General features: G+C 47.6%; 2 protein-coding genes and 1 long non-coding RNA gene across 4 annotated transcripts; 1 reads left to right on the top strand and 2 right to left on the bottom strand.

The window, feature by feature from the left end:
• The first annotated feature begins 1,956 nt into the window (after window positions 1–1,956).
• LOC127301223 (uncharacterized) lies at window positions 1,957–7,862 on the top strand. 2 transcript variants are annotated; one of them, XM_051331440.1, is made up of 7 exons: window positions 1,957–2,508; window positions 3,615–3,865; window positions 4,054–4,206; window positions 5,675–6,425; window positions 6,518–6,807; window positions 7,151–7,405; window positions 7,501–7,862. In XM_051331440.1, the coding sequence occupies exons 1-6, from the start codon at window positions 2,070–2,072 to the stop codon at window positions 7,385–7,387; spliced, it is 2,121 nt and encodes a 706-aa protein (XP_051187400.1). In that variant the 5' UTR covers window positions 1,957–2,069; the 3' UTR covers window positions 7,388–7,405; window positions 7,501–7,862. The 2 variants fall into 2 exon arrangements, with proteins under 2 accessions (XP_051187400.1, XP_051187401.1); XM_051331441.1 differs by having other exon boundaries at window positions 1,958–2,508; window positions 3,618–3,865.
• Window positions 7,863–47,693: 39,831 nt separating this feature from the next.
• LOC127301222 (homeobox-leucine zipper protein HOX16) lies at window positions 47,694–51,709 on the bottom strand. Its single transcript, XM_051331439.2, has 3 exons — window positions 51,168–51,709; window positions 50,691–51,088; window positions 47,694–48,348 (listed from the first exon to the last, which is right to left on the bottom strand). The coding sequence occupies exons 1-3, from the start codon at window positions 51,271–51,273 to the stop codon at window positions 47,953–47,955; spliced, it is 900 nt and encodes a 299-aa protein (XP_051187399.1). The 5' UTR covers window positions 51,274–51,709; the 3' UTR covers window positions 47,694–47,952.
• A 1,883-nt stretch (window positions 51,710–53,592) lies between these two features.
• On the bottom strand, window positions 53,593–64,309 carry LOC139831066 (uncharacterized). The gene is made up of 4 exons (XR_011745324.1): window positions 63,758–64,309; window positions 63,373–63,497; window positions 54,020–54,292; window positions 53,593–53,911 (listed from the first exon to the last, which is right to left on the bottom strand). It is a non-coding gene; the product is annotated as an uncharacterized lncRNA (long non-coding RNA).
• Window positions 64,310–71,333: the final 7,024 nt, after the last annotated feature.

Genomic DNA, 71,333 nt, shown 5'->3' with positions numbered 1-71,333 from the left:
GGTATATTTTGCAGCCGAGATCTTGCTCTCCTCCGAGCTTCTCTGTGACTATCTCCCGAAGTTCCTGACTGTCGACTTAGCTCCGCTCTTCGCCTGCTTGACGCGGAAGCTGCTTCCCTTCTTCTATTCAGAGCAGCTGTCTCTTTTTCCAACTCTCTTCCAGCTCGAACAAGCCTATATTGGTAAGCCTGCAATTCTTCGACCGTAGCAGTTGTCTCCATTGGTTTAGAACCATCCAAAGCTTTCGCAGCTCTATCCCATGCTGCTTGTGGAAGTTGGACTCTGACACGTGGTGTGGGCCCGATATATTTAGTGCCCAAACCTCTCCTTAGATCTGAGGGATCGGCGTAGGGATTTCCCAAATCGTCGAAAGCCTCCGATGTTTCCTCTTGATCGCGACTTGCTTCTCCAATGGCATAAACTTGATGATATTTTGGAGTTTTCACTTTGCTTGGTTTGGTGACACCATCATAGAGATTGGTGAAGACCTTTCCAATAGAGATGGATTTGTCGATGAAGTCGAAGCTGTCGGTGTCGCTCAAATCATCGCTTATATAGGAGTTCGCAGATGACTCGAAGGACATGTCGCTGAAGATCTTGGCGAGTTTTTCGCTTGCCTTGCTGCCGATAAAGTGTGGCGACGAAATTTCCTCGTCGCTTGAATCGATGGATGATGCTGAGCGTGAGAAGTCAGGATCAGCCGCCAATAATCCCGACGAGATCGGAACTTCGAGACGATACGCTCCTTTTTTCTCGACGCGGAAGTGGAACTTTCCAAACGTCATCTCCATGGGCTCCTCCAGATACGCATATGCATCCAAACGGGAGGGTGGGTGAGGTACAAAATCAACTAGACCAGTTTCGATCTGTTTACCTCTATCCATGATGTTGCTTGCCACCGATGAAGTCGACGATCTTGAACGTGCCATCGAGATCAGCTCATTGTCGCCTCTAGATCCCACAGACGGCGCCAATTGACAAGGTATTAACTTGACAAGGTATTAACTTGTCAATGCCTACGTATTGTAGACTAGGGTTTAGTTAGATGTAGAGGGCAAGTAGATCTCGAAGGTTTCAGCCGGAAAGTACTCGACGATGCAAAAACTAGGGTTTGTGAGACAATGATTCGATGCTTTCTTTGTCCCTCGACTCCCCCTTATATAGGAGGCGGAGCCGAGGGATTCGTGATACACAAGTTTACAGAGTCCGGGAAGGTTTCCAACTCATCCCGCAAGATTACAAACATCATCCCCTAATACAACTCTAGCTTTCCTTAATAACAACTTGGGCTTCCGATTCTTCTTATTCTTCGAGTCGTGGGCCTTCAGTAAACCCCGGGTACTATCTTCGGCAGGCCCATTGGGGATGCCTATGTCACTGGCTGCGCGCGCTGTATCTGAATCGAACGCCGTGCAAACAACTTTAACAATGCCAAATTTTAGAGCCCTGTTGGGATGCTCTAAGAGCATGTCTAACTAAAAGGGCTAAACCCGTATAATAACCGCCAAAATAAGGGGTTGGGCGCTACCCGGCCGTCTAGCAGACCCCGTAAAACAGGCCCCCGCATCGTTTTTTTTATTTTTTTTACAGTTTTGGCTACGGGGCGGCTCTTTGCCCCTTACTTGTACGGGGTGGGAGGCTGAATATAGGGTCAACCCCTCATCCCATTTTACTAGGGCGCGCGGACATTTCAGAATTCTTAACCGTTTTTCCCGCGCCGCCGCCATAGCAACCCGCTGAAAACAGAATATTCCGTAGGATTCTGTTTTACGGGGTGGGGATATGGGGTCTGCTAGCTCGAATGAGTTTTTACCTAGCGAAAAGTGAATACAGCTACTCGCGTTTTAAGGGGCAGAAAAATAAGGAATCTATTAGACATGCTCTAATAATGGCTAGTCTATGTAAAAAAGGCTACCACAGCAGCCTAGCTGCAAGCCTGCAACGCCTGCAGCATAGCATAGCATGTGCACTACAGACTACAGTGTGTTCTCCGCCAATCGCTGGACGGCCAGACGTAGCAAGCGCGTCGCTTTCTTTTGGCCGCTCTCCTCCTGCACTGGGGTTTTGCCATGTCGCGCCCACTCGCCGCCGGCCAGCCCAGCCCCACCGGCGCCGCCCAACCCAACGTCATCGCCGCCGCCCCCGTGCGCTACGCGCAACCGAGCGCTGACGCCACAGCGCCCAGGCTTTACCCCATCCCGATTCCCTTCGCTGCCCCCTTCCCAATCCTCGGCGCTCCGCCGCCGGCGCCGTACCCAGCGGCAGCCTTCTACCCCATGGCGCCGCCCTCAGCATTCCCGCCCTTCATGCGACCCGGCACCTTCCCCGGACCTCCCGTGGACCCGCATCCTCCTCCTCCACCACCACCACCGCCGCCGGGTGTGCTTGGTCCGTACCCGGGCACCTTCCCCCGACCTCGCGCGGACCTGCATCCTCCTCCACCACCGCCGCCGCCGCCGCCGCCAGGTGTGCCTGGTCCGTACCCAGGCACCCCCTCCCTCCCGACAGGTAAGCCAATCACTGCAATGCGAATCGTCAGTACATCAGCTTTTTCTCAAAATTGAACATTGCCTGCTATTTTTGCGACGGGGATTTACGCCGTCCTTCGGAATTGTGGTGGATCAGAGCGATTTACCGTTCCCCCGCAGAAAAAAGGAGAGCAATTTACCCTTGACTGACTGCTTCTCTTAACAGTAATAATGGCTGTGCCGTGAATGATACACTGCCCTGCAAGAAAGTCGAGCTGGCCTCATGTGTTGTTTCGGGAGATCTCATGATCTTGCACTGCCTTTGGTGTGTGTTCCACGACCTTGATGTGTTTGGTAAATGCTTGTCGGCTGTTTTGCTTGTTACATTATTAAAATTCAGTGCACACCTTTTGAGTTCATGCAGCGGTCTAAACCGACTGCACGTGCCTTATTTTGCTTCTGGAACTGGTGTAAATGATTTTTTCTATGTGTACATCATCCCGCCATGGATAGTTGCAAACTTCAAATCAGCATTTCTGAAATGTGTGCTAGCTATGCCACTTCCTTTTCTATGTTCAAGTCACCACACCAATTCTAATAACTAAAAAGGTATCGATAGAAACACATTTCGTTAAGTATTCATACTCCGTAGTCACTGCATCGATTATGGTACTCCGTATGATGATCTGTGCGAATTTTGCAAATGATTGCTAAAAACCTACTGTTTTTTGGTTGGGTTGAAATTTGGATATCTACATAGATCTGCTTCTATGTGTGCAGAAATCTGCAAACTTCAAAGTTTTCATATGCTTATTTCACCGAGATGCCGTGCTAATTATTTTTATTGATAGCAAGATATTTGCATGAGTTTTTGGTCCGGTTAATGTATTACAATCTCTCGATGCATTGTTCTGCTCAAAGGGATGCTGGGAGTAAATGACCATCTTTGCCTTACTCATCTGCTTGATCTGAGCAGTATAATGATTTTTCTCAGGTTATTCTTCTCTGTATTTGTAGATACAGTAAGTTTTTTTTTGTTTAGTCGCTAAGTTGAACTATCTGCAAGGATAGATTATGCATCATGTGCTTGGATTACTGAAGACTTACTAATATGGCAGAAGGAAATTTGTGTTTTTTTTTCTGCAGCAGGTCCTAGGTATACCACGCAGTACCCTGTATGTCCAGGGCCTACTGGCTTCTCTCCAAGACCCATATATCCTCCTCCTGGCGTTTTCTCACATCAAAGACCAGCGTTGGTTCGCGCGATTGCTGACCCTGTGACCATGACCAGGCCACCTGTTCCACCTGTTGCTCCAGTCGAGACACCACAATTTAAAATATACGTTGGCAAAATTGCGGCAACAGTGGACAATGATTTTGTTCTTTCTCTTCTTCAGGTATTGTTACTTTTGCTTCTAAGTTGTTGTTCAAACTGATCTCTTCTTAGACCAATTGTGTTCTGGCAAAGCATATGAAGGGATATTTATTATGGATACAAGTTGGTTCGTTGGGGCTTATAAAAGGAAAGCTTGTGTGGCATGAGATCACATGATAGTAATGCGTATGTGCCTCTTTTCTGCCACAGGTCTGTGGAGTGGTAAAAAGTTGGGAGCCAGTCATAAATCCCATAGATGGAACTCGCACTGGATTTGGCTTTTGTGAGTTTGAATCTGCCGAAGGCAGTCTTCGTGCAATGCGGTTGCTCAACAAACTGAGTGTTGATGGTCAAGAACTGGTGGTATGTCCTGGCTGCACGTCTTTTGAACTTGCATATTTTGTAGTAAACTAGGATATATCTCTTTTATGTCCTGGAAAGGAGGTAATTCTAGTTAGAGATGTTAGTTTCAGAATTGGGTAGATATGATTTGTTAGAACATGAGTACATGACATATCTCACTTTGTAGGATACTAGGATTATTTAATTTTGAAAAGTATCGTGGTAAAAATAGTAGACATGAAATAACTGAATTGGGGATGATAGGCCTGCAGCCTTGGCGGCATGAGGGATTTAGCAAGAGTGGTGTAGAAATGGCTTGGCGCCTCTCTATAGGCAGAAGGGCTGACAGGTTATGCCCATGAGGCAGTGAGTGGAGATAAGATTCTGTCATGTGGGACCTTGGGGTATTTTCGTTATTTTAGGTGTCTTGTAGGGTGCACCTTTCTAGAGGCACAAGAAGGGCTGGCCGGTGGGCCCATGTGGCAGTGAGTGGAGAGGATTCGCCATGTGGTTCCTAGGCTCCTAGGCTCCTAGCGGCACTTCTGTTATTTTACGTGGCCTCTTGGGCTTGCGCCTTTCTAGAGACATAAGAAAGGATGACAAGGCTCATCGACAGTGAGTGGAGAGAAGCTTTTGCCATGTGGGACCTAGGGGTAGTTTGGTTATTTCACGCCACACTAAGTGCTAAACAGATGGAGAGCTTAAGGAATTGGCAACATTCAGGTCATTCACGTAAAATTGAGGACATAAGCTGAATTTGTTTTTGAAAGTAGCGCTGTTGCTCTAAAGTTCTCTTTAAATATTTTAAAGTGAACGATGGATGATCTCTTGCATTCTCCCCTTAAAATTTGGGTGCCATATATGTATTGTTGTGCATGTTACAGAAGTAAGATTGGATTGTTGACAGAACTGATAATGATCTCCATTACCAACTCCCTCGATTCCATAATTCTTGTCGTAGTGAATTATGGAACGGAGGGAGTAGTAGTTTTTTTCTTATAAAAGTTATAGCGCAAATCCTGTATAACACTTGTACTTCCTGATAATCTTTTAGAAAGCATTTTGGTAATTCTGAGTGATTAATTCAGCGAGTTATCTATACAAGAAGTTAACCTTGCTGAGTTATCCATTTAGCAGCTTGAACTGGAAACTTGGAACACTCAACTGTAAATTGCTTGAATTTAATACTATTACGGTATTACCCTTTCAAAAGCAACTCGATGACCTTGTATGAAGGTAATAGCATCGGAGAACTTGCATTTCAAGAACCGAGTTTTTCTTTTTCAAATTTGTGTTGTTTGCATGAGCGTTTTTTCATTCTTTGCCAAGCGTTCATGTGTGACGTTTTTCCCCTCGGGTTAAATGCTTACATTTGCTTTGCTTCCAAGTTTGCACCAGCAATTTCTTTTTGTTCTTTGTCAAGCTTTCCTTTGTAATGTTTTTGTCAATCTAGTGAAATGCTTATTTGTTTTATTTTTGTTGAAACTAGCTTAATGTCAATCAAGCTACCAGAGATTACTTTCAGAAATATGGTGAGAGTACTCCAGAAGAGAAGGCCAAAGAAGCAGAAACTGAAACAAGGGATGGAGTTGTATCTTTAGCTGACAATGGAAATGCCTTGTCAAGAGCTACTCCAGAAGTGAAGGCCAAAGAAGCAGAAACTGAAAAAAAGGATGGAGTTGTATCTTCAGCTGACAATCAAAATGACTTGTCAAGAGCTACTCCAGAAGTGAAGGCCAAAGAAGCAGAAACTGAAACAAGGGATGGAGTTGTATCTTCAGCTGACAATGGAAATGACTTGTCAAGAGCTATTCTGGATGTAACGAGAAGGGGAGCGGTTGTTATGCAAAGGATACGCAGTTTGATTGAAGGGGAAACAAAAAGATGCCAGGCTGATAAGGATGTTATGGAAAGGATACACAGTTTGATTGAAGAGAGAATGAAGAGTAAACTTCCGGGGTCACCAACTCTGGCAGTTCAGGTGCCTGCATGTATTGTTGATGAGAATGGAGATGATGATACAGGGAGTGGTGCACTGGAGGAGAGGAAAATCAGGAGACAATGTGAACAAGAGGAACATTTAGGGGAAAGGAAAGCTGTGGGTTCGGAAGGTCAGAAAGATAGAGAAATGACTGCAGCTGGAATGTCCTCTCCGCAAATTGGTGAGGCACCCTCCATGCATGTCCCTATGAATCATGAATCTACAGTTGAACACGAGAGGGAATGTCAGCACAGGGAAAGTGAGTGTGTGTTTTTGCCTTTTATCATACAATACAATATCTTCTCCATATTTTAGTTATGTTGAAATTTCTTTTATTGCTTCATTGGACAGGAGACGGGCTACATAATCGCAATGGTGAAGAACAGGGCAGGCAAAGAAAAGCTGTTGGTTCGGAAGGTCGGAAAGATAGAGAAGTGACTGCATCTGGAAAATCCTCTCTGCAACTTGATGTGTTACAATCGATGCACAACAGTGCTGGAGAGAAAGTGGGGTTTGAATTGCAAGGTACATCCAACTCAGGGGAGAAGCCAACTTTGGATGCAAAACAGTTGCTTGCTACTGTCCCTAAGACGAAGAAAGAACTATTTTCCCATCATGTCAATTGGGCAATTTATGATGAGGTGAAACAGACTTATCCACCTTTTCCATTTCATTTCAGTACTTGAAAAAATATGTTTTATGTATGTAGACGCAAAATGAGAAGCTTTGCTCAGTTTGCAGTTGCTGAAGTGTGGTTGCGATGTGCTTATTTGATAATCTGCTGCTGAAAAGTAGCCACAAAATTAGGCAAAAGCAGGTCAAACAAACACTAAAAAGCACGGGAGACAAACGGGATTATGATAATCCACTCCACCGTGATGCCAAAATGAGAACATATTAATTTGTGGCCTTGCAGACCATGTTTTGAAATATTAACTCCATCACTTTCGTCATACATCAAATACGTTCTTTTTTTCTATGCAGTATGGATTACATAAGAGAATGAGGCCTTGGATTTCAAAGAAGGCCACTGCAGTTTTTGATGAGGAGTTGTCAGAGTTTGTGGACTATGTCGTCGCATGCATCAAAGAACATGTGAATGCACCCAGAATGCTGGAGCTCCTTGAATCTCTTCTGGATGATGATGCAGAAAAGTTTGTTGCCTTAACGTGGAGGAAGCTGATATTCGAAATTAAGAAAGTTGAAGAAGGATTAGCGTGAAGACCAAGGCCATGTCAGGTTTGTTGTTGTCTTCTGAACTTCATAGATTTGACCTGCTGCTCAAATACATAATTGAATTACTGACATTCTTTACATGCTGCTGCCTTTCGCAGTGCCTTTTTTGTTGCTCGAGGTGGTGGATAATTTCAGAGAAGTGGGTGCTGCCCAACAATTTGTGCTGATCACCCTTGTATATATGTCAGCGTCAGTTTTGTCGCTAATGCCCTACTTCCTTTTGATAACCTCTAGCAGTTCTTGATTATCTAGATGCTAGCAGTATGAGGTACTTTATTTTTTTAGGGCTTTGTTAAGCACATGCTGTCTGTGTGACCTCTTGCTGCTTGAGGTGGTGGACAGTTTCAAAGGAGTAGATGCTGACCAACTGTTTTGGACCTATGAGCTGTAGTTGACGGCCTTGTCCAATGGAGCAGCCAATTTGGGCGCTGTGTGCATTCGTTTCCTTTGCTATCTATCATGATACTAGTGCAAGGAGTCTTCACATTTATCCAAGTTAAAATTCCGTTGATGTTTTGATGCTAGTACTATATTGAATCGTTCCCTGATCAATGCATGGAGACTTGCAATGCAATGTTGGCATTAGCAGAAAGCATGTTGGAAAGATCAGTGTTTTCTTGAATCTAGACTTGTTATCTTTCGGCGCTATCTTTCATGTGTGACTGAGTTCCTTGGGGGCTTTTTAAAATCATATGATCCTGCTCATGTTATATCGGAGTTTTGGGTCCGGGTTTGGTTGGACAACCGCATGATAGCGACGCCGGTCCGGTGCATATTATGCCTAGTGTATGTCACGCTTGGAATGCTCATTTCTGGGACGATTTTAGGTTACTTTGCTTATTACGTATGCTTGACTTTTCCTGATGGTCACTTCAGGAACACTTGCCCTGCACTGGGAAGAGAGGCGATGGAATCCATCTCTTCGGTTCTCCCAGAAGTTGTATGGATGTACGCCACTTCAGGAACACCTTTTCTTTTTTAAGAAAAGGGAGTTCATCCCCGGTTTCATTTCATAGCACGAAACCACCAGTTCTTACAGCAACCAGCCAACCAGAGTACTAAGAGCATCTCCAGCCGTCTCCCCGGGAAGGCCCCCAGGACGCATTTTTTTATCCGGATGGACGAAAACTGCCCAGTCGCGCCCCTGGTTCCTCGTTTTCCTCTGGATTAGGCCTTTCATCCATCCGGCGATCCCAGGCCACCCCCCCCCCCCCCCCCCCCGGGTGCGATCGGGGACTCCGGACGAGAGAAAAGCGCGGGAACCGTCTGGTGGCCCCGACCTGTCGGCGACAAAGGACTGGGTTTCTACGGCAATACCCTCGTCTTCCCGATATACGTTTTGGGGGAAATTTGTAGTTCTACGGGAATACCCTCGTCGAACGAAAGATTTGAACAAACTCAAGTGGTGAAACATAGACGAATTATATATAAAACTTCGAATAAACATAAAAAATACATATAAAAACTTTAAAACAAACTTAAACTACTTCTTCTTCCTAGATGGCCCCGCCTCATCGTCGTGGCGGCGACGCTTCCGGCTCGTCACCTCCTCATCGGAGGAATTTGAGTCCTCCTCGTCGTCGAAGGTGGTCGCCGGCTGCGCCTTCGCCTTCGCCCGGGCCGCCACGTCCTCAGCCTCTTCCCCCTCCTCCTCCTCCTCCTCCTCCTCCTTCTCCTGCTCCTCCTCCTCCTCGGCCTCTTCCTCGGCCTGCTCCTCGGCCTCTTCGTCCTCCTCCTCGTCATCATCCCATTCGTCCTCGCTGGCCAGCGGCGGGGAATCGTCGCTGCTGGACGATGCAGCTCGATCCCACCAATGGCGCCATCCAGGTGGCTTCCCCTCGCTGTCGGTGTCCGATGGCCAAGAGAGATTGCTCATGGTTGACAGAGGATGGTGAGGAGAGAATAGATGAATGGCGTCGACCGTCGGAAATCGTATATGCAGGTCTATCGACGAAGAGAGCGCGGTTGCTATTCCGCGAGTTCGTGCTCCATTACGGTGGTTCTCGCGTCGAGGCCGCTTCAACCGTTCCCGACGAGGCGTTTAGGCTCCCCAGACCACTTCGCGTACCATTACGGCGGTTCAATGCATCGAGGGCATTTCGACGGTTTCCCTTCCCGGTGACTGCACCGTCGATATGCACGCGGTGGGTGAGCGTCAGCAGGCGACCATGGGCTCGCCGCTGGGAAAATGGACCTCCCCGGGCCAAACTTTCATCTAATCCGACGCTAAATAGCGCCGGATTTCGGCCTAGAGAGCTGGGATGCTCTAAAAGAGAACCAAAGAGAAAGTTTTCAGACTTCTGAGCAACAGGCACGAGGAAACATTCCCTCACCAACCTAACTACAGCAGTTTACATCAGTTCCTGCGCTAGCAAAGAGAGGCAATCCACATCAAACGCCTTCTCATTCACCTTTAGCTTTTTTGTGGGCTTCCTCCTAAGGTTTTGTTTGGCGCTAGAGTTTTCATGAGAATTAGCGGAGATAATACTCTAGAATATTAAGTGAAACCGCTACCTTCACCCAATCCCCGTAAAAGTGTATCCCCAATTTACTAGGTAGAGGTAGAGTATTGAAGATTAAGAAAAATACACTAAGATCTTAGAAAAGTGAAGATAAGCGAAGATTAAGCTTGCTCAATACTTTAGTACCAAACATGTTTAAGGATTTGAAGTTTGGTAGAAATTATTTTCACTAATCCCAAAATAACTATAGTACCAAACAAGCACTAAAGGTGAATTTTAATTGCAGAAGGGCTCTCACTTGTTAGGGACCATGGAATATATGGGCGTGTTTGGTAGCTTGGGGTCCTCTTTTTTGCATGGAGTGGTACGAAAAATGGGCTGTTTAGTTTCCTGGATTCTCCCATGATGTTGCATGAACCGGTATTAAAGCACCTTCGGGCAAGCTCCGGGAGGAACCAAATCGGTCGTTGCTGTGGATCCTAGACCGTTGTCTTGAGACGGTTGCAGGCTTGGGGAAAGGAGAGGGAAACATCGCGTCCCTTCGGGAACACGCGCCATTACTCGCCTCACCGCCCCTCTCCTTCCTCTCATTCGCCTCTTCCACTCTCACCCCCTCCCCCCTCAAACTGTCACATCACGAGGGCGGCTGCTTGACCGCAGACAAATCCGCCACACCGCCGCAAGGACGAGGAGTGGGACCGGAGGAGGAGACGACGGCAACAACGACCACAAACTTGATCGCTGCACCGCGCGTGAGAGCTGCATCTCAAGTTCGGGCGTGACCCGAGCTTGTCGTCGACCTGCAAAATGGCAGTAAGCACCTTCTACCTCTTATCTTCGTCGTCTACACACACAATGACATGCAGATTAGATTTGCTAGAGTTTCCATTAGGATTGGGTTTGGTTGAGCGATTGCTTGATGTTAGTGTCGATTTGCTTAGATCTATTAGTATACTTTGCAATCGCGGTAGATCCATTCTAGATCAGATTCAGATTGCTTAAACTGTCTGATTTAACTGTACATGCCAAAGATTAAGCCGAGTAGCCCTAGTTTGTTTAGAACCGAGCGCAAGACCAGCTGGATGAGTTAAAGAATGAGGTTGCTTTGCTAAAGAATGTGCAGAGAACTCAAAAGCACAAGTTATGAGGTCGAAGAAACAGGAATGGGAGGCGGAAAGAGAGGCGTTGCCGACAGAAAACATGGTGTTAGAGATAAAAAGAGAAAGTTAGAGTATGACATATACCATCTGCTCGAAATGAATTTTAAAAACAAGGAAAATCTCAAGAGGACCAGTACTATTTGTGATGATTGATGACGATAATCTGTTAGATATGTAATGTAGGAGATGCTGTTGATGGCTGAACTAAGTAGCATTTGTAATTTACACTAAGTAGCATTTGTAATGTACACTATTGTGAGATTCTACTAATGTTTGAACTAAGTAGACCTGTATTTGAACTGGTCCTTGTGTTGTTTATGAGTGAACTAGGCCGAATTATATCTAAGAATCATACTATGGATGAGATGATTGATCAGAACCTATGACGTAAGTGAACATGATCATGCCATTGGTTATAATCAAACATCTCTTCCATATGTTATCATACTATGAGGCTTATGTTATACTGCTTTGGTGTTTTGCATGTTTCTGCTTCTTCAATGGTGCTATCCAACCGTGCGCATCAATTGTGCTACAGACGATAGACATGAGGCCTGTTTTGGTTTTTCTTCTACATCGGCCAATGATTTAAATATGGCACTATGGAAGGCAATGAGTTGCCCTCAAACCTAGTCATGTATTTAACCACATTCATTGCACACTAGACTTAGTTTACGGACAGTTCCCTTTGCATGCCTTATGACCCAATGTATGAGGCCTCGCTAATATTTTTGATGTCCTTGTTCATCTATTGTGTGCACTTGCTTGTTGTGAGCATCACCTCTAATGGGCTTGTTTTGTGTGTGTAGGGTAAGCAGATTAACCTAGGGACGATATTCCCGAGGAGGGTTCAGCCTAGAAGTGTCGAGGAAAGCCGGCTACCGTCAGCCACTTCCACGGGCCGGAACACTTCCCGAGGATCATCTTCAAGCTAACCTTTGGGCAGCTCCCAATCCCTTCCGAGTTCATCAAATGTTGGTTCGGTCCCATTCCTTCCAACATCATCGTCTGCAACAACACTGGTTGTAGCTGGAGGATGACTACGTAGATTGTCGGCGACGATGCATTCATCGACCAGGGGTGGGCGGCCTTCGCCATCGCCCATCAGTTGAAGATAGGCCAATTCCTCACCTTCAACAAGGAGTCCACTGGCGTCTTCCGTTGCGGTCATCTTCAACCACACCTGCACTGAAGTGATGACCAGGTGCCCATACTATGACGATGCCACCAGGGGTATCATCGTGGAAGAAGCAGGCTGAACCTCTGCTGGTATGTGAGTCGACTAAATTGTCGTAGAGTATTGTATCGGAACTCTTGTTTTTGTCGGTAGTGCTAAACAATTATTGTGTCGAGTCGACTGAACCTAATTTTTATGGTCTATGAACTTAGTAGTGTGACCTTGCCTTCTATGTTTGCTTGTGCGCTATTGATAAATCACGGGTACCACTACTAAAGGGAAGAGGTAACCCTGATTTTGGTTTGCAATCAAACAAGAATATTCTCGTTTTAGGCTACATGGTAATCCGTATTAAAATCGGTCAACCAATCAATCATATCCCAAATCTTCACGTGGCAAAAAAAAAGCAGTTCACAAGCAACCAAACCATAGGCCACCCATGGCCAGTTTATAACACGGCGGATGCTCGCTTCTCCCTAACGCACTTATCCTCAAATTTAGCCCAGCCAACCAAACACTCCGTGCTTCTTTCCTAAGCTCAGCACGACACAACCACTCCACGACATCATGTCGTCAGAAAGCCAGAGCCGCAACGAGTAGAGAGAGGTCGACAAAACCTCTCCTAAGCCCTAGTCCACCACTAGTAGAAACAAGGGCTTTGGTTTTTTTTGCCCCAAATGGCTTTTGCACCAGATTTGGCACGAACCGGTGCTAAAAGGGGTCATTAGCACCGGTTCGTGGTGCGCAGCCGGCCGAGGGACCTTTTGCACCGGTTCGTAACACAAACTGGTGCAAAAGATTCGTCGCCAGGCACGTGTCAGCCGAGGAACCTTTAGCACCGGTTCGTGTTACGAACCGGTGCAAAAGATAGCTCATTTGCACCGGTTCGTAACACGAACCGGTGCAAAAGGTCCCCAGCCCTATTTCAGCTCAGCTCACCTCCAACCAGCCAACTCACTTCATTTTTTCTAGGAGAAAGGTGTGTGTGTTGAGTGCTACCTTGCATTTCTTTGGCATGCACACAAGGTGCTCGATGAAATGTCTGAGAGAATGATTTCGCTTGATTTTACACAAAACAAAAATGAGCTGAGGTGCCGGAGCGACACTTAAGCTTTCTCCTCTTTCTTTCCCTCCTCGATCAAGGTTAAACAACTTTACCCTTTCATTTGTACGGTGCTAATATCCACTATATATATATATTATGATGTTTTGTAATGGTTTTTGATAAACTTAATTATTTGATGTAGATGAACCGGCGACAATGGATGTACGTTGACCGACGTCTGCCCGAGTTCACTTCGGGCCTGAAAGAATTTTTCCGTGTGGCTGAGGAAAACCCACAGGCGGATGGTTATATGTGTTGTCCATGTGTTGATTGCCGGAACTTAAAGCAATACCCTAAATGGCAAGTCATTCACTCCCACCTGCTTTGGAAAGGTTTCATGCCCAACTATAATTGTTGGACCAAGCATGGAGAAAGATGGGTTATGATGGAAGACGACGACGAAGAAGAAGAGGATGATGATATGTACCCTAACTACGGTGATACTGCAATAGGGCATGATGAAGATGAAGAGGCGGGAGGAGGTGATCAAGATGAAGAGGCATCAGATGAGCCCGTTGATGATGATCTTCATCGGGCCATCGTTGATGCACACAGAGATGCAGAAACTGAAATCGAGAAGCGAAAGTTAAAGGCCATGTTAGATGATCACAAAAAGAAGTTATACCCAATAAATTGCGAAGATGGCAACACAAAGCTCGGTGCCACACTGGAATTGCTGCAATGGAAGGCAGAGGCTGGTATATGTGACAAGCCATTTGAGAAGTTACTGAAAATAATGAAGAGGAGGTTTCCAAAGGATAACGAATTACCTGACAGTACGTACGAAGCAAAGAAGGTTCTCTGCCCTCTAGGATTGGAGGTGCTGAAGATACATGCATGCATTAATGACTGCATCCTCTACCGCGCTGAGTACGAAAATTTGGAAAAATATCCGGTATGTACTGCACTACGGTATAAGATCAGGCGAGATGACCCTGGTGATGTTGAGAGCGAGCCCCCTAGGAAGAGGGTTCCTGCCAAGGTTATGTGGTATGCTCCTATAATACCACGGTTGAAACGTCTGTTCAGAAATAATGAGCATGCCAGGTTGTTGCAATGGCACAAAGAAGACCGTAAGAAAGACGAGATGCTGAGACACCCCGCTGATGGGTCGCAGTGGAGGAAAATCGATAGAGAGTTCCCGGACTTTGCAGATGACGCGAGGAACTTAAGGTTTGGTCTAAGTACAGATGGAATGAATCCTTTTGGGGAGCAGAGCTGCAGTCATAGCACCTGGCCTGTAACTCTATGTATCTATAACCTTCCGCCTTGGTTGTGCATGAAGCGGAAGTTCATTATGATGCCAGTGCTCATCCAAGGCCCAAAGCAACCCGGCAACGACATTGATGTGTACCTACAGCCATTATTTGAAGAACTCTTACAGTTGTGGAGCAAACCAGGTGTACATGCATGGGATGAGTACAAACAGGAGTCATTTAACCTACGAGCGTTGCTTTTCGTGACCATCAATGATTGGCCTGCTCTTAGTAACCTTTCAGGACAGACAAACAAGGGATACAATGCATGCACGCACTGCTTAGATGAGACCGAAGGTGCTTATTTGAATAAATGTAAGAAGGTTGTGTACCTGGGGCATCGTCGATTTCTTCCAAAGAGGCACCCCGTCAGAAAGAAAGGCAATCATTTCGGAGGTGAGGCAGATCACCGGGAGAAGCCTGAACTCCGTACCGGTGATGCTTTACTTGATATGGTCAAGGACATAAAAGTAATATTTGGAAAGGGTCCTGGCGGCCAATCTGTTCCGAAAGACGATGTTACCGGACACGCACCCATGTGGAAGAAAAAATCTATATTTTGGGATCTACCCTATTGGAAAGTCCTAGAGGTCCGCTCTTCAATCGACGTGATGCATGTGACGAAGAATCTTTGCGTGAACCTGCTAGGCTTCTTAGGCGTGTATGGGAAGACAAAAGATACACCAGAAGCAAGGGAGGACCAGTATCGTATGAAAGTCCCAAAGAACAAGCAAGAACAGAATTACAAGGATGCAGGGAGTCGCTTAAGTCCTGGCAGCTACGCTCTTACCAAAGCAGAGAAGGAAATCTTTTTTGAAGTCCTTTACAATATCAAGGTGCCGTCTGGATTCTCATCAAATATAAAGGGAATTATAAATATGGCGGAGAAAAAATTCCAAAACCTGAAGTCGCATGACTGCCACATTATTATGACGCAGCTGCTTCCGGTTGCACTGAGAGGGCTTCTGCCGGAAAATGTTCGAATACCCATTGTGAAGCTATGTGCATTCCTTAATGCAATATCTCAGAAGGTAATCGATCCAGCTAGTCTTCCAAGGTTACAGAAGGATGTGGTGCAATGTCTTGTTAGCTTTGAGTTGGTGTTTCCACCATCTTTCTTCAATATTATGACACATCTCCTGGTTCACCTTGTCGAAGAGATTGCCATCCTCGGTCCTGTCTTTCTACACAATATGTTCCCCTTCGAGAGGTTCATGGGGGTCTTAAAGAAATATGTTCATAACCATGCTAGGCCAGAAGGAAGCATCTCCAAGGGCTATGTAAGAGAGGAGGTGTTGTGGGTATACTTCATGGGTGTACCATCGACAGTGCCTAGATCCGGCAAGCCCGGGTGGCCCACAGACGGTGATGAGGCATGTGGCCCATCGGGCGGCCCAGTTGCTGTTGATCATGAAGGAAGAAGTCCAGCCCAGGATCAGTAAGCCGGATCCGTACCGACATAGGAGTAACCCGGATCCTTGGAGGCCCATGAGGAACCCGGATCCAGTACGACGTGTATGGAAGGCGGATCCGTGACGTGCACGGCAAGATATTGTACCGTAGCTAGGCTATCTGTAATCCGGCTAGGACTCTCCATGTAAACCCTAGATCCGTGCGCCTTTATAAGCCGGATCTCGGGAGCCCTAGAGGCACAACCACAACTCATTGTAACAACGCGAAAGCGCCCAGATAATTCCAGACAAGCAGCAGTAGGCCCTGTCATCGTGCAGGTGTTCCGAAGCTAGGTAATTCGCGTACCACCGTCCCGAGAGCACTCCGCCCTATGGCCCCTACTTCTTCTCCCCCTCGTGAGGATCCCTCCTCCGGGGTACCGTCGATTAGGCAACGACAGTTGGCGCCCACCGTGGGGCCTGTGGCGTCTGGAGGCCGGAACCGGGAGGGTTCCGCCATGGGAAGCTACGACGACACCATCGCTGTGGGGCGCGTCCTTTACGCCGGGAATCTGCCGATCGTCCCTCCGGATGAGTGCTGGATTCCGGCTAGGGCAAACCCTGTCAAGCTCTCCATCGTCCCAATTGGTGGCATACACATCTTCATCGGGGAAACCGTCGATTCCGACGGAAACCCACTGGTAAGTAACGCAGACGTGACCGCCGCAGAGCTGGACGCTGTCGCGAAGATCCGATCTGAGATGCAGGAGCTTCCCAAGGAAGACTCCGCCTTGGATCTGGAAATTTCAAAGCCCACCCAATCCGCCCCTGAGCAGGAAACAAAGGTGGAAGACCAATGCAGATCCGCCTGGGTCTCCCAGGTGTTAGAAAAGCAGAGGTGCCACTTCGTACACTTCTTGGCCCATACCGCCGGAACCGCCCCTCAAGAAGACGGAGCTGGTCCTGAGCAGGAAGAGGCACCGGAACACAACGCGGATCCGGATCAGGCTGAGCTTGTCGGAGAGAGCGAGACTCCGGTTGAAGAGTCGATTTTGGGCAACCTGAGCCCAATTTCGGGAGATACCCCCTCCATGGAGTCTGATGACTTCGTTCGCAAGATAAGGGAATACGGATACAGTGATCAGCCTGAAGTCGACTCCGCCCAGCCTAAGCAGGTTCTCGCAACGATAGCAGCGCAGGGACAAACTGGATCTGAAGAACCAACCAGCCAATCTGACCCTCAACCATCCCAACAAGGATCTCCAATGTCTCGGGTACGACCCCAAAGGGATTCTTCCTCGGAGGAAATCCTGTCAGCAGAGGAGGTGGCCGCGCGAGCAGTTCTTAACACACCTATAACCCCGGGCGACGCCGCAGATCTGGAGGCTCTAGAAACCACCAGAAAGGAAATGCTGGCCACAGCCAAGAAGCTCGCCGATACCGAAGCTGCGTTAAAGGTAGGGAGGGCAGATCATGCAGCCTGGGCGGAAAACTTCGACAGACAGGACCGCGAGATTGCTGCCACACTCGAGCAAGTCAAGAGCATGAGGGCTGAGTGGGAAGTAAAGATGATCTATGCGCAGGCGGAGGCCGATCGTATTGTTAGAGAAGCAATTCCGCCTCGCAGATACCCTTCAACACGCCCGCAGAGCACCGACGCTGGAAACCCCAAAGGACAACATGCTAAAAGCTGCGGAACTACTGCGGAAGAAGGACGAAGAGGTTGATATCAACTATCTTCGCACACTCGTCGCTTCAGCAATGCAGCAGCAAAGCAAGGCGGATACTTCGCGCAGGTTGGAATCCAATCCGGATAACTGTATATCTACCGCGCAGAAGGACGCCCGCGCTGATCAGCGACCCGATGACGAATCACACACCGGATCCTCGGAGCGCAGAAGGAAAGCCAGGGAACACCCAAATCCAATCCCCGTACCATCAAAGACGCCACCGTCAGATCCAAGAAAGGGAAAGGATGCGATGTACTCTGGACGAGACAAATACCGCAACCCCTCTCCTCCGCCCAACGGTTACCCGCGACCCCCTCGCCGCCGTAGTCCAGCCGGAAACACCAGGCCCCCAGGGCATGGTGGGATTGTCATCCGCGACAACGTGCTGCCAAGAAACAGAAACAGGGAGCGCTCGCCGGAACCTCGCTGGAACCAGAACATTGTTCATGAGCCCGAGCCCAGGAGGAGTCAGAATGAGGACCGCGATCCAGAACCTCGTCGGAGCCGGGACCCAGAGCCTCGACGGAGCCGTGACCCGGAGCCTCGCCGGAACGACCAGGGCAGCCAGCGCCAGGGCGAAGGCAGCCACAGGAGCCGGAGCCAGCACCAGGAAGGCCGAGGAGAGTCAGAAGGCGGAAGCAAGAGATCGCACCACCCACCTCGCAGGTCTCCCTCACCACCACCTAGCGGTGGAGGCGGAGGTGGAGGCGGAGGCAACGGTCGAAGATCTCGCTCTCGCTCAAAATCTCCTCGCCACGGCTCGCGCGACGCGCGGGACCGCCTTAACGAGTACAGAACCGACTACATCGGTCCGAAGTGCTTTGGCAGGATGATTCGAGAGGAACCAAAGCCAAGGATGAACCTCAAGCTACCCGGAAATCTGAAGCATTATGATGGCACCGAAAGGCCGGATACCTGGATTGAGGATTACTATAATGCTGTAACCTTCGCCGGAGGAACCCCTAACATCGCCTGCCGCATGCTTCAGTTGTACCTTGTAGGTCCAGCCCGGATCTGGCTCAGCGACCTTGAGAAGAACTCCATCTTTTGCTGGTTCGACCTGAAGAACGCTTTTGAGAAACACTTCAGGGGCACCTACAAGAGACCCGCCACAACAAGCGACCTGCAGGCATGCATCCAGAAGAAGGGCGAAACATCGAGGAACTTCCTCACCCGATGGTTGGCATGCAGAAACGAGTGCGAGAACGTCGACAACCGCACGGCAATGCACGCTTTCATTGGGGGCTTGCAGCGTGGAGGATTGCTACGGCACAAGCTAACTTGCATGGTCAATGCAAATCAACTGACGTTGGACGACATGATCACCATCGCCAGCGATCACACTGCCGCCGATGACGACGCAGGCGGTGACCTCGCAGCCACAGCAATCCCCCTGCATCAGCAAAAGAAGAACCGTGACAACGGCAGCAGCAGCCATAAGCGCAAGAACCCTGATGACCAGAAGAGTGGCGGATCCGAGATGATCGCCATGGCGTTTCAACGCGGAGGTTCAGGAGGCGGCAGAGGACGCGGACGCGGAGGCGGAGCCGGCAGGGGTCAGCAGCATACCTCCGAGGTCACAGCTGGCGGATCCCGCGCCCCGCAAACCTATGAGGAATACAGAGACATGCCCTGCCTGGCCCATCTGGATCCGGTTACGGGGAAGTCCACTCACACCAACCGCAACTGCAAGTGGGTCAATGATCTAAAGAACGACCCGGAGGCAGGATACAAGCGCGCCCGGAAGCACCGCCCACGCGGCAAAGGTGGCAAGGGCAAGAACAAGGACAAAGAAGATGATAGTTCCGAGGCGATGGACGAGGATGATAACTCGCCGGATCCCAAGGCAGGATCCGCAGGAAAATCCAACCCATTCGATAAAAAGAGCGTGGGGGCTTACCACACTTTCCTCGGAACCCCAACAGTCCGCGCTACCAAGTCAGCTACCCGGATCCTAAACGCCACAGTTCCGGCTGTGCCGCAGTATGTCAGGTGGTCGGAAGTCCCGTGCACATTTAACAGGGAGGATCACCCTGCCGTTGTGCCAAAAGAATGCTACGCCTTGGTTGTAAGTCCCCACATAGACGGGTATGACTTCTCCAAATGCCTCATGGATGGTGGAGCTAGTCTGAACATCATGTACCTGGAGACTCTAGAGCGGATGAACCTCACCAAGGAACAGCTCAAACACAGCAACACTGAGTTTCATGGCGTGGTTCCGGGTAAGAAGGCGAATTCCCTCGGCAGCATAACACTTCCCGTGGCTTTTGGCGATGTTCATAATTTCCGCCAAGAGAAGATCACGTTTGAAGTTGTGCCCTTCAAGAGTTCCTACCACGTCATCTTCGGCAGGCCCACCTACCACAAGTTCCACGCAAGAGCATGCTACATCTACAACAAGCTCAAGATTCCGGGTCCTAAAGGTATGATTACCGTATCCGGAGACTACAAAAAGGCTCATGAGTGCGAGTTAGGCGAAGCCGCCTTCGCAGAGTCTGTGATATCCGGAGAAGAGCTGAAAGGCTACAGAGCCGCGGTGGATCCGACTGAGATGCAGACCACCAAGTAGCAGATCTCCGAGTAGAAAACCTCCTTCAAGCCCGCGATAGAAACCAAGAAGCATGACCTCATCCCAGGTGACTCTTCCAAGCAGGTTTCAGTCGGAGCCAACATGGACCCCAAATAGGAAAGCGCGCTCGTCGAGTTCCTCCGCGCTAACATGGATATCTTCGCATGGCAACCTTCTGACATGTCCGGAGTACCTAGGGAACTCGCCGAGCACTACCTCAACATAAATCCGGGGGCCAAACCGGTGAAGCAAGCTATGCGACGCTTTGGAGACAAGAAGCGCCGCGCCATAGGAATGGAACTAGCAAAGTTACTAGAAGCAGGTTTTGTAATAGAAGTTATCCACACCGATTGGGTCGCGAATCCCGTCCTTGTACCCAAAAAAGACACTGAAATACTAAGAATGTGCATCGATTACTCTGGCTTGAACAAACATTGCCCGAAGGATCCGTTCCCCTTGCCACCCATTGACCAGGTCATTGATTCGACGGCGGGGGCGGAACTTCTGTGTTTTCTTGATGCGTATTCCGGGTATCATCAGATCCGGATGAAGGAATCCGACCAAAATGCGACTTCATTCATTACCCCGTTTGGTACTTACTGCTATGTTACTATGCCCTTTGGTTTGAAAAATGCAGGTGCTACTTACCAACGCACGATGCAGCGGTGCCTGAAGGACCAAATTGGCCGGAACGTGCACGCTTACGTCGACGACATCGCGGTCATGACCCGGAAAGGATCCGACTTGATCAGCGACCTCACAGAAACCTTCGACAACCTCCGCAGGTACAAGATGATGTTGAATCCGCTGAAGTGCGTTTTTGGCGTGCCAGCCGGAAAACTCCTTGGCTTCATAGTCTCTCACAGAGGCATTGAGGTTAACCCGGAAAAGATCAAGGCAATCCTGTGCATCAAACGGCCAACTTGTCTCAAAGATGTGCAACGACTAACTGGTTGCGTCGCAGCAATCAGTAGGTTTGTTAGCCGTCTTGGCGAGAAGGCGCTACCTCTGTACAAGCTGCTGAAGAAAACAGACAAATTCGTCTGGGACGACGCAGCTGACGCAGCTCTTCGAGGGTTGAAGGAAATACTTACCTCCCCACCTATCTTGGCAGCTCCAGCAGAGTCAGAGCCAATGCTCCTTTATCTGGCAGCTACCAACAAAGTCATCAGCCTCGTCATCGTGGTGGAGCGAAAGGAAGAAGGTCATGAATATGACGTCCAGAGACCTGTCTACTACATTAGCGAGGTGCTGACGGAATCAAAACAGAGATATCCTCACTTTCAGAAGCTAGCTTATGGCGTGTTCCTAGGCAGCCGGAAGCTGAGGCATTACTTCCAAGAGCATCCAGTAACAGTCGTGAGCAAGGCTCCGCTGTCAACAATTCTCAACAACGCTGATGCAACAGGACGTACGGCTAAATGGGGCATTGAACTATCCGCCTTCGACATCGTTTACAAGCCCAGGACTGCGGTTAAATCCCAAGTCTTGGCAGATTTCGTTGCAGATTGGACAGAAGCTCCGGATGCAAGTCTGGAGCCGGAACCAGAGACATGGGTCATTGTTGATCGCCAAAACCCACCGGCGGGCAGCGGCCTGTCAACACGGTAGAGCCGGGAAGAGCCTAGAGCTGCGGCTGGCTGAGACCCCTCCGAGCGACGGCCCGCAATGCTCTTCTGGTCACACGCGGCGATGCGAAGTGCAAGGGCGTGCCACCTGACCTATACCTGGTCAGGAAGGTGATGGGGATGCCTCGCTTAGTTCCTGCATGGCATACACGTAAACATTAAATCAGAGCCTCGATCGGCTCTCAGGTTATCCTGTGAATCGGCTCAAAGAGCCGATCCACCCATGATCCGTACGGGGTGCACGAATACTTGGTGATCCTGCTTGATCAAGATAAAGCTAATGAGATCTACGACGATTTAGGGTTTTCACCGCATAATCGGATCATCCTACTCCAGGTTGGGCCTCGCGGCCACGCACGGTGCTCGTAAGCCGATCCTAAACAAGGCCACACAACCAACGTGACGTTGATCATCGGAACATCCTGTTTAGGACTTGCGAACGCCACCCTACGTGCCGCTGGATCCTCCCCCCCTTCGTAAGGCCTAACTATTGCAGATATTAAACTAATCCTTGCGGAGCAAGGAGCAATCGTAACGGATCAGATCTACTAGATGATGAACAAGCAGGGTGCCGCCCCCACGCCTGAGATAGGCGTGAGGGCGGATAGACATGCGAGGGTTGCACTACGTAAGCATGTTTATACGAAGAGCTATGCTAACCCTAACACATCTATGATAACTACGTTGCCCGCCATCAAAGACGCTTCAGTACGGGCAACGCATGCACAACGTGGGGCGTGTGCTGCCTCGATCGCAAGATGCGATCTCGGCAGCATGTCGCTACCCGATTGAAACCCTCGAGACGAAGGAGTTGGCGATGCGCCGAGATTGGTTTGTTTTGGGGTGAACGTTGTGTTGTTGTTTATTCCATAAACCCTAGATACATATTTATAGTCCAGCGGACTTTCTAACGTGGGAATATCCCACCGTGCGCGATACAAATTCTAAATCTTGATCTAAGATATAACCTACTATAATTAAAGATACACGGGCAAACTAGCCCAAATTCTCCGTGCAAGGCCGCTTCAGAGATCTTCCACGTGTAGTCCTCTAAGCCCATCTCTCTTATGGCCCACCTCTGGATTTGTCCAAAATCTGGTGATAACACATGCCCCCCTGGTTTTGGAAATAATTTTTCCAAAATCATTATATTTTCCTCTCGAAGGGTCATGTCGTGGCAGGACAGAGCCATTTGCAGCTTCCGTCATCATTATGCCCTGTCCTCTCAGCTTCTCTGCAAAATTTGACAGCTCTGACATTACCCCTTCGGAAACTGTGATGGCAGTAATTCCCACCAGGTTTCTCATTATTTAACCGTGCCGACTAAATAGTCATCTTTATCCTCTTCCTCTGTTCCAGCCATCGGCACTCCAAAAACAACCCTTCTGCGCACCATGTCCTCTTCTTCCTCCGCCTCGTCGGGACTTTCCTTCGAGTCTTCTTCTCCCGAGCCGATGCCAGCACCGAGCCCACAAGAAGTCTATGCGGCCAACATCCGCCGCGCCATTGAGGCCGGGGAGGAGTCAGACCATGACTTCTCCATCTGGTCCGAGGACGACCAATCCTCGACGGACGGGGAGAGCGACCTCCGCTTCCTCGCCAACGGGGAATCGGAAGAGGAGAGCGATGACGATCGCTTCTCCTGGGATAACTTTACCTCCCCCGAGGTGAAGGAGGAGGGAGAGGAAGAGGAGGACGACGACGACAGCTTCTCCGACGAGCCGCCAGCCAAGCGCCATTGCCCCTGGCCAGGGAATCTCAGTGATTATGATAGCGACGACGACGACGACGACGTGGAGGACGAGGACAACGAAGGTCCTGCCGGCGGCCGCTACAGCAGCAACGACGAGCTCACCGGGAGCAGCGCTGACAGCGCTGACGACGGTGACGACGAGGGCAGTGACGGCCCGTAGAATAGGACCTCTAGAATAGGATTAGCATCAGTAGACGGGGCAATGTATCCCCTTAGTACTCCCTTTTGAGAGCAATCAGCTCTTCTATGTAAGAAATCTGGTTTATCGTTGAAGAACTCTTCCCCAATCTTAATTCTGCCGATTTCTTCTGAGTTTGATTGAGCCGATTCTCTCTTCTGCTGACCCCACCGATCGTCACTTAGCCAATGGCCAACAAGCCGATGACAACGCACCGGTAACTTAATGCCCCATCCCTTTGAGTTCTGGCGGACAACTAGGCAAATCGACGTTCTCACGAGAGAACCAGAATTACTGCCGAAAACGACTTGATCCTGAAGTCGATACCATTGTGTTTTCAGCCTGATGAAATCTCACTCGGCTTCTTAAGAACGGCAAATTCTGCGCCATCAGTTGCCCCCCGAGCCTTTATCAAGGCGAGCATATCAGTGGACTAACCAAATGTGTCGCCATCGGTTTCCAAGTCATGACGCGGAACCAGCCGATTTCAGCAAAATCGGCTCTCCAGAGCAGAGAACCTTCAGGGTGAGCTGCCCCCCGAGCTTCTTCAGTCCACTTTCGCGCTTTGCAAGTCAGATCGGCTCCTCCCCTGTGGTGGATCTGATGTAACCCATCCTTAACCTGATCTGCACATTGCTCGCAAAAAGGAAACCAGAGGTTCTTGAAGAGAAAATCGAAGTTATCAAGCCACTCAATTGAGGAGCTCTTCCATTAGAGTCTCTTTTCGTGACTCACTTCCTGCTCCGTGCTCATAACAGCTGTAACTGTACCTCTTGAGTCGATGGCCACGTATCTGCATCGGCTAAACTTTTGTGTTGTTTTTTTTTTTTTTTGTTTGGCCGATTTTTCTTAATCGGCCCCCAATGTTCCACCGCACGCATGTCTGCACATGTTTATCTGCACACGTTCATCTGACTACATGCCCCCCGAGCCGAATCTGCCAAATGATTGCAGATATCGGCTTTCTTGGTAAGTCAGGGCACTGCACTTGCACGTCGTCTTCGCAAAGATTCATGCTGACTTCCATCTGCCGACGTGGCCGCTGCCCAGTAGATCGTTGCTGACCATAAACAGAATATGTGCAGAAGATAATTTTGGCCGATTGCGGGAATCGGCCTCCACATTGCTTGCTCGATGAAGGTTTTGTAATGTTCCTCCATAAAATTTTTGGGGCCGATCACAAGGATCAGCCTCGCACGGTTTGCTCATTGTTTTAATCTTGCTACTCGGTTAGGCTGGATAAAACCAACCCAACCTCTGACTTGATGCGCCTGCTGTCATCCACCTTGAGTGCATCGTATAATCGTGGAGCACTAAGCTCTGTCGGCAAGACGAGCACCATGTTTGTGCCAGCCGATGTTTCATCATCGGCTTTCTTTTGCTTGGGACGCCACTCCATTCTCCGTGGACGACCCTCTTCATTCAGGGCTCGCTGAACCTTTGCAGCCAGATCAGGCCGTGCCTTCCTTAGCGTATGCAAGTATAACCTTTCGGCTTCCTCCAGGCCGCGCAACCGCTGAACCCTGCGTTTCTGTGAACGGCTGAGTCCGTCAGGGCACCACCTTGGACGGTGGTACCTGTCTTCTTCTTCTTCTAGTCCCTCGTCTTCTGAATCCTCAAGATCTGTCCAACGAGGTGACTCAGCGCGTTTGCTTGGTGGTGGGAGAGGCCCTAAGCGCTCAAACACAGACACGTTGGCTGCCTCCTTCTTCTTCTTGTTGCATTCTGGGCAATTGCCGATTGTGGGCAATCGGCTCATTCCTGAATCCCAGCAGTGTCTGAAGAAAGGGCAATCCCAGTGTCTGGCGTTGTCATCTTGCTCCCTTGGCCTGTCCGCGGCACGGCGCTCGTGCTCCTCCTCATCGTGATCCTGCCGACGATGTCTTCTGGCTTCTCTAGCCAGACGATCTCCTTCATCATCATAGTTGGACCGTCGGCGTTGGTCATACTGACTCACATTTTTGTTGAGGAGGTGATCAGAGAGAGGTCGCTGATATCTTATGTTCTTCACTTCTCCCTCTGTGACGTAGCGCTTGCCATCATGATGGAGCCGATCGCGTGGAGCGGCCTCTTCTGTGTCCTTGCTATGAGAGCAGCTGCCCTCATTTCCATCTTTGCCAGAGTGGTTCCCAGGCCCCACCATGTTGATGCTGAACGTGGGACCTAGCTGGCAGCCCTCGGGGTAGATGACTTCTACCATGTTAACGGCGGGGAAGGGCTGGGTGTCTACCTTCATGGCGTATTGGTTGAAAATTAAACGCCCCTTCTCTATCGCCGCTTGGATGTGCTGACGCCACACCCTGCGGTCGTTGGTGGCATGGGAAAGCGAGTTGTGGAATTTGCGGTACGGCTTTCCGTTTAGCTCTTGCGCCGTAGGGAACTTGAGACCTTCAGAATCGTCAAGCTGTTTCTCCTTAAGCAGGAGGTCGAAGATTTGTTCAGTCTTGGTCACGTCAAAATCAAATCCCCTGGGCGGCCCTGGTGGCTTTACCCATTTGCAGGATACGGGGGTTCCTCCCCGAGTCCACTCAGCCACTGCTATTTCTTGGTCTCCCGCAGGCACTTCACCTTCCTCTGTATCGACCATGACTACTGCACGCTTGAACTTGTCTTGGTACAGGTCTGGGTGGCGCTGTTCATATGCTGATAGTTTCTGAACCATGTGCGCCAGCGAGGGATAATCTGCTTGGGAGGCCATGTCCTTGAGCTGTGTTGCAAGGCCAGCTACGCCAATTCGATCGCTTCCTTTTCAGTTATACGAACCGAATAACATCGGTTCCTAAGATTCTGAAAGCGGCTGGATGTACTCTGTCACCGTTTCTCCGCGCTTCTGACGTAGTTGTGCTAGATCGGCAATGCTAGACTCGGAAGCTTCTGAATGGTATTGCGTATGGAACTGTTCTTCCAATTGCTTCCAAGACTGGATGGAGTTTGCTGGCAAAGAGGTATACCATCCAAAAGCCGATCCTGTGAGGGACTGTGAAAAGAGCCTCACGCGTAGCTGATCCGACACTGAAGCCGGTCCTAGTTGCGCCAAATATCGGCCGATGTGCTCGATGGAGCTGGAGCCATCCGATCCACTGAATTTGGAGAAGTCAGGGAGCCGATATTTAGGTGGCAGCGGGATCATCTCGTACTCGTCGGGGTACGGCTTGGAATAGCCGATTGCCCTCCTTTTCGGCATAATGCCGAACTGGTCTCTCAGTATGGTACTGATCTGATCCACCGTGCTGGCTGCAGGAGATGTATTCTGAAGATTCGCCGGGGTGGCGTACTTAGCCAGCCATGTTTGCTTTTCCAGCTCTGAGCCAACTGCAGGAGCTGGGCTCGGGAGTTTCGTCGGGGTGGCGTACTTAGTTAGCCACGTCTGCTTCTCAAGCTCTGTTGCTGACGTCCCTCCCGTTTGCGCCGGAGTCCCTGACGTTGTGGCCTGGTTTGAGAGTGGCCAGTTGCCACAATCTGGCACATACGTGCACGCGTATCCTTGAGGGATCTCCTTGGGCGCCTCAGCCAAGAACTGGTAGTCACTAGGGTCACCACCGATCTTGTAGACGACGAATGCCGGTGTAGCCGGCACTTCAGCTGGTGCTGCCAACGCGTATGGCAGCGGTGGACGGGACTGGAGTGGCAACTCTCCTTGGTGCGTCCCGAGAGCTGGTCCTGACGGCGAGTACTGGTGGCTCATGATCTCCTGGATCACGCGCAGAGTGAGACGCTCCAACACGTTGACCAAGTTTTCAGAGTGGCGGTGTAGCGAGTGAGCCACCAAGTAGTTGATCTCCTGCCGAAGGGCCCTGGTGCGTTCCTCCGACGGGGCAGAGAGATCTATCCCATCGAGTGCACCTTGTGGTGAGAACCCCTTCCATCTGATGCCATGGGTACGGGTTCTCTGAAAAGAGCCGATGAGGTCGGCTTCGAGGGTGGCCTTGATCTCGTCATGTTTCTTCTTGAGCTCAGCAGGCAGCTCCTCGTAGGTGACTGGCGTGCCGTCCGCCGCCATCTCAGATGTAGATGGCGATGTGGTTGATGTAGAAGATGGTCCCACCGGGCGTGCCAGAATGTGTTGATCGCCAAAACCCACCGGCGGGCAGCGGCCTGTCAACACGGTAGAGCCGGGAAGAGCCTAGAGCTGCGGCTGGCTGAGACCCCTCCGAGCGACGGCCCGCAATGCTCTTCTGGTCACACGCGGCGATGCGAAGTGCAAGGGCGTGCCACCTGACCTATACCTGGTCAGGAAGGTGATGGGGATGCCTCGCTTAGTTCCTGCATGGCATACACGTAAACATTAAATCAGAGCCTCGATCGGCTCTCAGGTTATCCTGTGAATCGGCTCAAAGAGCCGATCCACCCATGATCCGTACGGGGTGCACGAATACTTGGTGATCCTGCTTGATCAAGATAAAGCTAATGAGATCTACGACGATTTAGGGTTTTCACCGCATAATCGGATCATCCTACTCCAGGTTGGGCCTCGCGGCCACGCACGGTGCTCGTAAGCCGATCCTAAACAAGGCCACACAACCAACGTGACGTTGATCATCGGAACATCCTGTTTAGGACTTGCGAACGCCACCCTACGTGCCGCTGGATCCTCCCCCCCTTCGTAAGGCCTAACTATTGCAGATATTAAACTAATCCTTGCGGAGCAAGGAGCAATCGTAACGGATCAGATCTACTAGATGATGAACAAGCGGTGCCGCCCCACGCCGAGATAGGCGTGAGGGCGGCTAGACATGCGAGGGTTGCACTACGTAAGCATGTTTATACGAAGAGCTATGCTAACCCTAACACATCTATGATAACTACGTTGCCCGCCATCAAAGACGCTTCAGTACGGGCAACGCATGAACAACGTGGGGCTTGTGCTGCCTAGATCGCAAGATGCGATCTAGGCAGCATGTCGCTTACCTGATTGAAACCCTCGAGACGAAGGAGTTGGCGATGCGCCGAGATTGGTTTGTTTTGGGGTGAACGTTGTGTTGTTGTTTATTCCATAAACCCTAGATACATATTTATAGTCCAGCGGACTTTCTAACGTGGGAATATCCCACCGTGCGCGATACAAATTCTAAATCTTGATCTAAGATATAACCTACTATAATTAAAGATACACGGGCAAACTAGCCCAAATTCTCCGTGCAAGGCCGCTTCAGAGATCTTCCACGTGTAGTCCTCTAAGCCCATCTCTCTTATGGCCCACCTCTGGATTTGTCCAAAATCTGGTGATAACAGTCATGCACTTCGATGGATCCAAGCAGCATCAAGGCTCAGGAGCCGGAGTCACCCTGAAGTCCCCTACCGGAGAAGAACTGCAGTACGTTCTGCAGATCCACTTCGAAGCTACTAACAACATGGCGGAATATGAGGCTCTACTACACGGTCTGCGCATCGCTAAGGAAATTGGGATCAAGCACATCATATGCTGTGGAGATTCCGACCTGGTGGCACAACAAGTAGCCGGAACCTGGAACGCCAGAAATTCCGTCATGGCGGCCTACAGAGACGAAGTTGACGAGATCACCAAGTGCTTCCTCGGATACGAAGTCAAGTACGTCAGGAGAGACGATAACACAGCGGCAGACATGCTATCCAAGCTCGGATCCGGCAGGAAACAAATTCCGCCTGGCATTTTCCTGGAGCATCTCCGGATACCCTCAGTTAAGGGCGCTAACCCGGAAAACCCAGAGGTGGCAGTGTCTCCGGCTAGGGAAGTGATGGCTATCATTCCGGCTTGGACACAGCCTTTCCTGGACTACCTCATCGATCAGAAGTTGCCAGAGGACGAGGTCCTCGCACGACAGATCGTCAGACGAGCAAGAACCTACACAATAGTTGATGGACAGCTCTACAAACGGAGTGCAGCAGGGGTATTTCTTAAATGCGTCTCCAATCAAGATGGCATTGAAATCCTTAGAGAGATCCACGCAGGGGATTGCGGGCATCATGCCGCTCCCAGATCACTCGTTGCAAAAGCTTTTCGGTTAGGTTTCTATTGGCTTACAGCTAAAGAAGACGCTGATAAAATAGTTAAGACCTGCCGAGGTTGTCAGTATTACGCTACTCAACCAAACGCTCCAACCCAAGAGCTGAAGACCATACCTATCACCTGGCCATTTGCGGTCTGGGGGCTCGATATGGTTGGTAAGTTAAAAAGATCATCTCCTGGCGGTTTTGAGTACCTCCTGGTCGCTGTTGACAAGTTCAGCAAATGGATCGAGGCTAAGCCAGTGAGAAAAGCCGATGGTGCTACGGCACTAAAATTCGTCTGCAGCCTCGTGATGAGATTCGGCATCCCACACAGCATAATCACAGATAATGGCACGAACTTCGCTCAAGGAGAATTGAGGGATTATTGTGAAACAATGGGGATACGACTGGACCTCGCATCTGTGGCTCATCCACAGTCCAATGGTCAGGTTGAAAGGGCTAACGGCCTAATATTGTCAGGAATTAAACCACGCCTTGAAGGACCGCTGCGACGAGCAGCTGGAGCTTGGGCTGATGAGTTGGAAGCTGTTCTGTGGAGTTTACGAACTACCCCTAACAGATCAATAGGGTTTACCCCTTTTTCCTGGTATACGGATCCGAAGCCGTGCTTCCCTCCGACATCATCCACGATTCGCCGCGGGTTTCCGCCTACAATGAAGAAACAGCTGACGAGGCCAGACAGCTATCTGTGGACCTGATCGAGGAAGCTCGGAACCTAGCTGATCAGCGCTCCGCCATTTATCAGCAGAAGCTCCGACGCTATCACAGTCGTCGAGTTCGGAAACGCTCCTTCATGGCAGGAGACCTGGTCCTCCGCCTTCGACAGGTGAAAGACCATAAGCTGCAATCTCCATGGGAAGGACCCTTCGTCGTTAGCAAAGTGCTTCATAACGGGTCGTATTACCTTGTTGATTTCCGTGAGCTGAGGGACAGACCTGCTAATTGGCACCGGAAACGCAAGCGTGAGGATCCGGATGATATCTACGACGAGACAGAATGCCCTTGGAACATTGCACAGCTACGTCCTTTCTACACTTAGCATACATTTTCCGAGTTATAAACTCTGTAATAGTTATACATGATCAATGAAATAAAGCTTATGGTTCACTCTTTGAGTCTTTTACCTCCTTTACTTATTCATTTTAGATCGTGTATGTTTTTTCCGACTAAAACCGCAGAGCTGGATATTTCCGCCTAGGCGAGTATGAAAGTTGTGATTTCCAAAACCGTCCTTTAGGACGTAAGCTTAAGTTTTCTGATTAAGTTGTTGTCTGTTGCGAACTCGTGGATTCCTAGTAGCGATTTCCGGCACCTACGCCTGGGGGCTTGTTTCCGCGGTTATTGACGGATTGCCATTGGGCTTCGTCGCCGCTGGCGAGCGTTTCCGGCTAAGGTCTTCCGGCTCGCGGAAGGTCAAGCGGGCAAGCCGGAAAACAATGAAATCAGCACTTGCTTTCCGACATAAAACGAAACATGCACATAACATTAACGGATAGCAGGATAAGTGTTTCCGCCCCATGCATAATCGTTTCGTTCCTAGCTACTTAATAATTTAAGTCTTATTACAAACCCACTCTGGGGCCAAAATGATGCAACTTGTTTCATTGTTTAAAACAGGAACTCTACTCGGAGTCCTCCTCTTCTGATTGCTGGTACGAGGAGCCGTCGTCGCTGTCACCAGATCCGGCTTCGGAGTCGTCACCAGAGTTTCCTCCGGAATGCTCGCCGCTTGACCCGGATCCTTCCCCGTAATACTCCGGCTCACCCGCTTCTTCCTCTGCATCGGAAAATCCTTCGGGCAGATCGTGCTTGTTATACCAGAACGAGTGATCCACTCGCCTGACAAACAGCTGTTCATAGCCTTCGGTTTCCGCGAGGAGGGCATCCATATCGGAACCCTTGGGGGCTCCGCGTGCAACATTCGCCAGGTTGAGCGAGGGGAAGTGAGCCTTGCAGGTGGCCAGGATTAGGGAGGCGACTCCGCGTGCTGAAGACTCCTGCCAGTCCTTGATGAAATCCGGCACCAGCTTCATAAGTTTGGTCATCGTATCGATGACTGTGGTTTTGGCCTTCTTCAGAGACAGAGCTGTGGCGATTCCGCGACAGGCTTCAAATAACGCGTCAATTGATATCCGCGCTTCATCGTATGCCTCCGTCCTCGTAAGGTTTGACTCTTTTGACCATTCAAAGCCAAGGCTTGCTGTGGAAGAAAGAGATTCAGTTCCGCTAGAGAGGACTCATACAAGTTCGTCGGAGCAACGTTACGGAAAAATGCTTACGGAAGATAAGTTTGTCAATGGCTTCCGCCTCCGCTTCCAGAACTTTGTTCTTGGCAATTGTGGAAATCACGCGGCCCTGGCTTCTCTCCAGTTTTTCATTCAGCTCCGCCAGGTCGCGGGCATGCTTCTCGGAGAGCTCTTTCCTCGCCTCAGTCTCCTTGCTTGAGGATTCTTGGATGAAGGCTTTGAGGGACTCGTTCTCCGCCTCAAGCACCTTGACTTTGGCGGAAAGCTCATCAAACGAGGAGTGCTTGGCAGATTCTTCTGAAGGCAGAAAGTTGCACACATTATGCATCCTGAACTATGACAGTACAAAAAGTGAAGACCCGGATCTCGTACCTTTAAGGCGGGTCTCAAGCAGCTGGATAGCCTTTTGGCTGTTTTCCGCGTTCTGGCGCAGCCCCTCGATCTCCGTGATCTGCTCTAGCACGTGAATGCGCAGATCTTCGTGCAATTTCCGTGTGGTCTGTGAAGCAGCAGGGAGTTAGCCGGATATTTAAAAATCCTGGGGGCTAGCGAGGAATTCAGTAGGTATAAAAAATTTTAAAATTCCGTCTAAAGTACATTCTGGGAAAGCATCGGATAATACACGTTGCACGGAACTATATCACCCAATGCTTGGGGGCTAGTATTACCTGCCGCACTTCCTTGTGCTTGGCGAAAAAATCCTTCAAGTCGCTCTCCAGCTCGGCGAGTTCACGCACCTCCTCGTCCGGTTTTCCCCATACCTTGTTCAGCATGGCGGAAACTTCCGCGTGACGTTCTGCAAGGGTAAGTTTTTGGAGGGACGGAGTTGGTTGGAGGTTGACTCGGATCGCGTTGGTAACTTGGAGGAGCTTAGCCTTCTGCTCCTGTTCTCCTTCAGTGGGCCCCGCGAAGGTGGAGCTTGGCTGATCTGGCGGAGGAATTGGTGACGAGGTCCCCTTGGCGGAATCGCCATGATGAACGGGATCTTCAGGAAGGTCATCAATGTCGATGATATCCTTTGGATCCGGCTTGCTGGCAGATGAAGCCTTGGGCGGAACTTCCACCTCAGGAGTGATAGGAAAAGAAGCCGGAGATGGTCTGGCCTTCTTCTTGGGGACCCTTGGGGCCTTGGGAGGCTGGCTTCCGGAACTTCAGAAATGACATAAAAGCATAAGTACGAGTTTGAGCGTTAAACCGGAACTTGGGTCTTGGAAGTAGACGCTTACCCGGAAGGCTTGAAGAAATGCTGGATGGCAGGCTGCCCTTTGTTGCTGGTATTAATCAGCGAGAGGCGCTTCTTTTCCGCCTCAGCTTTCCGGGTAGCCGCAATGCTGAGCGTCTCGCGAGGGCGTTTCGCATAAGGGCTGGAAGGGGCTGGCTTCTTCCTCTTCGCAGGACGTGGAGCTTCAGGAGCTTCCGCCTCTGATGCGGCTTCCGGATCCGCGTTGCCGGTGGACGGGACTCGGAGGAGAGTTCCGAGTTCGCTTTCCTCAAGCACCTCGAGCTAAATGCAAAGTTAACACTTAGACAAAAAAGTTTGAAGAAAAACAATAAACCAAAGTCAAGACGACGTACCGCGGTTCCGGATCCCTCCGTGTGGATGTCTTTGTTGCATACGTGAACGTGGAGTTCACGTGGGATTTTGATGAGGACCCGGATCCTTTTATCGATGGCGTCGGCGGAGAGATTGTCCTTGGTGGCGCGCATTGGATCGTCGCGCCCTGTGTATTCAAACATCAGGCGATCCCTGTGTTGCAGCGGCTGGATCCGCTTCGTGAACCAGGAAAGGGTTAAGTCCTTCCCCGTCAGCCCTTCCTCCGTGAGCTTGCAGATCCGCCTGACAGCGCGGGTCAGCTGTGGTGAGTCGGAGAAGTGGGGGCAGTGCGTCCATGATGGAAGCTCCGTGGCGGGGCAGTTCTTGAAAGGCGGCAGCTTCCTGTCGCTCGCGGGGTCGGAGACGTCCTTCAAGTAGAAGAAACCCCCGGACCAGTACCTCGCGGATTCGTGGCGGTCGGTGGGGGGGTAGACGCGGCCCGGGCGGATTATGAAGGTGACGGAACCGCAAGTCGCCATTTCGGAAGTCTGGCGGATCTTCTCCTTCTTGACAGAAAAATAGTATTGGAAGAGGGGAAGCTCTGGAGTAACCCGGAGGTGGCCTTCGCAGAGAGCGACGTGGTTGCTGATGGCGAGCACGCTATTCGGAGATATGTTGTGGGGTTGGAGTCCATACGTCTTCAGAATCTCCCGAAAGAAGTCCGAAGGCGGAAATGAAAATCCGCGCTCCACCAGTGCCTTTGTCAGCACCATCTCGTCGTCCCTTGGAGCCGGAGCTGGTTCATTTGGAATCGACCTCCAGCTTCCGGGTTGCAGGAAGCCCTCCGCCTCGAGATTCTTCAATTCCATCTCAGTGGTGGTGCAGGGCCACCACTTCCCCTTAGCTTCGGAGTCGCGCTTCCGAGCTTTCGATTTCTTGGCAGCCTCTTCCGCCTGCTGCTCCGTTTGACCCGCCCCGGAGGTTTTCTCCGGGTGAGCAGAGGTCCCCTCAGCCTCCTTGCCGGAATCCTTTGAAGGATCCAGCCTGACTGGAGCGAAGGGAGGAGGGGCGGAGGAGATTGGCGTCGCCATGATTGGTTCCGAGCTTGGAGGTGGAGTCGTTGAAGACATCTGAAGAAAAAGAGTTTGGCGGAAACTTTCCTTAGTCGGATCCCACATCGTCTTCCCCAGGTTCACCCCTACCAACTACGGCGCGAAGATGAAGCTCGAAGATTTACCGTAATGGCGTGTGCGGTGGTCGGAGTCGCCGGCGACGAGTTTTCCGTGCGGTGGCTCGCCGGAGTTAAGAACACGAAGAACACTGCGGTGGTGGGTTCGCTCCGGCGATGCTCCGGCGATTACTCCGGCAGGTTCCGGCACAGCGGAGAAAGGGCTCACGGGCGGCGCTCGGCAGGAAGGTGAGAAGGGGGGTGAATGAGGGTAAGGGGTCTCGACGGCTGATATTTATAGGCTGAGGGGATAAGATTCGTGCTCCGCATCCTGTGGTCGGAACGCAAGCGTCGCGCCGTTGGATGCGTGACACGTGTCCCAAACCCTAGCGGTAAAAATGGCTAGAGATAAGTTACCGCGCAAATCGCGCGAAAATGGCGCCAGAATTGGCGGAACCGTTTGAGTCTTTTAAGATTCCGGGTAATTGCGTGAAGATAAGTTGGCTCTCGTTCGCGAGCAGGGAGTAACCCGGAAATGTTCTTTGGAACGTCGATGGATGAAGTCCCGCAGGATGAGAGCATTTTCCGGCTGAAAGTTGGAAAAAGAAGAAAATGCGAAGTTGGAGTTCTTCAAGTTTCTCCGCGTTGCCAACGATGCCGGAAACTAAAGGTACAAGCATGGCGGAAACTGCTGGTGAAGCTCGGAGAACTCTGGGGGCTACTGTTGTGGGTATACTTCATGGGTGTACCATCGACAGTGCCTAGATCCGGCAAGCCCGGGTGGCCCACAGACGGTGATGAGGCATGTGGCCCATCGGGCGGCCCAGTTGCTGTTGATCATGAAGGAAGAAGTCCAGCCCAGGATCAGTAAGCCGGATCCGTACCGACATAGGAGTAACCCGGATCCTTGGAGGCCCATGAGGAACCCGGATCCAGTACGACGTGTATGGAAGGCGGATCCGTGACGTGCACGGCAAGATATTGTACCGTAGCTAGGCTATCTGTAATCCGGCTAGGACTCTCCATGTAAACCCTAGATCCGTGCGCCTTTATAAGCCGGATCCCGGGAGCCCTAGAGGCACAACCACAACTCATTGTAACAACGCGAAAGCGCCCAGATAATTCCAGACAAGCAGCAGTAGGCCCTGTCATCGTGCAGGTGTTCTGAAGCTAGGTAATTCGCGTACCACCGTCCCGAGAGCACTCCGCCCTATGGCCCCTACTTCTTCTCCCCCTCGTGAGGATCCCTCCTCCGGGGTACCGTCGATTAGGCAACGACAGGAGGTCATCGAGTTCTGTGTTGACTTTATTCCTGACCTTAAGTCGATTGGTGTTCCTGAATCCCGACTTGAGGGGCGACTAAGTGGAAAAGGCACGCTAGGAAGGAAATCAATGATATGTAGGGACAACATTTCTTTCACTCAAGCACACTACACAGTTCTACAAAGTTCCACCTTGGTGGCCCCGTATATCACTGATCACAAGAATATTGTACGCTCTGAATATCCGGGGCAGTCTGAAGACTGGATTACACATAAACATATGCAGACATTCGGCGGTTGGCTCCGAACACATCTCATTAATAACAACGATATTGGAGATCAGTTGTACTTGTTGGCCGGGTCACCATCTTCGACTATACTGACTTTCCAGGGGTACGAGATAAATGGAAATACCTTCTACACGTTCGCCCAAGATAAAAAGAGCACCAACCAAAACAGTGGTGTCCGCATTGATGCAACAAACACTAACAGTGGGGAAAAGAACACATATTATGGTTACATAGAGGAGATATGGGAACTTGACTATGGACCTTCTTTTAAGATCCCTTTGTTTCGGTGCAAATGGTTCAAGCTTGATGGAAAAGGGGTAAAGGTAGACCAGCTGTACGGAATAACAACATTGGATCTCAACAATCTTGGTTACAGAGACGAACCATTCGTCCTAGCCAATGAGGTGGCTCAGGTTTTCTATGTGAAGGACATGTCCTCCAGACCGAAGAAAAGAAAACATAAGGAAACGAGCTCATCCGATGAGCCAAAGCGTCACATAGTTCTTTCAGGGAAAAGAACCATCGTGGGAGTCGAGGACAAGACAGACATATCAGAAGATTATAATAAGTTTGCTGAAATTCCGCCCTTCACAGTGAACATTGATCCAACCATCGCGTTAAATGCTGAAGATACTCCATGGTTACGGTCGAAGCGATCATAATGTATTAATTATTATCCTGTACCTTGATGAGCTCATATTGTGAAGCGTTTGTTGTGATATGTATCAGTAACATTGGTCGTTTGAACTAAATGCTCTTTCCTTCGAGAAGCTCCCGGAAGCCCTCTTTACCCTGAGCTACTGGTTGTTGGGTTTATATATACTAGCAGCTTCCGAGCGGGACTTGCGGGAAGAGTTACTCGGGCAAAGCTTCCGAAGATGTCTAAGACGGCCAGCCATCTAAGACATCTTCGAGAAGCTTCGCCGGAGAGACTCTTTCCTTCGAAAAGCTCCTAGAAGCCCTCCTTACCCTGAGCTACTGGTTGTTGGGTGTATACTAGCAGCTTCCGAGCGGGACTTGCGGGAAGAGTTACTCGGGCGAAGCTTCCGAAGATGTCTAAGACGGCCAGCCATCTAAGACATCTTCGAGAAACTTCACCGGAGAGGCTCTTTCCTTCTTGGTCGTTGCCTCTCAGGCTGCTCTCTCTACTCTCCCCGGAGGGGGCTATATATAGCAATGTGCCTCCAGATAACCCCCCCCCCCCCTAGATGAGGCCACCCCAGATAAGGCAAACACCAGATAAGCCTCCCCTAGATTTAGCCCCCCATCTTTAGCACCGGTTCCAGCCAGGAACCGGTATAAAAGGGATATATAAACTAATCCACCATCTTTAGCACCGGTTCAAGCCAGGAACCGGGATAAAAGGGGTATATAATCAAATCCACCATCTTTAGCACCGGTTCAAGCCAGGAACCGGGATAAAAGGGGTATATAATCAAATCCACCATCTTTAGCACCGGTTCAAGCCAGGAACCGGGATACAAGGGGTATATAAACTAAAGACAACGACTTTATTGAAATTTAACAAGATACGTTAACTAAACTTAAACTAAAACAACGACAACGACTTTATTGAAATTTAACATTAACTAAATTTAAACTAAAATAATAACAACTTCTACTAGTTCTTCCGCGCATCCGTTGCTGCCCTCCTGGTTGCCGCCTCCTGCCGCAGCTCCTCCTCACGACGACGCTTATACATCTCCTCACTATCCAGATCCGCCACACGCGGCCGCTTATGCAGCTCCTGGAGACTCTGCCTCTCAAATGCTTCTATGGTAGCCGCTAGCGCCGCCTCCTCCCACTCCTCTATCTCTGCAAGCTGCGGGTCCACCTCATCCTCTACTTCCCTCCTTGCTGCCGCCTCCTGCCGCTGCAGCTCCTCCCACTCCTCTATCTCCGCGAGCTGCGGGTCCACCTCCACCGGCGGCGGGTGCGGCTTTGGGGGCATTGTGCAATGGGCTAGGGTTTGGTGATGATCGAAGTGGGAGAGACGGGGACGTACTATTTATAGAGGGAAAATATCCCGCGCGGCGCCGTGACGGGAAAATATACCGCGCGCCGCTTGCGTCGTGGCGGGAAAATCACGCGCGGCGTCATCGCGTGGCGGGAAAATATCCCTCGCGTCGTGGCGGGAAAATATCCTGCGCGGCGTCGTTTGACGGGAACCAACCACACGCGCATCGTGGCAGGAACCTATCCCGCGCGAAACACGCAAAAAATGGTGGGAAAATACAAAAGGCAGCGAAAAAAGGGGTCTTTTGCACCGGTTGGTGGCTCGAACCGGTGCAAAAGGGTCTTTTGCACCGGTTCGAGCCACCAACCGGTGCAAAAGCCCTCCCCTATAACTGCCACGCCCCTTCTCCTTTCTTCCCCATTCGCGCGAGGAAAAATTGGACGCCGGCAGGCTGCCCAATTTTCGCACGCCCGCCGGCGCCGTCCTCCTCCTCCCGCGCCGCTCCGGCCGCTCCGCTCGCCGGCCTCCCGCGCCGCCCGCCCGCGCCGCCGCCTACTCCTCCGCCCGCGCGCGCTCCTCCTCCGCTCGTGGTGGCTCCGCCGCCCAGGCCTCCTCCACCGGGCCGCCTTGGCCGGCGCCGACCGCCACCGCTCGCGCCGCCACCCCCGCGCGCCGCCCCCTTCTCCGGCCGGCGCAGCCGGCTAAGGTGAGCCCGGCCCGGCCGCCCCTTTGTTTTTTTTTTCATTTTTTTGTTTTAATTAGTTAGGAAATTTAGTAGTTAAATTAGTTAGATAAATTTGTTAGATAATATTTGTTAGAAATTTATATGTTAGAATATTTGTTAGATAATATTTGTTCGAAATATATATGTTAGAATATTTGTTAGATAATATTTGTTAGAAATATATATGTTAGAATATTTGTTAGATAATATTTGTTAGAAAATTTAGGGTTAGAAAATATTAGTTAATTTAGAGTTAGAAAAATTTGTTAGATAATATTTGTTAGAAAATATTTGTTAGAATATTTGTTAGAAATATTTGTTAGAAAATATTTGTTAGAAATTTATATGTTAGAAATATTTGTTAGAAAATATTTGTTAGAAATTTATATGTTAGAAATATTTGTTAGAAATTTATATGTTAGAAATATTTGTTAGAAAATATTAGTGAAATTTATATGTTAGAAATATTTGTTAGATAAAAGTGTACGTGTTAGACAAAAGTAGTAATATTTATTCAAATTCAATATTAGTTTGCATACGATACCGCGCCCGCCGCGTCCTGGAGCTAGGACAATTTTAGAGGAGATGCGGCAGTTGGGGGAAGTTCGGGACTGGGCTCCGCCGGGGTGGCACTGGGAGGTGTTATCTTCCGGGGCGTGCACCTTGGTGCGGAATCCGGGTCCCGTCGTCGACCCAGATATTCTCTGGTGGAGGTCTTATGGGCCACGTTCGTTTCAGAGGGAGCCGGCCCCGCCGGAGGTGGTAGCTCAGCGCATTGCAGCGGAGGACGAGCACGTTCGCCGTTACATGTATGCGTTAGACACCATGTATAGGACCGGATGGTCAGTTATGCAGGGATCTCATGTTAGCTATGCTCCCGTTACTGTTCCGTGGCTTTGGGTGTTCACCCGGCGCGGCTCAGGACCCGGTCGGCGCCGTTGAGAGGTTGTAGTGTGATGTATTAGGGACCGATCGAGCTATATGTGTAACTCAGATCTTTGATTATGTATTGAGCATTATCCTTAATTTGCACTTATATATATGTGTAACTCTAATATTTGATCATGTATTTATATCATTATCTTGGTTAATTACTGTGTCGTTGTGTTTATAGCATTAGAATAACTTGTAAGTCTTTGCAGAAACTATGGAACGAGACCTAGAAAAAGAATACCTCGTCGAGGAGATTATCCGTGATGATAAGGATATCACCTCTATGTACCTAAACCAATCCGGCGAGGGAGACGAGCAAACCCGTGGAGACGCCTCCGGTGAGGAAGATGAGCAAGACCACCGCGGAGACGGCTCCGGTGAGGGAGAAGGTGACGACTGCGAGCGAGAAGCTCACGACGTCGAGGTGTATATATATTAATTAACCAAGCCTCCAGATTTGTGCATATACATGTATTAACGTTGTTTCTTCTTTTAGACCTCCCGATCAACAAACTCTACTGGCAGAACTAAACGAGGCGCGGCCAGAAAGATGGAAGGCCATGAAAGGTGCACCATCACGGAAATCGCGATAGATGGCGAACCGATTTCTCCCAAGGCTCACGCAAAAAAGTTTGTAAGTCAATGCGGAGTTATTGTTAGGGACACCGTCCCGATCACCACTCAAGAATGGAAGAAACCTGGAAAGGGGGGGCGAAGGAGTTACTTATGTCGACACGAGATTAAAAAGTCTGTTGTTTAGGAAGCTGCTGGTAAATTTCATCTTTCCGGAGCCAACTGACTCTGATAGTGAGAATGACAGGCCAGACCCTGAGGATCCCGAGCTGAATAGCGTACAGCGAAGAGTTAAGAAGTGGGATCTTAAGAAGATGGCACTACAGTTCAATGACTACAAGAATAAATTGGACAACTTCTTTGTCAAGAAAGGGAAGACTCCTGATTTCAATGGCCCCTATGAGAAGATAAAGGACCACTGGGAGCAATTTGTGAAGAACAAGAAATCGGACAGGGCAAAGAAAAGGTCAGACATCAATACGAAAAATGATTCTAATAAGATGTACTTCCATACCATGGGGCGAGGAGGCTACAAGGCTGGCAGGCCTAAGTGGGAGAAATGGGAGAACGAGCTAATTAAAAAGGGGATCCAGCCAGAGGTACTAAAATGGAACCAGCGGTCAAGGGATTGGTTTTACGCGCATGGGGGCACGTTGGACGCACAAGGGTTATGCATATATACACAAAGACATCGGGAAAACCCACTTCCCATCGAAGCCTTTAGAAATGTTGCAAAGGAAGTTGAAGAGGGGAAGTTCCGTCCCGAAAGAGAGAAGGACCAGCTCACACGCGCCCTTGGGAATCCTGAACACTCAGGACAAACACGAACCACATCAGGTGGCAAGCCGTGGTGTATTGGGTTTCCTGCAGAAACGAAGAAATATCCCGATAGAAGCCGTCAGAGGCAAAAGGATGTGGTTCACGAACGCGTTGCTAAGCTAGAGGAGCAAGTGAGGATGATAATGTCAGGCTCAGTCACAGTCACCCAACCTCAACCTAATCCGCAGATAGAAGAAGTTGCATTCGATGCTACCGGCCAGGGATCTCAGCGGAAAAGCAGCGTGGCTTCCACGGAGCTGCCTGGTGATGATGCACATGTGGATCCGCAGATGGCTCCTCCCTCCCCTGTGGATCCGCAGATGGATCTTGATCTCTACCCTGTGGACTTTATCACAGAGTCTACACCTTGTGAGCTACATTTCCAAACGATGGGCTACTTAACGCTCAAGGCAGCGGTCGGCTATGTCTTACCGCCAGTACCTGATCAAAGATACCACTTCAATCCGGTTCCACCTGGCTACGCTGTTGCCGGGGTGGATCAAGTTATGGATGGGTATGGGCCGCTGAGGCTTGACCACCCTGCCGGTGAAGGGGATTTGCTAGAGCTGGGAGAAGCCAAGAACACTACAGTTCTATGGCGAAAGGAATTCATTGTGATTCCGGGTTGGAAGGCGCCAACAAGGTCTCCACCGAGGCAACATTCTCCACCGATGCAGCCGTCTCCAGTGCGTGAGCCTTCCCCGCCAGCGCGTGAGCCTTCCCCGCCAGCGCGTGAGCCTTCCCCGCCGGCGCGTGAGCCTTCTCCGCCGCCGCGTGAGCCTTCTCCACCGCTGCAGCCCAAGTCTAAGAGCAAAAGGCGGACCGCTACGACACTGAGTCGTAACAAATCACCGAGACGCAAACAAGAGCCCCTCCCAAGAGTGCCTAAGGTTCCTCCCAAGAGACCTTATGACTATACAGTTGAGGAAAATGCCAAGATCGTAGCTGAACAGCACAAGCAACAAATGTTGAAACTGAAAAAGCCCCAGCTTGAGCCGGAGCCAGCTATATCTCTGGAAAAGAAGTTGAAACTGCTGAAGAACCTTCATCAACCTGAGCCAAGTCTTTCATCGAACTATGACCGGTCTATTCGCAAGTCAAATGTGTTAGCAAGAGAGCGGTGGGAAAATAGTAAGGTAGAAGGGAAACCAGTTCCCCAGCTTGGAACCCAGAAAAACTCGTGCCCCCGCTGCAAGTGTATCCCGATGTCCTAGCGTGCCTTGATCCGATGATGGTAAAACTATACAAAGATGAGGCAGATGTGGCCGGTATGAGTATTCCTGAGTACTTAAGCCACATCGAATTCATGTTCAAGGGTGATGATGTCCAAATAGCATACCAGTACAAGTACGGGCAACCTCTTGTCAGAGCTGAGGAGTTGCCTAATCTATCAACACAGCTGTGAAGACTGCATAATTGGTACATGGATGCATGTAAGGATGGTAAGAACTGGATCATGGTGGCAATCACAGATGAGCACTACGGGCGAAATGACGTGATGAACATCGAATTTTGTGAATTATTTCAGTTATTCAACCAAGACGCCCTCGACAAATCTCTGCTGAGTGCCTACTGTCTGTAAGTATTATTTATGTAATTAAGTCTCTACCGCGGCTCGTCCATTGCATGCATATAATCATACTCTCACTGTATTATGCAGAATGAAGATCCGCGAATGCCGCAAGGGGCAAATCTATGATCTTGGGTTCGTTGACCCATATACCGTGAATGGGTATACTGTCGACAACTCTCCCAAGGACACGGAGAATAACTTGGTATATGTCTTAAGGAAAAACTCATACAAAAGGGCAATACTATTTCCTTACAACTTCGCGTGAGTGTTACTGTCTTCACACATTAAATCTTTTTCGCTTACTCCATGTGTTAAGTGTAATTGATGAGTTATGCATATATATGTGTGTCCGCAGGTTTCACTATATCCTGCTAGTCATTGAACCCGACACCGGGATAGTAGAAGTCATGGACTCGAAGAGTAAACCCCTTGAGGCGTGGGGGGACATGGCTGATATCCTCCTCAAGGCTTGGAAACGGTTCACCAACAAGTCTCCGGGTTTAAAGAATAAAGAACTTCGAATAAAACATGTACCGGTAAGTACTACTGGCTAGGCCGCGCATCTCTTTGATTCTAGTTTCAATACCATTATTATCATCCTTGATTATATATATATTATTTTGATTGAACTTTGTTCTCGTAAAGTGCTTGAGGCAAGAGGACGGGAATAATTTATGCGGGTTCTACGTTTGCGAGTTCATCCGCCAGAATACCCACCATAAGAGGGACATTTTGGAACAACTTGATGTAAGTAAACAACATTCATGGCTTTATTTTATCACCTTCTGTTTCATTCACATACACACACATATATATATTGACCACCGTACCTTCTTCAAATTATTAGATCCAACGTTTGCGGAACGGTCTTCTAGCAACCGAGCGTGTACGAGCAATTCAAGAAGAGCTGGCGGGATTCTTACTTGAGCAAGTCATAGCTCCAGACGGAGAACACTATGTGGCCGACATCCAATATCAAATTTGATGTAGACATATATATATATGCATGAACGTGTGTCACTTTGATCGATATATGTAATATAATGGTTTCCTATATATATATATTTGAATTGTCTGCATTAATATATTATACCGTATTTCGAATGGGCAGAGTCTCTGCCGCGGCAGCGTTTTAGTGCAATTCCCTGCCGCGGCAGACTGCCGCGGCAGGGAATTGCACTAAAACGCTGCCGCGGCACAACCCATTTGCACCGGTTCATATTACGAACCGGTGCAAAAGCTCCCCCGCCGAGCGCCCCTCAGCCGGCCACGTGGAGACCCCTTTAGCACCGGTTCGTAAGCGAACCGGTGCAAAAGGGGGGGGGGGCCTTTTGCACCGGATGGTTTGCACCGGTTGGCCATCCGGTGCATATGGCCATTACCAACCGGTGCAAAAGGCCATATTTCTACTAGTGCACCACCGTCCCCTGCTGCTGCGCGCAGCCGAGTCTCGGCGTCGCCGCCGGGTTCTCTACCCCCCAAACCCCCACCCCCCACCGAAACACTCATGCCCGCCTCTTGCGCGCGCTGCCACCTTCGTGCCGTGCCGTGCGTCAGTGTCGTTGTCGGTGCCACGTGCTGATACAATATATATCTTTGAAACTTCACTAATTTGTAAATAAATATCTACCCACATGCACCCCAGGTTGTGCTTCAAATCCTTCATATACCTCTAATAAGTTCACCCTCTCCTTTATCATATATGTAGACCGAGCTGATTCGGTGTTCCCTCCTTCGCCCGCGGGCGCATCATGTTTGGCCACCGGCGCATCATCTTCTTCAATTGTCGGCGATGCTTCGAGCACGGAGATAGACACCGACTGGTGGGATGATACCGTCTGCAAGGTCTTTGGGCAATCATCAGAGGATGATGGTTTCTAGGATGATTGAAAGTGAGTAATGTCGACTGTCAGTGTCGAGTGTTAGGGTCGAGTCTCGAGTGTCGGTGTCAGTGTCAGTGTCATTGCCGAAGTAGTATCAATCTGTGAATTATCTGCGTCGTTCTGTGGATGTTTCTACCAAAGTTTAAATTTTATTTGAAATGCATCAAAGTTTGAATTTTTTATTCAAGTTTCTAGCCAAGGTGATGTAAAATACATCATCTCCTCGAGCATTTTCAGAGGAGAGGTGATGTATTTTACATCATCTGGCTTCGGCCGCCGGTGCATCTGCTACGACCATCGGCGCATCTGTTTCGGCCACCAGTGCTATCTATTGGTGTTTAGGGCTTCATAGCACGATCCATAGGCATTCCATTGCCCTAGATTTTGGAGGAAACTTTAGGAGTTGAGAACGATATTATCATCTGGTTATCCTCTTTTTCTTGGTTTCCATGGTCATCCTCTTTTAGAGAGGTCAAGGAATCGTTGCCTTAAAAAATTAGCACCCGCACCACCAGCCTGCCGACAGAGCTTTTTACCCCAGCCATTATTGAGGATTTGCTAAGCCCTTTTGTATGCTTGACACAGAAGGCTATGATACATGGTTGTCTCCGAATATTTATGAATATTAAAGTGTTGTTTGGACTAATCATAAAAGAAGTGTTCCTTCAGTTATACGTGTATTTACAACACCCACGTTTTGTGAGACAATAATACATCGAATAGGAGAGGTTATTGAGTTGACAGTTATGACGGCCCAAAACACAGGTGTAGGACTTTTTTTTATAATGGGCGATTTGTTACTTATAAAAAGAAATTACACGCGACCTCTGCATAGGTAAGATGCACACATCCGTTTAAAGAGTCTCAATATTTTGGAGTACTAAAAAAGGCGACAGACATGAGGAAATGTAAAACGTCTAAGGTGAAGATGGAGGCCCAATCCATAGATTATGCTGCCACCCATGTAGGGAAAAAGTATTCCTCGCCGTGTCCTCCAACCGTGTAAAGACCCCCGTAAACAGGTCGTGGTTCTCCACCTTCTGCAACGCAGACCACAGACGGAGAGTAGCGGTAGATCTGTAGATAACCTGCAAGAGAGAACAATTCTTATCATTAAAAACTTTGTCATTTCTACACAGACATAGCGACCATAAAATGGCAAGCGCCCCCACCCTAATAAACATTTCGAATCTGTGATCGATCCCGTGAAGCCAATTACCGAAGATGATAGCCACACTAGTCGGGGGATACATCAGAAGCTACAGGTGTAGGATTTACCGCTGAAGAGTAACAAGAAGATCTAAAATTTGGAACCACGCTGATGCACAACAATGATGTCTTATTATTGCGTTCGGTATTATCATATTGTAGTACATATATCCTACCGAGTTTGGTATTATATATGTACATTGAGAAATGAAATTTGAGAACCTGTGGCAACGAACGTCCATTTGTACTAGTCTTAAATATATGTCTAAAACACGTCTTTTTCCGAAGGAAAACACGTTTTCCCTTTGCTTTCTTTCTTTCTGAAGGTAAACACTTTTTTTTCATTTAGGCACTAGGAAAATGCGTCAAGGTGCCGACGGCCTTTTACTGTCCCGACGATTATTTTTTGGAACCGTTAACACATGGTTCGAACAGGGCATGCCCAAGCAAGCCGTTGGCATAAGGAAACCTGTGCCGACGGCCACCGTTAGCACAGAAAAAGGTCTTCGGCATAGGTCCGGTCTGGCTGTCGGCACAACGGTCTCCACCATGACTACGAGGCAACGGACTATGCCATCGTTAAAAGCGGTCGACACATATTTTTTCTTTTTTTTCCTCTTTAGCCCTATGCCAACGGTTCCCCCCCCCCCCCCCCCCCCCCAAGGGAACCGCCTTTTCAGTTTTCAAAACTATATAAGAAAGTGTTAAAGTTTTTTAAAAATAAAATCTTTTGAGATGATCATGTATTATGTGTTCTACTTGTTAGTAAAATTAACAAACATAAATTTCGATATATTTTGTAAAATGGCGTGATGTTTCGGTAAAATGGTTTTTTTTTGTCGCATACGACCTCCAATGAAAACGCCTTTTATATGAAAATATATCTACGGAAAATTTTACATCCGATTTGAATGTCTATGGTTGTTTACCGATTTTTTAGGTTCCTCAAAATAAAAAAAATATTTTATTATTTCAAGATTTATTATTAAAAATAATGCATTCATTGTTCTTTAGTCAAATAATTGTTAGGAATTCAAATAATAAATAAGTGTGATCTCATGGCCCAAGGTTAACAGAATTGATAAGGTCTTATTATCAACAAAGAATAACTGCCCGGGGAAGCTCATCCGGAAGGAACGAAGAAATTAAACGTGCATGCGTGACCGAGTGGAAAGTTTGACTATTACTAAGTAATTCGACCTAATATTAAGCATGCTTAGAGATTAAACTGTTAAACAGTTCAAAAGATTGCCTACAAAACATTGAAAATAATTTTGAATTTTTTTTTAAATGAGGAATGCCGTTAGACATAGGACCTTCCTGAGATAATGGCCGTTAGGCCTCCGCCAGGCCCACCTAGAGGCTGTGCTGAGAGAGTATTTTGTCGACGGCCTTGCGACGACTAGACGGTGATCGTCGGTATAGCCTATACGAACGGCTAAAATGGCATGTGCCGACGGCTTCTTGACTGGTTGTTGTAGTGAGGTTGCACGGAAACATGGAGTGAGGTGGTTCTTGCCACTCTTATATTCAACAAAAGAGTTAAATCAATCAAAATATTTTAAAGACCATTCCAACGTATCTTAGGCTTAGAATTTCTTTAGCAGGTAGAAAATGCGGCCAAGATGTCGTTATAGTTTAACACTCTTGGATATAATCTGATGAGTTTTTTTTATCAAATAGAGAAAAGTTGTAGAAGTGTTGTAGTTTCAAATGTAACATCTGATTAAGTAAGCCCGTAGTATCATAGTACAATTAATTCACTATAAATCCGCTGCTAATCGTACAAACAATTAACAGTCCTAGCAAATATATACTTCCTCTGATCTAAACTAAGCCTTGGACAGTTATTATGGATAGGAGAGTGTAACACTTTTGCCAATGGAATAAACATTTGACATGTCGTCAGCGGCTCAGCGCACGGGTATGCTGATTTTTTATTCCAAAACAAAAGATGAGAGGTATGCTAATTTCCTGATCGATCAGCTCCAGAACCACGCCCAGTTATTGAGCTGCGCGTCCTCGTCCTCCTCCCTTTCAACGCTCTCGCGCTCCAGGGCGACGACGTCGAGCATGGCGTCCGGGAGGTAGAAGGCGCAGCCGCCCAGCTCGCCGCTGACCGCTCCGGCACAGTCGTCGTCCGAGGACGACGGAGGCGAGCGCGCGTCGGCGAAGTAGGAGTAGGACTCCGGGCTGTCGTTGGCACTCCCGGCAAAACCGGCCAGTGCCGCCGCCGCCGCGCCGTTGCAGGATTTTGTCTCGGCACAGGCGGCGTAGTCTTCTTTCAGCTGAACAGCTAGCGTTGCTTCTGCTTCACCGGCATGTTCCGTGACTGACGCGGCGGTTCGCTCCTCCAGTTTCTCGGTCAGCGAGGTCACCTGCACGATGCGCATGCTCGGTCAGGAGGTGACATGTCTTGTTTGAATTCAGGTGGTTTGGAACAACCGTGTAATACATGCATGACAATGATTTAAATGATTTGATATTGAGTGCTGCAATTTAGTCCACGCGTCCAGTAAGTAATTCTTGATTTGAGGCGCGAAAGTGTAGTATCAACCACTGATCCCTTCAGTTATCCAGAAGCTGTAGCACTAGCAAGAACTCATGATTTGGCCAGTACTTCACTTGTTCTTAGAATTGCCTGCCATTCTGATTCAGATGTGATACCAGTGGGCTTACCAAAGAAAAACATCACTCTGTTTACAAGGAGTAGTTAAAACCAAAATGAAAAAGGCAGGGTTACTCCCGTTGCTCTAAAAAGATTAGAAGCAAATCAATCAATTTGGACCATTTAAAAATATGTCTTCATAATAAGATATTTTGGTTTACGAAAATAAGTTTCTTCCATAGACCAATTTCATTATCTAGAAAAGAGAGATAAAATGGATTTTGCTTCATTTATTCTAATTTTAGGTTTGCCAACTCTGATTTTCAACTGGGGTTTAGGGAAAAGTGTAACTCGCTCCAGTTACACTAAGTACTTTTTTGTGGATGAGCGAGGCTTAAAATAGTCTTAGGCAACTAAGACACGACAAACTCTTGTAGTTTTGTATTTACATTTTGCAAAAAAATTGATTACCGATGTGTGTTTCCCATATAATTATTTTCGTCTTGAATTTGCAGAGATTTGGATCATTATATTGTCTACCAATACTTTTTTGACTTTTAAAATTACAATGATAACGTGTAATTGCAATTTAGAAAAACTGTACGTCCTTTTGCAGAAATTGCATTCCTTGGCATATTATACTTTTTTGTGAACCAGATTATGAAAATTATCTACCATTTTTCGTGCGATATTTTACTTTTTGTGTGTTAATAGATATTTCTTTTTGCACTTTTATATCAGAAGAGAGTGACTGTGACTCATCCGAGTCACCTAATTTCTACTGTAAAATCCATGTGAAACTGAAAAAATTGAGTTACAACTTAAGATTCAACCAATGTGTAACTATGAAAATATCAATTGTAACTCCCATGCAACCCATGTGTAATTGGAAAAATGCCAATTGCAACTCTAGTGCAACCCATATGTAATTGAAAAATTCTCACTTGCAACTCATGCGGAACTCACATGCCACACAAATCACGATGCAAATCTGACGGTGCTAGAGTTAAGAGTCGAGTGGACTCTAACTTAATTCTTACTCAAATAAATATTAGCAAAACATGTAGTCTTTATTATTTTAAGGTTTTAGTATTTTTATGAAAGATTAGAGGCCTAAAGATGCAAACTTCAGGCGATCCATTCTGGTTACCCTCTTCATGATTAGAGAATATGAGCATCCACATCAGAAACTCCAAATGGGGGAGGCTGAGCTACAAGTATCCTTTTATATTTTATAAATTTGAAAATTATATTCTGTAGTTCTATAAAAATCTGAAAAAAAATCCTAGGTCTAGCCCATGATGTATACTACGAACACGTAAAATATCAATAAAACTAGTTTATATTTTAGGCTACATAAAAATAAAAATAAAAGCATATGGATCTTAGTATAGTGAATAGTGCATATTGTAAAAATATTTTTTTTCAGATTTTTCATTTTTGTGTAGCCTAAAATTTGATTTGACATTAAAATTGTGCATGCTTGTGGGATACATCTATAACTACATCTAAACTTTTGTCTAAATTTCTAAATTTTGTAAATATGATTTTTGATTATTATTTTTAATAAAGTGCTACATGTAAACATGGGGGTCCATTTGTGACACTCCATCCAACATCCTCAATTCCTCTTTGTCACGAATTTAGGTGGTTATGCTTTCCTCAAATTTGAATTGTTTGATTTGATATCTCCAACTCCTAGGTAGAAGCATGTTTCTAGTTTACTTTCTTCAGGGTCAAAATTAACTTCCAAATTGTACACAAACTCTAAAGAAGTCTTGTCGGTAATTTCAGTTTCATAAAATCAGAAGATTGTTTGTATGTAACTGAAATTTGTCTATAATTTGCCAAAAGTCAATTGAATTTTGAATATTATTTTTTTCGAGAATGGTAAGATTTTTTTTTTCGAGAATGATGATTGATTTGATTTTTGAATATTGTTTGAACAAACCGAATTCGAGGGTCATTCAAGTCAAAAATATTTCGGGGTCACTGGAATCATCAAAAAATTGGATAACCCTTTTGGTGTAGGTTCGCAAGCACAATCATATAGGAACTCAAATCTGTTATGCACTGATATTTTTGTGAAGTTAATAAAGGTTTGATGATCACCTGAGAACGGAGGCGGTGGTTGTCTGCCATGAGCGCGTCGCGTCCGGCGAGGAGCTCGTCGTGGGCGGCTCTGAGGGCATGGAAGTCGTGTTCGAGCTGCTTTGCCTTCCAGCGAGCGCGGCGGTTCTGGAACCACACGGCCACCTGGCGCGGCGCCATCCCCAGCCGCCGCGCCAGCTCGCTTTTCCGCTCCGGCTCGAGCTTCCGCTTCTCCTCCTCGAAGCTCTGCTCCAGCGCCACCACCTGCTCAGCGGTCAGCCGCCGCTTCCTCTCCGGCGCGTGATCGTCCAGTCCGTAGTACCCGTACATCTCGTCGTCCAGCTGGAGCTCCTCGTCAAGCGTCGTCAGGAACGGCCGCTTCCGCCGCCCATCCTCCACGCTGGCCACCACCGGCGAGCCTGCATATACAGAGTCATGCTTGTAAGTGTAATTAAGCAGATCACTCCAAGAACGAACGCTAGCTGTACCAATCCATACCTCCAAGGAAGCTCCCACTCCCCCCAAAGAGCATCATCTGCCCGCCTCCGGCGCCGGCAGCGCGGCATGGCGCGGCGGAGCTGAAAATGAGGCGGCCGGATTCCATGGACAACCCTTTCAAGAACACTTTGATTATATATACGTGTGCGCACCACGCGCTCCTCCACCTCCTTCTGAAACGCGGAGGCGACCTGCGGGCCTGAACTAGCTTGATTAGAAGGAGGAGGCGGCGGCGGCCGGGAACTTGTGGCGGAAGAAGCTGGTGCTCCACAGCATGCGCGTGGATGTCTTCATGGGGTACAGAGAGAACCCCATCACGCGTCCGGCACCGCCGGAGAAGAGCACGAGATTCTGTCAGGCCAAGTTTGCGGGATGCACGGTGGCCGGAGAAGCTGGCTGGGTGTGGTGGTGGTGGATGCACTGATTACTTCTGTTTCAGGATACTACTTCTACTTAGTCGTCGGCCAGTGGTTGTTCGAGGTTCGTAAAATGTGTACTCCTAATTGGGGGATTAGAGGTGCTGTGGGTAAAGTTTGGACTCTAAAGGAGGTGGGATTATATAGGCCCAAGGGACTGTGCATTTACTAAAATGTCCTTAATTTGGTTAGAGTGGCCGTATGTCTCCTGATTCCTGTGTCCTGATTAGGGGATTAGAGTAAATTTATTGGAGTGTGACGATAGTCTCTTCTTCTTAAGATAACCTAAGTTTATTATGTGCTCTTTTTGTTAGTAGTGGTATAGTCACAAGTGATTGTTTTTATACAAATTGAAACCATATTTAAAATAGAGAAAAAAATCTTTGGAATCCTCAAGGGTTGAGGGTATTTTATTCTGACGATTCCAAAAACAAGGGTTCAGAAAAAACATAGAATGACAGTATCATGCTCACCTGAATTCAGTGTGATATAATTTACACCAAATTTACCTTGTTTGATTGCACATATGAACAACCAAGGAATCTTTCAAGGAGGCTTACTCTTCAACACAAAGCTTTGAAGTTTTTTTTCTGTTTGTGTTACATCTTTTTCTACCCAAGAGGAACACCCTCTTATACACCTGCAACGGACTCAAGGTGGAAGACTTGCAATTACCGTGCACGGTCATTTGGATTCATCAATATTCAGCAAATGTTGCACAAACCCTATGTATTTTCGGGACCATTCAATTACTAAACGAAGCATGGCGCGCGGCGGAGGAGAGGCCGATGTGTATATGCCCTCTTCTCAAAATTTTGGTGAAATGTAGAGTCTCAACATTTATATGTTGTTCTAACTTCCTCTTCAGTAGCAATGTGAGACAAAAACCGATTCAGTTGTCATGCATAAGTAAGCCTTTGAGATTTATTCAAGATTATTGTGATTATTGATGGTCCTACTCCGATAATTCCAACACTCAAGGACGCGTATGATTAAAAACACGCAAATTTCGAGTAGCAACTTGAATTTGCAAAGCCTTGTAGACTTTCTAAAATCTTCATGCCCTGCGTGTATGAGCTCTCTTGAGGTGATTAGACCAGCTACCTACATGGTTCACACGACCTCCCTTGCTATGAAAAAAATCAAATCAAAGTGTCAACTGGGAGTAGTACAATAGTGACTCCTACCGGATTGAATCTTAAAGCGCACAGCTGTTGGGAGCAACTCGTTTAGTTTCGTGGCGCCGTTTCGTTGCAGTAAAAAGGCAAGTTCTACAGGCGCACAAAAGCGGCCTTCAGAAACCTAAAAGGCTAACCTACGACAGCCCAAATATATGGCTTACCTTCATTTTCTTTGAAAAGTTGGTTAATTGGGTTGTTAAACAAATACTCGTGTGTCAGCTTCATGACGGGGCTGCACGTATACACACACCAGTTAAGGATCCAGTTGTATACATGGCTATGTCTAGTATCCGCTTAATTTGAGAGTGTCAAGGAATCCATATACTAAATTACTGATATAGAGTGTTTAACTAATAGATGCTAGTTGTCTGATTGTTAGTACTTTACAGTTTTTGTCTCGTTTGTCATTTGTATGCAGTGGGGAAAACAGAAGGAAAAAATAATGTGAAGTCAACTTCAGATGAGAATTCGTCGACGGAAACTGCAGAACCTTTTGCGGCTTGAAATTTTCCACCAAATTTAACTATTTAGTAATTGCAATGTTTACTCCTGTCAGAAGCTACAAAAAATTGCATGCATGCACCAATAAAAAAGAAGGAAAAGGATATGTTTCGAACAAGCGTGTATGGACCAACTTGGGAAAGCGACTCTGTTCCATACAGAGTATAATTCTAAGCATGTATGTACCGTTATCGACAGTGGCAAAGCATACACAGAATTTCACAGCACACACATATTCCGCGGGATTGAAACCAACCAAGCAAATTTCCATACTTTTCGGCACAGATAAGCTAAAGAATGACTAAAAAGATTTGCCCCAATATGTGCGAATAATGTAAAAAAGAATTGTCACAATTGAGACTATAAAGGATGCTTCTTTAGTTGTTGCTTGTGCTACAGAGGTAGGTCTAGTCTCCGATGCGGTTATTCTCATTTTTTTTATGGAATCAAAACAGGACTCCTACACTTGTCTCCCTCCCTTTTTGCACCTAACAGGATGATCACTAGTTCAGCATTCGGTGCTTACCAATCTCACCAAAACACTGCAAGCTCAAGTCCTGATTTCCATTTCTTGAAAAAACGTTTGGTGTCTTGTCTTTCACTTTTGGAAGAACTTGTGCTAAGGAAAGGTTTCTCAGACTCTTATCTGGAGAAATAACAGAGAATATAGAACAAAGTGAGTGACAACCCTGATCTGGTGTGCTGGTGTGATGAACTGTAGCTTTCAACTAGTAGTCATCAAATATGCGCTTACTTGCATGTGCCATGATTCACATGGGGCATAAGGAATAGCCAGTTTTCTGCTGAAGACCACTCCTGAATTGACTTTTAGTCTTATATTTCTCAGGCCAAAACCAGAGCGCCAAGTGCCATGTTATTGACCAACCACTTGTTCCATGCTGACTGCAGCAGGTGCCATTAAGGTCAATTCTGAACTTAAAAAGATAACCTTCTTTTCTCCCTCTGCTTTTCTTGCCATGATTTCTTAGCAACTGAGCCTTCCTGTTTTTAGTAGGGCACTCAACACCTGTGCAGGAGCAAGAGTTGGAGATGAGTTTGAGTTGCCATGTACAGGAAGTGATCTAGCTTTAATTTGTGAGGTTGTCTGATGCATGATCTGATCAAATAGGGTTTGGACACGGCGAGATGTGTGACAATTAGCTCATTAATTAAACCTATCTTAGCACTATATCGTAGAATTTTCTTCTTTCAGTTGCCGGCAAAGACTTGTCTCCCTCACCTTTATTTTAACCTGTCGAACTATGGGTTGTTCAGAATGCGGTGCTCACCAATCTCAAGGAGACACTGCAAGCACAAGTCATGATTCCTTTTCATCTTCTTTTAAAAAACTATTGTTTATATATCTCATTAGCTTTTGGTAAAACTTTTCGCTTGTGCCTGGAAAGAGTTCTCAGACTTTATCTGAAGAAAACAGAATTGCACTACAAAGGGAGTCACAACCCTGATGTGTAGGTGGTGATGAATGCAACATTCAACTAGTATTCTTCACATGGCATAAGAGTCAAGAGATAGTCTAATAGTATTCTGCTTCTGCTCAGGAACTCTCCTTAATTGACCTATTAATATTATATTTCTAAGGCTAATTTCATGAGTACCAAATGTCATGTTCCTGGCCAACCACTTGTTTGTTGCCAATTGTAGCAGCAGGTGATACTCTAGACAATTCTTTTTGGAAACACTCAAGATAACATGCAGACACATATACACATATTATAGGCGGACTCATATACTAAATGATAAAGTTGTGGAGATGAAGATTTGTGAAGTCACGATAGACACTTCCTTTTTGAAATGGGGCAAAAACCAGACACTTCAGTGTTTACAGGAACAACATCTACCGTGAAAAGAGTAATAATCCATCTCGGTGGGACAGGCATGGTGGCAAACCTAGGGTCTGATTCTTGGTGAGAAATTGTATAATGTTTTTTTATAATTGGTGTCTTATTTTTTTCGAAATGGAGTATGCATCCCCGGGCCTCTGCATACGAAAAGATGTATACGGTCTTCTTTATTAATTTATTTAACAAAACATAGATGGAGAGCATACATCAAAACTCTAAGCCTCCACACAATACCTACAAACCCGACAACGGGTGAAGATCATGTCAACAGGGTCTTATGCTCTAGAAACAGCAAAATCCTCCACCTGCTAGCAACCAGGAAATGACAACTACACCGAGACTGCCCTTCTAAGAGAAACGAGAGCGCTCAGCCGGTTTAGCAAACTGTTAGCGAGCACCTCATGTACACACTAAAAAATCCGTCAATCGGTGTCTTATGGTGTGGCAATAATCTTTTTTGGGTGCTTTGTTCGGCTCCCAGTCAGCCAAGGCAGGCTTTTAGGCGGTATTTTTCTTTTTTTGAACAAAAGGCCTTGTTGCTGTTGGTGTCGCTCAAGTAGCATGTTGACTAAGAAGGCATCAAAATGCAGCCAAGTAGGTGACTGTTATCACCAGATTTTGGCCAAATCGGGAGGTGAGCCGTACGAGAGATGGGCTTGGAAGATTACGTGTAGAAGATCTCTGAAGCGGCCTTGCACGAGGAGTTTGGGCTGGATTGCCCGTGTATCTTTAATTATGGTAGATTGTATCTTAGATTAAAAGTTAGAGTTTGTATCGTGCACGGTGGGGATTATTCCCACGTTAGAAAGTCCCCTGGACTATAAATATGTATCTAGGGTTTATGGAATAAACAACAACACACGTTCAACCAAACAAATCAATCTCGGCGCATCGCCAACTCCTTCGTCTCGAGGGTTTCTACCGGTAAGCGACATGCTGCCTAGATCGCATCTTGCGATCTAGGCAGCACAAGCTCCACGTTGTTCATGCGTTGCTCGTACTGAAGCCTTGTTGATGGCGAGCAACGTAGTTATCATAGATGTGTTAGGGTTAGCATAGTTCTTCGCGTAACATGCTATCGTAGTGCAACCCTTGCATGTCTAGCCGCCCTCACACCTATCTTAGGTGTGGGGGCGGCACCCCGCTTGATCATTATTTAGTAGATCTGATCCGTTACGATTGCTCCTTGTTCTACAAGGATTAGTTTAATATCTGCAATAGTTAGGCCTTACAAAGGGGGGGAGGATCCAGCGGCACGTAGGGTGTCGTTCGCTAGTCCTAAACAGGATGTTCCGGGGATCAACTTCGTGTTGGTTTTTAGGCCTTGTTTAGGATCGGCTTACGATCACCGTGCGTGGCCGCGAGGCCCAACCTGGAGTAGGATGATCCGATTATGCGGTGAAAACCCTAAATCGTCGTAGATCTAATTAGCTTTATCTTGATCAAGCAGGACCACCATATATTCGTGCACCCCGTACGAATCATGGGTGGATCGGCTCCTTGAGCCGATTCACAGGATAACCTGAGAGCCGATCGAGGCTCGTATTTAATGTTTACGTGTATGCCATGCAGGAAACTAAGCGAGGCATCTCCATCACCTTCCTGACCAGGTATAGGTCAGGTGGCACGCCCTTGCACTCAGCATCGGACGTGTGACCAGAAGGCTTTGCGGGCCGTCGCTCGGAGGGACCTCAGCCAGCCGCAGCTCTAGGTTGTTCCCGGCTCTACCGTGTTGATCGTCGCTGCCCGCCGGTGGGTTTTGACAGTCAACACATTCTGGCACGCCCGGTGGGACCAGCTTCTACATCAACCACATCGCCATCTACATCTGAGATGGCGGACGGCACACCAGTCACCTACGAGGAGCTGCCCGACGAGCTCAAGAAGAGGTATGACGAGATCAAAGTCACCCTCGAAGCCGACCTCATCGGCTCTTTTCAGAGAACCCGTCCCATGGCATCAGATGGAAGGGGTTCTCACCGCAAGGTGCACTCGATGGGATAGACCTCTCTGCCCCGTCGGAGGAACGCACCAGGTCCCTGCGGCAGGAGATCAACTACTTGGTGGCTCACTCGCTACACCGTCACTCTGAGAACCTGGTCAACACGTTGGAGCGTGTCGCTCTTCGCGTGATCCAGGAGATCATGAGGCACCAGTACTCGCCGTCAGGACCAGCCCTCGGGACGCATCAAGGAGAGTTGCCACTCCAGTCCCGTCCACCGCTGCCATATGCGTTGGCAGCACCAGAAGTGCCGGCTACACCGGCATTCGTCGTCTACAAGATTGGTGGTGACCCTAGTGACTACCAGTTCTTGCCCGAGGCGCCTAAGGAGATCCCTCACGGGTACACGTGCACGTATGTGCCGGATTGTGGCAACTGGGCACTCACAAACCAGGCCACAACATCAGGGACTTCTGGGAAAACAGGAGGAACGTCAGCGACAGAGCTTGAGAAGCAGACGTGGCTAACTAAGTACGCCACCCCGACGAACCTCCAGAGCTCAGCTCCTGCAGTTGGCTCAGAGCTGGAAAAGCAAACATGGCTGGCTAAGTACGCCACCCCGGCGAATCTTCGAGTTCAACTCCTGCAGCCAAGACAAATGGATCAAATCAGTACCATACTGAGAGACCACTTCGGCATGGTGCCGAAAAGGAGGGCAATCGGCTATTCCAAGCCGTACCCCGACGACTACGAGATGATCCCGCTACCACCTAAATATCGGCTCCCTGATTTCTCCAAATTCAGTGGATCAGATGGTTCCAGCTCCATCGAGCACGTCGGCCGATATTTGGCGCAACTAGGACCGGCTTCAGTGTCGGATCAACTACGCGTGAGGCTCTTCTCACAGTCCCTCACGGGATCGGCTTTCGGATGGTATACCTCTTTGCCACCAGACTCCATCCGGACTTGGAAGCAGTTGGAAGAGCAGTTCCATATGCAGTACCATTCAGAGGCTTCCGAGTCTGGCATTGCCGATCTAGCACAGCTACGTCAGAAGCGCGGAGAAACTGTGACAGAGTACATCCAGCGCTTCAGGAATCTTAGGAACCGATGTTATTCGGTTCGTATAACTGAAAAAGAAGCAGTCGAGTTGGCAGTAGCAGGCCTTGCAACACAGCTCAAGGACATGGCCTCCCAAGCAGATTATCCCTCACCGGCGCACATGGTTCAGAAACTGTCAGCATATGAACAGCGCCACCCGGACCTGTACCAAGACAAGTTCAAGCGTGCAGTAGTCCTGGTCGATGCAGAGGAAGACGAAGTTCCTGCGGGAGACCAAGAGGTAGCAGCGCCTGAATGGACTCGGGGAGGAACCCCCGTGTCCTGCAAATGGGTAAAGCCACCAGGCCCACCCAGGGGATTTGATTTTGACGTGACCAAGACTGAGCAAATCTTCGACCTCCTGCTCAAGGAGAAGCAGTTGACGATTCCTGAAGGTCTCAAATTCCCCACGGTGCAAGAGCTGAACGGAAAGCCATACTGCAAATGGCACAACTCGCTCTCCCATGCCACCAACGACTGCAGGGTATGGCGTCAGCACATCCAAGCGGCGATAGTAAAAGGGCGTCTAATTTTCAACCAGTACGCCATGAAGGTCGACACCCAGCCCTTTCCTGCCGTTAACATGGTGGAGTGCACTTACCCTGAAGGTTGCCAGCCAGGATCCTCGTTCAGCATCAACATGGTAGGACCTAGGAACCACTCTGGCAAAGATGGAGACGAGGGCAACTGCTCTCGTAGCAAGGACACAGAGGAGGCCGCTCCACGCGATCGGCTCCATCATGATGGCAAGCGCTACGTCACAGAGGGAGAAGTGAAGAACATAAGATATCAGCGACCCCTCTCTGATCACCTCCTCAACAAGTATGTGAGTCAGTATGACCAACGCCGACGGTCCAGCTATGATTATGAAGGAGATCGTCTGGTTAGAGAAGCCGGAGGATATCGTCGGCATGATCATGAGGAGGAAGAGCACGAGCGCCGTGCCACGGGAAAATCAAGGGAGCAAGATGACAGCGACAGACACTGGGACTGCCCCTTCTTCAGACACTGCTGGGATTCAGGAATGAGCCGATTGCCCACAATCGGCAATTGCCCAGAATGCAACCAGAAAAAGAAGGATGCAGCCAACGTGTCTGTGTTCAGGCGCTTAGGGCCTCTCCCGCCACAAAGCAAACGTGCTGAGTCCCCTCGGTGGGCAGATATCGAGGATTCCGAAGACGAGGGACAAGAAGAAGAAGAGGACAGGTACCACCGTCCAAGGTGGTGCCCTGACGGACTCAGCCGTTCACAAAAGCGTAGGGTTCAGCGATTGCGCGGCCTGGAGGAAGCCGAAAGGTTATACCTGCATACGCTAAGGAAGGCACGGCCTGATCTGGCTGCGAAAGTTCAGCGAACCCTGGATGAAGAAGGTCGTCCACGGAAAATGGAGTGGCGTCCCAAGCAAAAGAAAGCCGATGATGAAACATCGGCTGGCACGAACATGGTGCTCGTCCTTCCGACGGAGCTTAGTGCTCCACGATTCTATGATGCACTCAAGGCGGACGACAGCAGGCGCATCAAGTCAGAGGTTGGGTTGGTTTTATCCACCAACCTGACCGAGTAGCAAGATTAAACCAGTGAGCAAACAGGGCGAGGCTGATCCTTGTGATTGGCCCCATAAATTATGAAGGAGCATTACAGAACCTTCAGTCAGCGCTCCAATGGATATGGAGGCCGATTCCAGCAATCGGCCAAAATTATCTTCACCATATGTTCTGCTTGTGTTCAGCATCGATCCACTGGGCAGCGGCCACGTCGGCGGATGAAAGTCAGCACGAATCCTCGCGGAGCCGACGTGCAAGCGCGATACTGGCTAACCATAAAAGCCGATATCTGCAGTCATCTGGCAGATTCGGCTCGGGGGGCATATAGTCAGATGAACATGTGCAGATAAACATGTGTAAACATGCGTGCAGTGAAACATTGGGGGCCGATTAAGAAAAATCGGCCAAATAAAAAAAAACATTTTGCGCAAGAAGCGAAGCCGATGCGCAGCCATCGACTCTAGTACAGTTACACAAGACTAAGACCTACTGGCTATGAGTTCAGAGTTTACATCAACATCGACGTTCAGTGGAAGAAAGCTGATCAACGATCTGTGCATCCTCGCCGGTATTCTCGCCTTGATTAAGGCTCGGGGGGCAGCTCGCCCTAAAATATCTTTAGAGAGCCGATTTTGTTGGAATCGGCTGTTTCTGCATTACAACGTGGAAACCAATGGCGACGCAGTTGGCTCGCTTTGGATGGGGCTCGAAGGGCGACTCGCCCGAGAGGTTCTTGGCTTTGGGAGCCGATTTTTGTTGGAATCAGCTGGCTCTACGTTGTAGCTGTTCTGAAGAATGATGCTTGGTTACAGAGTCATCAGTTTCAGCATCCAAGCTGATTCAGCAACAGTTCCGGGATCCTCTTGGGAACATCCGCTCAAAATCAAAGGAAGCCGGTCTGCTGCGATCGGCTGCACCCAGTGCTATCGTCATCGGCAGGGCTAGTTAACTTGGAAGGATGACTGAATTAGCTTGTCTCGCTGGTCATTAAGCATTGGTTAGCAACCGTCAAGGTCAGATCGGCTGAGTCGGCATAAAGAACATCGGCAAAATCAAAAGAAATTTTTCATTGATAATAAGATTTCTTACAAAGAGGAGCCGATTGTTCAGCAAAAGGGACAGATTGCTACTGCTAATCCTACGCTAGTAGGTCCCTATTCTAAGGACTGTTGCCGTCTTCGCCATCGCTGGGGTAGCTGCCCTCATTGCTGCTGTCAGCGAATCCCTCGTTGCTGCTACTGTAACCTTCAGCGGAGGCTTCTTCCTCGTCATCATCATCGTCCTCGTCTGACCAAGCCCAGCCCCGGATGCGTTTCGCCAGCGGTTCGTCGGAGGAGGTGTCGTCCTCCTGTTCCTTCTTCATGTCGGAGGAGATGTCTTCGTCTTCGACATCCTCTTCTTCCCTTTTGGTGACGGATGTGAATTTACCCCGGAAGGGAGGGTCGTCGTCACCGCTCTCCGCCTTCGGTGCTCCGTCAACCAGGTACTGGAGGTCATCTTCCCCGTCGGTTAGGGGCATGTCCCCATCTGACCAGACGAGGTCCTCGTCCTCCGGCACGAAGTTAAAGTCCCACTCCTGCTTGTCCCAATGTTTGGGAGCCCGGCGGTTGTACGCCTCCATCTTGTCGTGCTCTGGAACCAACTCGCTTGAGGAAGAGGATTGGAGAGAGGCGGAAGACGAGGAAGGAGACGACATGGCTGAGGGGGAAGAGGGTTTTTTGTTGCCGATGGCAGGAACAGAGGAAGAGAAGCTGAGAAGATAGGGCATAATGATGACGGATACTGCAACAGCTCTGATCTGCCACGACATGACCCTTCAGAGGAAAAACAGAGTGGTTTTGGAATTATCATTGCCAAAACCAGGGGGGCATGTGTTATCACCAGATTTTGGCCAAATCAGGAGGTGGGCCGTACGAGAGATGGGCTTGGAAGATTACGTGTAGAAGATCTCTGAAGCGGCCTTGCACGAGGAGTTTGGGCTGGATTGCCCGTGTATCTTTAATTATGGTAGATTGTATCTTAGATTAAAAGTTAGAGTTTGTATCGTGCACGGTGGGGATTATTCCCACGTTAGAAAGTCCCCTGGACTATAAATATGTATCTAGGGTTTATGGAATAAACAACAACACACGTTCAACCAAACAAATCAATCTCGGCGCATCGCCAACTCCTTCGTCTCGAGGGTTTCTACCGGTAAGCGACATGCTGCCTAGATCGCATCTTGCGATCTAGGCAGCACAAGCTCCACGTTGTTCATGCGTTGCTCGTACTGAAGCCTTGTTGATGGCGAGCAACGTAGTTATCATAGATGTGTTAGGGTTAGCATAGTTCTTCGCGTAACATGCTATCGTAGTGCAACCCTTGCATGTCTAGCCGCCCTCACACCTATCTTAGGTGTGGGGGCGGCACCCCGCTTGATCATTATTTAGTAGATCTGATCCGTTACGATTGCTCCTTGTTCTACAAGGATTAGTTTAATATCTGCAATAGTTAGGCCTTACAAAGGGGGGGAGGATCCAGCGGCACGTAGGGTGTCGTTCGCTAGTCCTAAACAGGATGTTCCGGGGATCAACTTCGTGTTGGTTTTTAGGCCTTGTTTAGGATCGGCTTACGATCACCGTGCGTGGCCGCGAGGCCCAACCTGGAGTAGGATGATCCGATTATGCGGTGAAAACCCTAAATCGTCGTAGATCTAATTAGCTTTATCTTGATCAAGCAGGACCACCATATATTCGTGCACCCCGTACGAATCATGGGTGGATCGGCTCCTTGAGCCGATTCACAGGATAACCTGAGAGCCGATCGAGGCTCGTATTTAATGTTTACGTGTATGCCATGCAGGAAACTAAGCGAGGCATCTCCATCACCTTCCTGACCAGGTATAGGTCAGGTGGCACGCCCTTGCACTCAGCATCGGACGTGTGACCAGAAGGCTTTGCGGGCCGTCGCTCGGAGGGACCTCAGCCAGCCGCAGCTCTAGGTTGTTCCCGGCTCTACCGTGTTGATCGTCGCTGCCCGCCGGTGGGTTTTGACAGTCAACAGTGACATACTTTCTTCTTAAACATAGTAAGCACGAGACATGACGAGGGGCCGAGATGGCAGATTTGTCGCCAAAGGTACTTCGCTGTTGACGGCGCGGGGGCTGACGGAATTATCAGATCTTGGCTTCCATCAAGCTGGAACTAACAGAATATGTGCAGTCATCTAATGTTTTAGAAAAATGGCTAGGTTGTTCCGTGGCCATCAGTTTTGCTGTCGTGCCTAAGCTGCCGGCCGCGTATTTGAACTCCGTGCAGATCATGTTCTAAAGTTGCAGGAATAATCGGTAGGGTGCAAGACAAATTTAGAAGGTATTATTTTACTCAGAAAAGAACATGGAATACAAAATCAGATCTGGTTGCCAAGATTTTAAGCAAAATTAAGGGTAAATTTAGTGAGATTTGTGCTTCAATAAAAGATCTTCTAATTAAAAGTCCACATTGCCTTTTTAAATGAATGGCTGGATTTTAATTCATACTACTCACCTCATGTACTAACAGAGCATTCGTTTTTTTCAAAGATAGTAACAAACTCACGGCTGATATTTCTTTGGCTGCCTCTTGAATTTTCGACCGTGTATGATAAAATTGTCATATGTATGGACTGTATCTTGAGATACCTGAGCCTTCTTCATCTATCGAGGTGCAAGCTCATCATTTGCTGCCCTCTTTGCTCTACTCCTCTTCTCAATTGTTTCTAACTCGATAGTAGCATCTTTGTCATTAGTCTCCTTGCTGACAACATCTGTAGGAAAGGAATAATGCAGATGAAACACATGATAATAATGAAAGTAGCATCCCATATATACTGATGTAGCTTCTCATCATACAAAAATCAAAACAGAAAAATGCAGAAAATAACCTAAAATGTGGTACCGAAGCACATCAATATTATATTTTAAGTAGCAACAATAGAATAACGGTATTATAAACAAACCTACAAGCAGTAATGCAGCAACAAAACGAAAAATGAAGTGTTGAACACATAAAAAAAATGTTTTGTACATGTGCTCTTGGGAACAACCGGCATTGCATGCTCGCCCACTTCAGTCCCTTCTCCAAGACTATAACAGATGTCTAGGCCTCACGCACCATAAATAATAAAAATAGGTAAAAACATAATTAGATGCATTTATTTGGAAACATATAAAAGAAAAATAAAATACAGGAGAAAGATCATACTTGCATCGGCTAACTTCTCTACACAAGACATTGCAGCATCACTAGATACATGTGCATCTGATTTGTGACTAGGGTTGTCCGGGATTTTGTTAAACTCAAAATATTCTTCAGTCCCTGGAGGAATAGATCCATTGGAGGAGCGTCAGGAGCATTATTCTATTGTTCGTCGGATATACCACTCGGTGTCCCGGATGCAAACGGCGATCTGACATGGCTGTCAACAAACTGCTGCTCACCAATGTCGCCTCATGTGCATGAACAATCGATGAATACTATAGGATGTGGCACATCCAGGATGCTACTCTGTGAGTGCACCTCGGTATCTTCTGCTCTATCCACATGTTCCTCTGCCTCTTATGCTTCAGCGTCATGAATGCTGTCATACCTGGCCATGGCAGATCAGAGAACTTACCCAATGGTCATACCTGGTGAAGTTCCCTCCACATCTTCCAGTGGACCAGGTGATTGGGTACCCTAGGTTTGGACTGACAAAGCCTGGAGTATGGGTCAAAGTTGAGGCTTGGGATGATGATCCAGACCCTGTGGCAGTGATGCAGGTGACATGAACGAAGATACATGGTCTGCAGCCTCCATGGTGTGAGTGGAACATAATAGCTCAAGCTGTATCTGTGTGTGGTATCCTTGAAGAAGTTGACTGGATGAGTGTGTTCAAGGATTGTGCTGAGGTGGTAAGGGTGAAGATAAAATGCAGGGATGCTACCAAGATTCCTGCTGGTAGGCTCTTTCATTTCCAAGGGAAATTTCATCAGCTGCTGTTTGAGGTTGAGGGTGAACCTGCTACTGGGGTAGCAGATGATCCACCTGTCCCACCACCACCCCCACCATCTGATGGGAATGATGAGCATGAAAATGAGGAGCAAAACAGTGAAAGACAGGATGGGATGGATACAGACAGAGGCAGTGCTGCAGGGAACTCTACAAATTCTGTGGTGGTGAATACTAATGCAGTTAGTTCTGGCTCTGTAGGAAGGAGGCTGGTTTCTGATGGTGGTGAGGTGAAAGAATATGTTAGTGGAGAAGAAGTGTATGATTTGCTGCTCAAGAATGGTGAGGTAGATGAGGAAGGAAGATTCATCTGGAGGAGTGGGCCCAACAAGATTGATGAGGTGGTGAGTGAAGAGATACAAAACTTCCTTTTGGAAGATCAGGGAAGCTTAACTTGCAAGGATGGGATTGATCTAGGCAGTGGAGAGATGAATGAAGGCTTGGAGTGTACTCTTCCAGAGGATATTATGCCTAGCTTTGAGAGGCCTGATATAGTAGGAGTGGTGGATTCTGACCAACAGAAGAAGACAAAGAAGAAGAAAACCTGGGGTCCTGTTCAGGCTACAAGACAGAGTTCCAGGGTTGATAGGTCAATGAATGTGATGAAGAAGGCCATTGAGTACAAGAAGAAGAATAACCTAGAAGAGCCAAACAAAAAGATGAAAGGTATAATGCATTCTAATGCTTTTCAGTCTTTAGATGTTGATTATCTTGAATCTCTAGCTAGGAATGTAGGTGTTGATATTTCTGCTGTTAGTGGTAGTTGTGAAAAAGAGGAAGTTCAGGCTGATCAGTCTAGGTGTCCAGTGAGTAGTGTGTCTCATAATGGGAATGTGGTAATAGATATTGAGATCCCTAGGGAGAATAATACTCATGGGTCTCCTCAGTCTAGGTGTCCAGTGAACAAGGTGGTTCATAATAGGAGTGTGGTAGTTGATAGTGAGATCCTTAGTGAGAATAACATTCATGGATCTCCTTTAGCTTCCATTGATAAGGTAGATTTAGAGATCATAGATGGAAAAAGTTACAATGGTTCTCCTCTAGATTCTAGGGTGAGAAGAGGTGTAACAACTCCTGTTGCTTATAATGGGCAAGATGTAGATGATTATGAGGATGAAGGTGAAAATGGATAGAGGTCATTAGGAAATCACGGGGCAAGCACCCTAGGAAGAGAGTGCAATGTTAATTTCCTTTTTTAACATTAGAGGGATCACTGCCCCTGGTAGGAAGAAGTGTTTAGAGGACACTGTCATACCTCTGAAAGTTGATTATATTGGCTTTCAGGAAACAAAAAAGGAGAAGTTCTCTAGATCTTTCTTGAAAAATCTTCTAGGAAATAGAAACTTTGAGTGGAATTTTAGTCCTGCAGTTGGTTCAGCTGGTGGGATATTAGTTGGGGTTAATAGTGATGTCTTTGAGATAATTTCTTGGGATATTAGAACCTTCTCTGTTAGTACAGTTGTTAGGGTTAAAAGTACTGGTGTGATAATTAGGCTTACCACAGTTTATGGCTCTCCTTATGAAGAGGGTAAAGATGCTTTTATTTCAGAGTTACATGAGTTGTGCTTAGGTTGGGATGGGCCTGCTATGATTGGAGGGGACTTCAATCTGGTTAGGTCACAGTGTGATAAAAGTAATGGAGTGATAGATTATAAATGGGCCGATAAATTCAATGCTTGGATTGATTTGTGGGCCCTAGTGGAAATTGGTCTAGCTGGTAGATCCTTTACTTGGAGTAATAATCAAAGTAATAGAATTATGAGTAGAATTGATAGGATTTTTTGTACTACTGGTTTTGAGGCTCTGTTTCCTTTGGGAAATGCAAGAGCTTTACCTAGATTAGGTAGTGATCATACTCCCATTTTCTGGGATTCTGGGGAAAATGTGGTGCCTAGGAAGAGTAGCTTTAAATTTGAGAAATGGTGGAGCACTAGAGTGGATTTTAGAGAGGTGGTTGTTAAAGCTTGGTCTATCCAGGTTTTTAGCAATAATCCTTTGGATGTTTGGCAATCTAAGGTTAGGTGCTTTAGGTGTTCTGCTAAAGGGTGGAGTGCAAATATTGATGCTGAAATTAGGAAGAAAAAGAAAAACCTTATGGAGGAATATGATAGACTAGATATTAAAGCTGAATCTCAAGAGCTGTCAGATGGGGAAGCTGAAAGATTTAATCTTATCCTTGAGGAGCTAAGTTCTTTTTGGCTCATTGAGGAGATTAAAGCTAAGCAGCGTTCCAGAGATAAAGATATATGTGAAGGAGATAGGAATACTGCTTATTTCCATGCTTTAGCTAATCAAAGGAGAAGGAAGAAAATGATTGCTGTGTTAGATGGGCCTGATGGTCCTGTCACTGCAACTAAAGATATGTTAGAGATAGCTAAACACTATTATAAGGATTTGTTTGGTGCTGAAGATAGACCTGACATTAGGTTGTTAGATAATTTTTTCCTTCCTGAAGAAAAGGTAACTATAGAGGAAAATGAGATGTTAGGGAGTCGTTTTACTTTAGATGAGGTGAAGGAGGCTGTTTTTGGGTCTTATGCTGATGGTGCACCTGGACCTGATGGCTTATCCTTTTTCTTTTACCAGAAGTACTGGGATATTATTGCACAAGATTTGATGAATTTATTTGATGCTTGGTTTGAAGATAAGTTGGATATCTTTAGACTAAATTTTGCTATGATTACTCTGATCCCAAAAGAAAATGATGCTAGGACTATGAGGAAGTTTAGGCCTATAAGTCTCTTGAATTGTAGCTTCAAGATCTTCTGTAAAGTCTTAACAAATAGATTGGCTAAAGTAATAGGGAGGTTAATTTCTTATAATCAATCTGCTTTTATCAAAGGCAGATATATTTTAGAGAGTGTGGTTACTGCACATGAAATTGTGCATGAGGTTCATAGGAGGAAGAAAGAGGGGTTTGTCTTTAAAATTGATTATGAAAAGGCATATGACAGGGTTAATCTAGATTTCCTTTATGAGATCTTGCATCTTAGGGGTTTTAGTCCTTTCTGGATTAGGTTGATTAGACAGTTAACTTCTGGTGGATCAGTGGGTGTGAAAATTAATGAGGTTGAAAGTAATTTTTTCCTTACTGGTAAAGGCTTAAGACAGGGAGATCCCCTATCTCCTGGTCTTTTTAATTTTGTAGTAGATGTGTTCTCAAAAATGCTCATCAAAGGGGGCAATGAGGGATTGGTTAGGGGTCTGTGTCCTGAATTTGTTCCTGGTGGAGTTGTTTGCTTGCAATATGCTGATGATACCTTACTTTTCTTAGAGAAAAATAATAGGATTGCAACTAATCTGAAGTGGATCTTGACTTGTTTTGAACAAATATCTGGTATGCATATTAACTATCATAAGAGTGAGTTGATTCCTATTAATGTGGAGGTAGAGGAATGTACTTCTTTCCTGGAAACTTTTGGGTGTGTTTTGGGATCCTTCCCAATTAAGTACTTAGGAATTCCTTTGCACTATGACAAATTAAAAAGGGAGGATTTACAACCTTTAATTGATTCTCTCTTGAGTAGATTAGCTGGTTGGAGGGGGAAGTTGTTGTCCTCTGCAGCCAAAAGGGAGCTAGTTAGATCAGTATTAGCTAGTATTCCTATTTATTTGCTTTCTTTCTTTAAGTTCCCTAAATGGGCTCTAAAATTGATTAATACTCAATTGGCTAATTGTATGTGGAATGATGAGGAAGGAAATAATAAAATCCATTTAGCTAATTGGCAGTCTGTATGTATGAAAAAAGAGTTTGGTGGCATGGGTATTCCCAACCTGCAAGACTTAAATTTGTGCCTTCTAGGGTCTTGGATTAAAAGATACATACAAGGGGAAGGAACTTTATGGAGGAAGATTATTGATAGTAAGTATAATACTAGGGATCCAAACATCCTCTGCTGCCATGATGCTCACCCTTCTACCTTCTGGAAAGGGGTAATGGGAGCTGCAGAGGCTGTTAGGTTTGGCTATAAGTGGAAAATAGGGAATGGTAGGAGTGTGAGGTTTTGGGAGGACATTTGGTTTGGTAATTCTAACCTAGCTACTCAATTTTGGGACATTTACTTTGTGTGTAATCAGCAAACTAAAACTGTTAGGGATATTTGGGATGGTACAAATTTGAGATGTGATTTTAGGAGAACCTTCTCGGATGACATGATGTCTCAATGGCAAGAAGTGTTAGCTATTGCTGAGACTATAGTTTTTAGTGAAGATGAGGATCAGTTGATCTGGTCCTATGAAACAAATGGGGTTTATTCTTCAAAGTCTATGTATGTTATAGTTAATTTTAGAGGTGTGACCCCAATTTACTTACCTGCTGTTTGGGATTTAAAAATTCCTCCAAGAATCCAGATTTTCCTGTGGCTGTTGTCACAAAATAAAATCATGACTAGGGATAATCTGAGGAGGAGAGGTATTCCAAAACCTATGGAATGCTCTTTCTGTAAAGAGTTTGAAAGTGTTCATCATCTCTTTTTTGATTGTCTGGTGGCAAAACAGATATGGAGTCTGGTGGAGGAGGTGTTTAGATATAGGGTGGATAAATACTTAGACATAGCTAGTAGGTGGCTGTGTAATAAGAAATTTCTGCAGTTTAATTTCATTTCTTCTGCTGTTCTTTGGGGGATTTGGAATTCTAGGAATAGTTTAGTGTTTAATAGACTTACTTGGTTGAACTTAAAGCAGGTGTGGAGTGTGATCTTGGCATACCTAAGGAATTGGAAAGTTCCTTTCAAGGATCAGGTGTGGAAGGAGGTGGATTTGTTCATGGAGTTGCTGGTGAGAAGAATCAAAGCTCCGTTGAGGCTGGCACAAACCTAAAGTGTTCCTCTTTCGACTGGATCACTTCCTGGGCTCCTGCTTCCAAGCTGTCACATGGCGGGAGAGCTTCGCTCGATTTCCTGAAGGAACATCCGGAAGAGGAAGCCTCGGTGCATGTGGTGCTGTGAGCAAAACGCCAGGAAAAGAGCAGGAGGGTGCTGCCTTTTGGGTTGCAGTAGTTGATGTTTTCCTTGCTAGTTTAGTTGTTTACTGTTTGTAAGAAGCTGGTTGGTAGCTTTTGTGGGTGCGCTTTTGTTTGCGCTGAGCTGGTTCTTGGTCGGTTCGGTCGCTCCTGGAGGAGTTGATGTCGTTTGTTTCTGAACTAGTTTGCTGTTTAGGCTACAAAGTGTTAGCAGGGGGTTCTGGGTGCGTTTTATTTCTGTAAAACTGATGACATTGGTTTCTTTTCGGCATGAAATGGAACCGGGGGGAATGTCTCCCTGAGAATCTAAAAAAAAAATGCTGTCCTCCTTTGCTTCATCCATGTCAACCTATCCTTCTTTTGCAGATCCTGCTCCTCATATCCTATGACAGGATTTTTGTTTTGCTCAACATTTGCATCAGTTGGGAACACAACACTTGGACCATATCCTTCCCAGATTGCATCATCTACGACAATGAAAAAGCAGACATGCACTGGGAATACATGTGTTTGAAGCCAATGACAAGGTTCTTGATAGTTGCACCAACATCAGCAACAAAATAGCCTTACACTTCTCATGCATGTGCTTGTAACGAGCTGGGACCTATCGTTAACAAGAAACGTGAGAAAACCAAAAAATATACATATGCATGGAACCATTGAATACAAACTATTGAAAAAATTGAGCATGCCTAATATAGAAATACGTAAGTGCTAATAAAGCAACCATTAGTTAAAATTAATATGCACAATAGAAGAAAATACATGGTTAAAAATAGTAGGAGTAAACAATAATAGGTAATGCAGCAAACCTACAACAGTAAGGCGGTAAACTGCAACAGTAAAGCAATAATTACATGAAAAGATAAGAATGCAAGAATAAAATGAAGGAGCTCCTAGTACTAACTAATGCACCTTAAAATGTAAACTACTGGCACAATTTTAAATCTCTAAAGGACGTACCCAGTGCTGAGAGCTCCCGCACTGTGCGGGGTCTGGGGAAGGTGTTAGTGGCAAGCCTTACCCGCACAGTCTTGGACAAAAGGAGAAACTGCAGACACGGTATAGAAAAAGCGATTGAACATGTAAGACCTCATGCTAAGCATAGGGCACAACAACAAAAAAGGCAAGAACCAAAGTGTAAGGGTGGTTATTAACTTACGGGTCGCCTCACGAAGATAGTCGTATTGCACAATTTTTTCTTGTCAATGACAATAGCAACTACAAAGTCGAAGTCTTTGCTCTTTATAGGACAAAGCTCTTCGAAGCGAGCAGTCTATGACATAATCATTAGGTGGGAACTCCAAATGATCCATGTAAATGATCTAAAAAACAAACGGTAAGCACATTGAAACACAAACAAAAGCTAAATACACTTAGACATACTGAAACAAATATGAGGGACGTGAACATGAACATACACACCAAGGAAAGGCAAAGGCCCACTTATCCAAAAAAAAAAATTATATCATCGCAAGCAAGCAACACCTTCTCAACCTTTCTTATAGGCCGCCTTGGGTTACCCTGCTTTTAGACATCACGGAGCTCGCAAGCATCACCTTTTTTGATCAAGTCCACATGTTTGTTACCTGATGATATATCGAACACCTTCCTGACTATATCAGCAGTGAACACAATCCTTTTGCCATGGTA

The sequence above is a fragment of the Lolium perenne genome, chromosome 5 (genome assembly GCF_019359855.2).
Source record: "Lolium perenne isolate Kyuss_39 chromosome 5, Kyuss_2.0, whole genome shotgun sequence".
NCBI lineage: Eukaryota > Viridiplantae > Streptophyta > Magnoliopsida > Poales > Poaceae > Lolium > Lolium perenne.
Note: the sequence above shows the minus strand (reverse complement) of the source record. Positions and strands in the feature narration are given on the sequence as shown.

Coding starts and splice junctions, on each gene's coding strand:
- LOC127301223 (XM_051331440.1), top strand. CDS start 2,070: ATGTCGCGCCCACTCGCCGCCGGCCAGCCCAGCCCCACCGGCGCCGCC. Junction 4,207..5,674: donor TTGATGGTCAAGAACTGGTG/GTATGTCCTGGC, acceptor TGTTGAAACTAG/CTTAATGTCAATCAAGCTAC. Junction 6,808..7,150: donor ATTGGGCAATTTATGATGAG/GTGAAACAGACT, acceptor TTTTCTATGCAG/TATGGATTACATAAGAGAAT.
- LOC127301222 (XM_051331439.2), bottom strand. CDS start 51,273: ATGGAATCCGGCCGCCTCATTTTCAGCTCCGCCGCGCCATGCCGCGCT. Junction 51,089..51,167: donor GAGTGGGAGCTTCCTTGGAG/GTATGGATTGGT, acceptor CTGTATATGCAG/GCTCGCCGGTGGTGGCCAGC. Junction 48,349..50,690: donor ACCACCGCCTCCGTTCTCAG/GTGATCATCAAA, acceptor CGCATCGTGCAG/GTGACCTCGCTGACCGAGAA.